Below are 72,089 nucleotides of genomic sequence, written 5' to 3' on the forward strand. Positions count from 1 at the left end.
TATATACATTTTGGCCATTTGAAAATAGCCGATCTACAAGCTTACAATGCTTCCGATGTGACGCATTGTGAGCTTGTAGATCTGCTATTTTCAAAAGATGTTTATACATTTGAAAACTTGAAATGGGACATTCCAGTACTTTTACTTTTGGTATTTTAAGTACATTTTGATGCCAATACTTTTATACTTTTGAATTGCGGACCTTTACTTGTAACAGAGTATTTCTACATTGCAGTATTGATACTTTTACTTAAGTAAAACATTTGAGTACTTTTTCCACCACTGGGTATATGTTGTACAAACAAAGACATTAACACTATAGATATTGCTGTCTAGAATGTGTACATTATTAATATTGTACCTTCAGGCGTCCTAGCCTACTGTATGTCTTGGCATTTATATTTCACTATGGCACCATCCATACTAGTCCAAACAGTATAGGCCTACAATACATATTAACACATTTCTACCAGTTTATACTGTTCATAATACTGTATCTTAGCTCTTTAATTCCAACCCTTTATTTGTTTGTTATATAATTTAGAATACATCATGTACTATTATACTGTAATACTCATGGCATGACACATAAATCATGATTATCGCATTCTCAACCATTTAAACCCAGTTGGTGTGAATATCCTGTACCCTTCCTATACCCGATTCCTCTTCCAGCGATCCAGAAACAGATGTGTGCCTAGCTACTGTGTACTTGTTACGACCTTATAAGGTGTCTAGAGGCTAAGGAGTAACACATACACAGGTAACGAAAAAGTGTACATTAATATTAGGATCAACCTTAAGTTTACAATGGATAATTAAGCAGATCAGGGAAAGCAACAAACTTCAGGGTGGCCAAAGCCAAAATACCCCAACCCTACCTGAAAAGAAAACAACCTAAACTCCACCAAAACAAAGTTACAGTATAGGCTCCCTAACTAAACAAAACAGGGTCAAAAGGGGGAACAAAATAAATGGCGGCACATCCCTACAAGCTTCCCTTCTCTATTATACTCAGGAAAAAGGTTTGGAATATGATTACGTTTCCTATCTAAGAATAGTCTATACTTTAAACACTAAGTAAATAAAGTTACCTACTTACGCACTAAGCAGGAAAAAGGTATGGCACACAGCCTATAGACCTACAGTAGCAAACACCAGCTAACTAACAGAAAGGGTTCAGCACATGGAGGTGACGGATGGTAAAAAGGCTGATGAGGAGCTTCTCCCAGGCTTTTATGCTGTCTGGGCTGATTGAGGAAGCTGCAGCTTGCTTTTAATGCTCTTCAGGTTGCCCTGGTTGAGCTTAGACTGGTTTTAAATGCAAGCAAAACTAAATTCATGCTGTTCACTAGGGCTAAAACCACCAACCTTAGTAATATAGTCATAACCTCTTCAAGTGGTGCTACAATAGAAAGGGCCACGGAATACAATTACCTTGGCATCTGGCTAGATGAGAAATTGTGTTTTAAATTTCACATTGAAAACCTTGTCTCTATAGAAATAAATCTTGCTTTCCTGCATCCAGTAGGAAAACAATTAGTATGGAGACATTATCTATAGAACTGCTACTCCATCAATTTTAAAGCGCCTCGACACTGTGTACCATTCTGCCCTAAGATGGGTCACTGGTGACAGCTATGGTACCCATCATTGTACACTCTATGGGAACGCAGGCTTATCCTCTCTATCTGAGAGTCGTGATAAGCACTGGTACAGTATGTATTTATTTCTAAAGCCATCTCAGGAATGCTGCCCCCTTATATTTGTTCTATGTTGGATCAGAACCCTATTACATACCAGACCCGCTCAACTGATCTCCTGACACTCAAGGTTCTTTTTGCACAGACAGAGTTAGGCAAGACAGCATTTTCTGTCAGTGCTCCATCTGCCTGGAATGAGCTCCAGAGGCCCTTGAAAATCAAATCACTTCCATCTTTAGGTCATTTCAGGGAAATGACTTCCAACAATTTTGTTCAGGATTGTAACTGCTTTATTTAATTTAATTTTGGTAGATCTGTTCTAGTTCTTTGAGTATTTTAGTTTTTTTTGAGTGATTTCTGTATTCTGATTCATGCATCTTATGTTGCTGTATGTGAATGTCTATTCCTGTTGTTGATTACTGTGTTCTGTTTCTCGGCTACATTGAAAATGAGGGCCTGCCCCTCAACTGTACTCCGAGCTGAAATAAAGGTTATGATGATGATGAGGAATGAGGCCCAGGTGTGTCTCCAGACACCACGCCACTCCTCCAATCTCTACTCCACCCTCCATTACCAAGTAGGGCACTGAAAACACTCAGAGGGTTAAAAACACAATATGAGGCCACATAGGGCCGTAACAGTACTCAATGTATAACTATACATATATATATTACACTGTACTGAAAAATGACACCATTATCGCATTCTCTCAGCCACTGTTCACTGTGGACACGCCACCTGCTGACTCCTGAAGATCTGATCAGTAAACCCAAACGGAATCTGCAGTTTTTTTTCTGTTTTTCAGTGGTGATTCAGGAGGAAAATCTGTGGGATTCTGCGGGGTGACTTTTTAAGGTTTTAGACAGTTATCCAGTACTATAATCAATGTGTTTGGAGCAAGAATAACAACCCTAAACATGCTAAATAAATCTTAAAGTACCACAAAGTAAGATCCATTAGTCAAACCTTTGATTTTGTCATTTTTTATTCAATACTAATTCACTCCTTCATGAACATTCTTTAGTACATATTCAATTCAAATAACAAATGTGCAATAAAATGTAAATTTGCCACTGAAATGCATTGGGAACAGGTAGATTAAACATTAATCTAAGAAAACAATAATTTACCAATGGGTCCAACATGAACATACATAAATTCATTCTCTAAATAATGTAATAAATACATAAATAAGTATAGTGCAAATGCGAGAACTGATATTTTTTTAGAACAATTTAAATAAAAAGAATTTATAATTAAACCACAGATGTTTGTTTTTTCTGTATGTATGCAAGTCTGTACATTGGAAAGGAACAGTTTACTTTAACTACTTACACTCTCTATTCTAAGACAAGTAGACCTGAGTTGCAACTGTACTTTCCTTTACACGAATTCTCTCTCATAAAAATAGCCGATCTACAAGCTCACATCGCGCCGCATTGTGACACGTTGTGAGCTTGTAGATCTGCTATTTTTGGCTAATGTTATCCCCAGAATATGGATGCTGGATTTTCTTTTTTTTAATTAAAAGGAGGGGAAAAAAGAACATTTTACATAATCGTTAAACATACATTAATTAATTTGTTCAATAAATAAATTTGGAACAAATACATACAACAGATATAGTGCTTGTTCAAGAGAGGATACAAAGCACTTCCGGAACATTAAATAATCATTGAAAAACAGATGATTGTTTTTTTCTGCAAGTCTATGCATTTGAAAAGAACAACTTTAACATTCTATACAAGACAAGGCAACATTTAACAACCATTAAAGCGTGAGTGAGTCAGTCAGTCAGTCAGTCAGTCAGTCAGTCAGCCTGAGGCTTTCAGCCAGGCATTCTGAGTCAGTCAGTCAGTCAGTCTGTGGCTTTCAGTCAGGCAGTCAGTCAGCCAGCCAGCCAGATAGCCAGCCTCTGGCTTTCAGTCAGTCAGTGGGGGTTATTCTGCCGACAGTTGAATTTGGCAATAAGCATCATTGTAATGTTGTGTTCAGTCAGGCTCCGTCGGTACTGTGTAAGCAGCATAGTGTAATGTGAGAAAAGACTCAACATCCACTGAGGTAGCGGGGTGATGGAGGTACAATGATGCTAGTGGGGCAAGAGTGGGCATTCTGTCCTCCCTGGCAGCCCACCACTCCACAGGACTGACATACTCAGCATCACTCTAGTCCATGTGGACGTAACGATGTCATTCCTCAGCTGACACAAGGGTAAGGGCAGGGGCCACCTGGACATAGTCCTGAATGTTCTTTCTTAGACCAGCCAATTGCTTGGTAAAACACTGGGAGGGCTTTGAAGAGATCCATGCTGGGGTGTCTCTCCATCACAGCCTGCAGCTTTGCAGAGCAGTTAGCCATGGTCTTCTGGAAGAGCTGAGAGTAGGCATCATGCTCATTCTCATCCAGCTCCCCCAGCTGCTCTTTGGTCCCAGGATGCCAGTCTTCAGCCCCTGCACTGCAGCCGTATTCAAACATGTAGAGGTTGTCAAGTTGACCATGGATAGTGGCAGCAGAAGGGTTGGATGTCTCCTGTTGAGGAGATGTGCCAGACATGTGATGTGTCTGGAGTTGGGGAACAGGCCATGAAGAATGATGTTGAAGGCTTTCTTCATGTAGCTTGCTGAGTCTGTGACAAAAGCCCACACGTCACTGAGGTTGATGTTGTAGCTGTTGAGGCAAGAGATGACTGCCTGTGACACAGTGTTGAAGTTGACTCTCTCAAGGAACACAATATCTGATGTCAGAGATGGCTCGCCAACGGGTTGCAGAAGAATTCCGAGGACACAGCGACCACAGGCATCTGTTGTCTCATCTAATAAAACATAGATGGCCTTTCACTCCACCGCACTCTTGATATCCTCCACATACTGAGGTAACAGCTCTAGCAGGTAGTCTGAGCGGAAGTGGGACAGAGCTGGAAGGGATCCTCCCTGCTTTGCAGCCAGTGTGGGAGCTTTCTCAAGGGGAATATCTGCCTCAACCAGTCTTAGTAAAACTCCAGCACAAACTCCTTCCTCTCAGCAGTAGATGGGGTCTTGGAGAGGCAGGCAGCCAGAGTTTGAGTCCTCGATCGTACTGGAAAACAAAGAAAGGTTCGATAATGTAAAATAAACACAGTATCATTGTACAGAAAATCAAATAATAATGCAAACCTACTGTAAGCTCACATATACAAGCCCCTCACAAATATCTGCCTTTCAGGTGTGTATTGTTGAGTGCTGGTCACAATGAAGCGCCTCTACCTCACTAATAACATAATACAGCTTTATTTTCTTTACAATTATCATACTAAACACATTACTGTCAATAGTAAGAACTGCAGTAGTGCACACATGAACCAACCTTCTCTGTCTTCATATTTGATTAAATGTTCTCACTACTCACAAAAATGTACATTACAGGTTGAGCATAATCATCCTGGCTGCTAGACTAGGTATATGTAACAAAACAAAGCAAACTGAAAACGAGTATTTTTGTAACCATCACTGGTTACAAAAAACATTCTCAATAGTCTTAGACTATTGAGAAGCAGTTGCAGTTGGGGAACAGGCCATGACCAGGGGTCTTCAAGAGGGGGTCCGGGATCCCTAGGGGATCCTCAGTGTTACTACAGAGGGGCCCAAATCTTTGCGTTACATTAACCACTTCAACCCTAGCATCCCTATTCTGAGGGGAACACATTAGCAGAAAATAGCAGATCTACAAGCTCACAATGCACAACTTAACATGAATCCAACACATTAGTGCTGTCAAACAAGTCTATGAAGCTGTCTATGAAATATATGAAGATGTTTAACGTGCAACACAATTTTATACAATATGCAGTGAGGGGGTCCCTGCTTCATCTCTTAAGAGGTCCTTGGCCTGGAAAACATTGAAGACCCCTGGTCTACTATTCTCCTCTATGGGCTATATTTCTTAAGATAAGCACTAAAGCCGATTTACATAAAATAAAACTATTGTTTCTCTTTATAACGCTGCAGCTGTCGTCCCTCTGCCTTGCCTGGCCAGTGTTGCAAAAAATAAATAAAGTAATTTCATCAACTTACCAGTGAGCGTGGGTCTGAACACCGAGATAATATGAATGGAGCTGGACGGAGCAGCAGAGCAGAGTGATTGGAAGATTGCTTTGCGGCGATATCAAAGCGTGACGTTACGACCTCACCAAGATGGCGCGTAGCGAGGGGGTGGAGACTCGGCTCCGCCCCCTCCCTATCCGTAACTTTGTATAATAATGCATATGAATGATCGATAATTAAAAAACAGGTAATTTTCCGTTTTCCATTCATGTAGATGAAAGGCTAGAATTGAAAATCAAGCCAATTTTCGATTTTTGATTCTGGATTTCACATTGAATAATAGACTGAACGCAAGATACGGGCTTATAAAGTAATACTTGATATCTTGGCAAAAATTGTGTTTAACAAAAAAATAAAGTTAAAAAACGGGTCAATTTCCGTTTTCCATTCATGAGATGAAGCCAATTTCTTATTGTCGATTTTGGGACTTAAGAACGGATATAAACTGAACGGACAATTTCCGATTTTTGATTTTGGGATTTTATTTTGAAAATCAACTGAACGCTACGTACACGGATTCATGATGATGGGACTCAAGGGAAGAGAATTTCACAATATTTTCCTTATGTAAAATGGTCTGTCAATCTATGTAGTCTGTCAATATACAGTAAATGTATACATGAAACACTTTACTTCAGTCTTGCTTAGACCAAATTGGGTAGTCGGTTTAACTATTCTGTTCTCTATGATGCCCCCCCCCCCCCCCCCTGTGTGTTGAAACATTCTGCTCCCTCAGCCAATCCAAACAAGTTTCGCAAACCTTGTGAAACGTTGTATGTCCAAAATTGTTCATTTTTTATTATTATTTTAAAAACCTTTTAAAGTAGTGAAAATAACCGATCTACGATCTCACAACGTGTCACAAACAATGCTAATTTCACTACTTTTGTGCAACACTCTTGTGTGATTAACTATGGCATTAATTTACTAAAAGAACCTAAAAATGGAGATACAAGGTTTCTGCCCAACAGTCTTTTTCATGTGGGGGAGGCACTAACCAGACTGGTTAAAACACTGATCAATCACCCTCCTTCAGTGCTGTTTAACAGAACAAGATGCATGTGATGAAGCAAAGCTGTCTCCTGTTCACATGGTTGATTACTGTGAACTTAGTGAGTGCTGAAGGTAAGACCTTTCTCATTTACACAGCACGTTAGATCATGTGTTGAGGGCTTTTACATGTTTGTTATAAAATGTTTTCAATCAATCATTCTGTCTGTCTGTCTGTCTGTCTGTCTGTCTGTGTATAAATCTCATGAGCGGATGGAATCCTTCCCTTTGTTCATGCTGCACTGCTGGCAGTGGTGCCTTATCCAACGGGCTTGAGGTGCACAGGGCACCAACCTCCGGGGGGGGGGGGGTCACCAAACGGCGTGAAGAAAAAAAAAACTGCGAAAAGCGGCGGAATTTAGAAGCAGGGTGCTACAACATTGAAACACGCCACCGGTGAAGCATTCTTTTATGCCCCCCCCCCTCCCCCCCCCGTTGACAAAACGGTCCCGGGGGCACCGAACCGGGTCCAAGTACCGGGCACCACGAAGGTGTTAATCTGCCCCTGACTGCTGGGTCTGTGACCTGAGTTGCATCTGTTTTTGGCTGCAGGGCTGTGGGTGAGACAGCCGCAGTGACAGCTAAATTGCCACAGTGAGACAGACAGCCACAGTGACAGACAGACAGACAGCCACAGTGACAGACAGACAGACAGCCACAGTGACAGACAGACAGCCACAGTGAGACAGACAGCCACAGTGACAGACAGACAGACAGACAGACACAGTGACAGACATACAGCCACAGTGAGACAGACAGCCACAGTGAGACAGACAGCCACAGTGACAGACAGACAGACAGACAGACAGACAGACAGACAGACACAGTGACAGACAGACAGCCACAGTGAGACAGACAGCCACAGTGACAGACAGACAGCCACAGTGACAGACAGACAGCCACAGTGAGACAGACAGCCACAGTGACAGACAGACAGCCACAGTGACAGAGAGACAGACACAGTGAGACAGACAGCCACAGTGACAGACAGACAGACAGACAGACAGACAGACAGACAGACAGACAGACAGACAGACAGACAGACACAGTGACAGACAGACAGCCACAGTGACAGACAGACAGCCACAGTGAGACAGACAGCCACAGTGACAGACAGACAGCCACAGTGACAGACAGACAGACACAGTGAGACAGACATCCACAGACATGATCAGGCTGAACCTTCTGTGTTTATTCAACCTCCAGGACACAGCTATGTCAACTCTGCTGTGCACTGGGACAGAGGCCATAGACAAGTGGTTTCCAACCATTTCTGGATCAGGACCCTCTCGAAAAACCTCGTACACGGCCCACCCATCTGACAGATGGGTGGGATGCGTGTATTTTCAGAGCATGTTTATTTTAATGATCAGTCAATTGATTGTGTTGCGGCTTGGATCAATGGAACCAACCTGAAATAATATAATTCCTATTTATCGGTATCACAATAAAAACATTTTTTTCAAGGTTTCAAAGAAATATATTGTCACAGCCCACCAGGCCCTGGCCCACAGGTTAGGAATTGCTGCCATAGACCGCTTGGAGTGAAAAGTGTGAGTGATTCCCTCGTGGTGGAGTCTTCCTCTTGTCCGTTGTCTTCATCAGTGAGTCTAGGATGACATCAAAGTAGTTGTTGTTAACTTTGTAGTCACCCTCAGCTCTATAACAGGGAGGTCTGCAGCTCAAATGGCCTTTTCTTGAGGCCACTTGACCTCCTTGTAATATTCTTCCATGTTATTGGTCAATTTTCAGGTGGATGTTCCACAGCCAATTGAGTTGAAAGTGTAATTTAAGGATAATTTAAGTGCTCATGGTGAAGGTCACTCAGACCAAATCACAAAATGGCAACCAACCCGTTTAAAATAAACCATTGGTTGTCTTGGATATATAAATTCCTGTATTCCATTTATTTGTTTGCGTTTTATTAGAAATAACATTGTTACTCAACCTATATTTGAAGATTGTTTATTTTATCATATTTCTACATAGCTGTCCAGACTAAACCAACTCACAACATAAATAGACAGTACAGTAAACAAAGGGCAGTAAACAAAGGAGAGTTAATGGATTAAAGCCTAGACAGTTTTTCTTCAAATGAAAGTAATTCAGCTGTTGCAACTCAGAACCGGTGGTGTATGGTCTTATAGATACGAATTTTGGAGGCTTTGGAGGTGGACTGATGATGATTTTTTCCCTTATATTCTCTCTCTCTCTCTCTCTCTCCCTCTCTCTCTCTCTCTCTGCAGAGGCTGATGATGTCAGGTTGGTGGGAGGAACCAGTCATTGTACTGGTAGACTACAGATGACATACGAGGGAGAGTGGAGACCAGTGATTGGTTGGTCTTACTGGAACCTGAAGTCAGCATCTGTAGTGTGTAGACAGCTGGACTGTGGCTCTGCTGTTTCAACAGAAATTAGTTATGGTTCCACAGATCAACCTGCATTGGTGATTCTTTCTTCCTGTGTTGGGTCTGAGTCTTCAATGAGGGAGTGTGGAGAAAAGGCGCCCGTTCATACCTCCTCTAGACTTGAGGTGACCTGTGCAGGTAACACAAACAAGGACTTGAATGATGGAAATAATCTTTACCATATTTTATTTCATTTGCATCTATGCACCTGTAATATTATGGTTTTGACTTACACTATGTGTAAGCATCATGAGACAACCTATTGTGATTTGGTGCTATATACTGTGAAATAGACCCCTCCCCCCCCCCTCTCTCTCTCTCTCTCTCTCTCTCTCACTCATACATTTTTCAGAGTCTTTGAGGTTGGTAAATGGGACTAGTTTGTGTTCAGGCAGAGTGGAGGTGAAGTCTAATCAGTCGTGGGTCTCAGTGTGTGAAGGTGACTTTGACCAGCAGGATGCAGAGGTGGTCTGTAGGGAGCTTGAGTGTGGGGCTCCTTCAGTCCTCCAGGAGGCGCTCTATGGAGAAGCGAAGGCTCCAATGTGGACTAAAGTGTTCAAGTGTGAAGGCAATGAGTCTGTTCTCCAGAACTGTGGAACATCAGACTCAACTAGAAACACCTGCTTACATGACAAGGCTGTTGGACTCACCTGCTCAAGTAAAAGACAAAACTAAAATTTAGATTTAGATTTTTATTATCATTATTTTATAATGAAGTAATATTATGTTTTTAGTGCTGACTCTTTTGTCTCTGTACAGAGTCTGATGATCTCCGGTTGGTGGGAGGAACCAGTAACTGTACTGGTAGAATGGAGATGAAACACCAGGGAGAGTGGAGACCAGTGGATGGTTGGTTGGACTGGAACCTGAAGTCAGCATCTGTAGTGTGCAGACAGCTGGACTGTGGATCTGCCGTTTCAACAGAAAGGAGATCAGGTTTTACAGATCAACCTGTATGGAGGATTACACCTTCCTGTGCTGGGTCTGAATCTTCAATGAGGGAGTGTGGAACATTGCAGTCTATTGATTCCACTGGCAGACAGGAGGTAATCTGTTCAGGTAATGCAAACAATGACTTCAACAATGACAGTAATCTGGGGGTGTCAGGTGGAGGTGGCACATGCCTGTCCACCTTTGTGGAGTCTAGGTTCAAATCCACCACGGTGCATTCGGGTGAGGGAAGCCGGGTGGGGAGGGTGATATTTGTGATATTTGTCGCTGCAAATCTGTGCCTTATCTCCCTTCCATCCCAATGGCATGTATCCCTAGTATTGTCCCTGTTAAAATACTAGAGATAAGTCTTGTGGGTGTGAACCCAGATGGAAACAAAACATAACAGAAAGGTGGGGCAGAACCGTAGAATATCTGATAACATTGTCTGCTCTGTGCTTATCTGCTGTTTCAGCCAATCTCCTCGGTCTTGTTACAGGTATGCCGTTTAAGCCAAACATAAGCAGTGCTTCTGAGGGCCGACAGTAGAGGCTGCAGGTGTTCAAAGGTTCCAACTTCACCATCAGCTGCTCCAGCCATGCGCAGTACCCACCAGGAGGATCCTTCCACCTCACCTTCACTGGAACACAATCACACCCACCCAGCTGTCAATAACGTCTCTGTTTTAGTCATAACTTCTCCTCTCACTCTCACATAACCTGAATGACTTTATGAGATAGCATGGACCCCTGTTTGTATCACACTGTCGCTTCTTTTCACCTGACAGTGAGTCAGCACTCCTCACTGTCAGGTGAAAAGAAGCGGCTGGTGACTCCATGTGTATTGAAGGAGACAAATGCTTGTCTACATCCTCCGCTAGTCTGTACTAGTACTGACATCATAGATTGGCCTGGACCCCATATCTGGGCATGCCTGACACGGAACTCCATATAAGGGCATAAAAGGGACACAGAGAGACAGACCCAGATATCTCCATATATGGGCATAAAAGGCCGGGACACAGACAGACAGACAGACAGACAGACATGTCCTTCTGACTCAACAAGATCAGTTTGTCCCGTCTTTAATGCAGGTGTGGAATGTCTATTAACATGTTTTCTTTTTAACTCAGCCCACACAAAGTTTAATCAAATCCCATATCAATCTTTTAAATAAACATTCATGTAAGGCTCTTGATTTTCTGGAAATAAAGAATTAAATGAGACATTGTCATAACATTTAATAAAAACTATTTGTTTAAACCATGAATAATGGGGAGCTATTTAAATTACTTTATGTTCAATCAATGGGACATTTATACTGAGCACATAGCTGTGAACATACAGTATGTGTACAGTTTTGATTATTTATCAGCTCCTACTATTCACAATAATGTTTCTGGTACAGCGGCAGGTCCGCCTGTGGACTCATGTTGGAGCCACATTAATCAGCACAAGTTCATTTTAAATCCATATTTACGGAGCAGTTTTCCGGCTCTTTTCCATGGATCTGACAGCCTGCATCGCATTCTCTATATGACTGCTTATGCTGTGATTTTGAAACCAAACATTGCGTGATCTGAATCATCTGATCATCTTTTTATGATGCTGTTGGCTATTCTTATGTTAACTTTTGCACAGTGGATAGGTTGCTCTGACGATCAGGCAAAATGCTGATTGACGTGTCAGTAAGTGATGAGTTGGCAGCTTGTTATTTGAATATTACACACATCTGTCCTTCAGATATCTCGAGAACTTGTCTTGAATAATGCAAAATCAATGCAGAGAAGCAAATACACGCAAATTGGCACCGGACCGGGCAGTGGTGCCAAACTCCGTATTTGGGCAAATCATTAAATGACGTATCTATATGACATCAGAGATTAGTAGAGGAGTTCTCCCCATATACTGTATGGTGCTTTACTCTAGCAGCTTTAGCAAAGCACCATACAGTATATGGGAGGGCATATGTCATCACGAGTCAGATCTATAGCCCATATAAGTCCCGAACAAGCACTATGGTTGTCACTTGAAAGTTAAATGGAAAGCATGTCGGACTTGTCGGAGCCAGGGAAAACCTCAGCCAAAATTCAGGTTACCTTGAAAACACTTCAAGAGGAGACGTTTAAAATAGATATCGATTTAGAGGAGACGGTGAAGATGCTGAAAGAAAAGATTGAACATGAGAAAGGGAAGGACATTTTTCCAGTTGATGGACAGAAACTGATGTATGCAGACAAAGTACTGAGCAATGACACAGCTCTCAAAGAGTACAAAATACATGAGAAAACTGTTGTTATCGTCATGGTAGAAAGCCCTGAACCAACCCCAACAGATGCCCAGACGTCTGCTGCCTCAGCTCCTGCTACTACAGCTCCCACAGCCCCAGATGGCTCAGCTTTGGGCCCTGACACCCCATCAGAAGAAGAGGGTGCACCTAAAGAGGACAAGACAGAAGAGGAGATACCACCCACAACTGCTGCCCCAACTTCAACCATTACTACCATGGCCACCTCTTCTGAAACTGAAAGAAAAGCAACTTTGTTAGATGCCGCTATTTCAACTATGGTGATCGGCCAGTCTCACGAAAATCTAGTGGTAGACCTGATGTCGATGGGGTATGGGAGAGAGAAGGTGTTGGAGGCTCTCAGAGCCAGCTACAACAACCCAGACAGAGCCGCGGAGTATCTGTTCACAGGACTCCCAGGCAGGGGGGAACACCGCACAGGAAGGGCTGACTCTGGGAGCGGAACGCCAGTTGGCCAGCAAACATCCCAGGATGAAGAGGCCATTGAGAGGTTAAAAGCCATGGGATTTCCAGAGAGTCAGGTTATATCAGCCTACTTTGCTTGTGAGAAGAACGAGAACATGACTGTAGACATGCTTTTAGAGCAGAACGTCGATGATATTGATACTATTTAGTTTTCTTGATGGTCAAGGCGTCCGGCAACAAAATCTTCCCAATATGCCAAGTACTCCACTGATGGGTATTGTTGAGGGAATTCTCAAGAAAAGAAAATGATTCTACACAAAGATGAACCAATTGTTAGAGGACAAACAAAGCCTCTTGGTGACTCTTGGCTTTACCACCCAACAGGGAAGAGGGGGGCTGCACCAGAGAGGAAGGGCTGAGTGTGGGTGTTGTAGAATATTAACAATAATGAAAAGAAAAAAATGTGGGGTGATTTGCTGTAGATTATTGGGAGTATGAAAATGTCACTTCCCTCTCACCAAAGGCATCCCAAGGCCAACACAAAGGTGGAAGCTGCTGGTAAGATCGCAAAGCAAGCGAGAATGCCTGGAAGTCCATTTTTTTTTCTTTATTCCACAAAAGATGGGTATTTTCAAACATCTGATGTCACAGCCTCTGACCACCAACCGACAATAATAATTCAGATGAGGGTGTAGAGGCATGAGACTAAAGGCAGTGAGAAAGAAGACCCTAGTCCTAGAGCAATGTGGTTGAGAAGCCAGGCACCCGCAAATAATCCCCCCCCCCCCCCGACAATATTTTATTGTCCGCAGCTACTCCTCAGCTCTGTCTGGGTTGTTGTTGTTTTGTTAAGTTGTGTCCGGAGCAACAGAGGTCTCTGAAGGGGGTTTGCAGCCCTGGATATTTTATGAATCCCCCCGGATCTCAAAAAGGGAAGAACAAAAATAAATTCAAAATGAAAGACAAGCAAAAAAAAACGACACATTAATCATCATACTATAAGCCACCACGGGCCATATTTTCACCGGTGCCTTACCCATTATCCCTACACATTCCCTAACATTTTCAAATAGTTCAACTAGCCGATCTACATCGACACGATGTGTGCTTGTAGATTGGCTATTAGAACTATATTTGAAAATGTTTATAAAAATAGTTGAAAATGGCAAGGAAGTTTAGGGATAATGGGTAAGGAAGGAACTGGTGAAAATAGGGCCCATAGTCCATAGTCTCCCCGGAACAAAATCTCTGTCCGCAAAACAAATGTCTGTACATAGTCTCTGTCCGGGGCATAACTCGGGGAGCGATAGAGTACGTTTGTGCCAGGCTTTGCATGACTTTCGTGCTAGGTGTGACAAACACGAAGAGGGCTTATTAGCTTCATAACTCATTTGTGTCGTGGGACAATTTAAGTAAACCATGATTCTGATGTGGTTCGTTCACTAGACCTTTTGGTCTATCAGTAACTCTCCTTTTTCAAATCACATATACCCTCTTTTGTGACATGCTGGTCGCCGAGGGAGTGCGGTGCCGGGCGTCGAGTCGAGCAACAGCTGATCCGACCGATATGCCCATCATATATATGGAGTTCCGGTTGTCCAGAACCGGCAATCTGACTGATATGCCCATATATGGGACTGACCGACTTCAAAATGGGCTTGCTCGGCGAGATCCGCCGAGTAGGAAGTTGGTCGAATCAGCAGATTTCCCCAAATTCTTGATAAAGCCGCAAATCCCCATGTATGGAGTATGCTGATGTCATAAATATGACATCATGGACTGACCTAGACTCCATATTTGAGCAAGCCTGACATGGAACTCTATATATGGGCAAAAATGGGACACAAACAGAATGAAGGTTCTCAAACATTCTCATGTCCGTGGACCCCCATCTGAACATATTTTGTGCCAGAGACAGACAGACAAACTTATGTATACTTTATGGTATATATTATGGTTTATTTTCTTATTTACCTTAGACTGAATTATCTTTAGAATTTATTTTTGAACACGCAAAATTTAACACACTTTGTTCAATTAAGACTTCCTCTTTGCTGTTATTTATTACTTAACACTCTGCGGCAACATCCAAAAGGACAGCCTAAAAAGGTCAAAAATATAAAAACAACTAATTAAGACACAAAATATTAACGTCAGATACTCCCTGGAAGCAGACACAAATTCAGTTAGTGTCAGACACTCCCTAGACTAGAAGCAGCTTCAGGCGTGGGCACTTTAAATCCTCTGTTTTCCCCGCCCCTCCCCCCCCCCCTCACCTGCAGAGACAGAGTTTGATACAAACAAACAAAGTCCTTTATGTAGTAGAAGTACAGCAGAGTTGTCAGTGTTGTCAGGGAGTTAAAACTAGGCCACTAACCACATCTGTGAGAGTTGAAAGAGAAATGGAATTATCTTCACAACAAACTGGTTGCATTTTCTTTCCAAATGAGTGGATTATTCAGGTGAGTTGCTTAGCATTAATGTTTACATGGAATGTTGATGGTTTGTGTGTCATTTCACTTTTATTATAAGAAAAATCTCTATGTGTCTAAATCTAACTTTGTGTTATGTTGTCAGCCCGCCTCGTTGCCTGTCAAGTCACACACACACACACACACACACACACACACACACACACACACACACACACACACACACACACACACACACACACACACACACACACACACACACACACACACACACACACACACACACACACACACACACACACACACACACACACACACACACACACACACACACACACACACACACACACACACACACCTACTTGTTGCAAGCCCAACTGTGTCTTTCATGTATTCCGTAACGGTACAATCTTTGTCAAGTAGGCTGGTAGCCTACATGAATGACACCAATGAAATCGCCATGAATGGAATACGTTTGTATATTAATTTATTTAACCCATACCGAGCAGTGCGTGTTCGAGTTACACTAAAATAAAGCAGTCATGTATTCCCTGTGAGACTCGGGCTGCAGTCAGTCCCGTGCCGCCACGTTTATGGAGTGATTGATGAATGAATGCATATAAACATTAATGGATGAAGGTTGGTGTGTATTGGGAGGGTTAAATCTCCGGTGCTTAACCCAGGTTGTACATAACTCCATAGGACACGCTACTGTATATAGGTTTGGGGGACCTCACTGTCCATGAAAAGATTACAGCTGCGCCGCCGCACTGGTCCCGACTCCCGAAAATGCTCTTGCATAAGCGCTCGTATATCTTGAAAATAGCAGAACTACAAGCTCACAACGTGTCGCGATGAGGCGCGTTGTGAGCTTGTAGATCTGCTATTTTCAAATAGCCAATACAGCCAGATCTGCAATCTTATCTGAATGACTGTTAAAGCAGTTTGTTTAAATGAGTTTATAATGTTATATTTTCACAGGGATTATTTGTTAGTGTGTTAGATATACATTTTGGAGTGGATACATGTGGCCAGATGCCTGTCAGACGTGTAGCCAAAGTCTACACACCCTCAGACCTGACGTGAGATCTGAGCGGGCCGTACGCTGAAGTCAAAGTCACAATAGATTGATAAATGCCGAAAATTGTGGTGATCTCGCCGTACGCCCATTATTTGGTCTAGACCACGTTGATAAATGAGGGGCGGGCCACTATCTCAGGGGTCATGTGATCAAGACGTTTCAGTCCGATTTTTTTTTTAGATCCAATCGGCTGCCTTCCAAAGTTTGTGGGCCTTGGGTAGGGGCAACCCAGCCTGGCGGAGACCTGTGCTCCGAGAAGCACACATTTCTGTTATCTTTGTTTTTAAAAATATTTTTGGATATGCCTTTGTCTGTAAAATATAAGGATGACAGTTTTTCCATTGCAAAAAAAGGAAAGAAAAAGAAAACAATATTCATAATAATTATAAAAAATCACACCCTGTGTGAAGAGAGTGGTGCCTTTGATGAGCCCTGTATTGGTATTGATGTTGTCATCAATGTTTGTTTATTGGACAGACATACATACATACGGACACACGGACAAAGTCAGATATAGGTGTGGTTGGCACCACTCAAAAAGTTCCAACACTTATTGAACACAAGAATAAGATAAGATGTGAGGCTCTAATGTCGATGTGTTGATAAATAATGAATTTCCAGCATTTCAACATTCTAGAACAGTTCCCGCCAGGCACCGGCCTACTTGAGAATGATGCAAGTCAGGAACAATGCAAGTTGGAAATGCATGCCCACCCGGGTAATATCTGTTGTACCCATGTCAGAGTACCCGTTGTCTGTGTCCCTTTTATGCCCATATATGGAAATCTGTTCCAGGCATGCCCAAATATGGAGTCTAGGCCAGTCGATGACGTCAGTACAATGGCGTCATATTGATGACATCAGGGCACTCCATATATGGGGATTTGCGTTCATAGATATTTTTGGGGGATCCGCTGAACCGACCGACTTCCCACTCTGCGCATCACTCTCTCGGACTTGGCGATACTCACTGCAATTTTGAGAGACAGCTTTCAGATGTTGACAGGATGTCCAGTACAATGGTCCATGTGATGGAAGGAGGAGAAAGAGTGCCACTCCCTGCCTGGCAGGGGTAGTTCAGCTGGTCAAAAAGTAAAAGTGGGTGGTGGTCCAATTCTAATGTCCTCCCTTGCAGACTCACTGGCTGTCCCATTTGAAATGGTTAAGTCAGTGAGGCGGAGCCCTTTATGCACCCTTTCTGTAAGTCACAATCAATGTAGACTTTGGCTAAGGGAATTACCCACAGTTCATATCGTTACCAGGGGAATCCTCCAAACGGCAATAATTAAGAATGCAAAATAGACATGCATCGCGGTTAATGTTAACAAACAATAGCGATTTCTCACCGCTCTCGAAAGCAGACAGAATGGAGATATATGGAAATACAATTTAAAATGAATCAATATTACAATACCTAATCTAAACACTGAACAATCTAAACAATCACAGCCTTTAGCACTGACTGTAATAAGAACAGGAAGAGTTTTAAAAATGATGTAAATTGTCATGAATGAAGGACTTCAAAGTCCCTTTCCTTTTAGAGCCCTTGCAGTCTCTCACCCTTAAGCACTATGGCTGACGTCACTTAAGTCTGTGAGGGTGCAGGGCATGAGAGCTTAGGGCCATCTGTCAGGTGGTCAGTGAGTTGGTATGGGTCTCCTGGCCCAGTGGCTCGACGTGGGGTCCTTGGGGGATCCCAGGAAATCATTGATAGGAACCAAATGTACACTTACGGGTCTGTAACTCCAAGTGTACACATGGAACCAAATGGACCTGTAAGGGTCTGCTATGGGGGTACATATCAACCTGGGGGTCCTAAAAAAAAAAGAGTCTATACATGGTGACTCTTGTTTGGTCATAAAAAGGCACATCACTGAAGTACCAAACCAACCTTTCCTGATTCCATGCTGGGACACTTCCAATTGTACAGATAATACTGTAGATTCCCATCTCCCATGCCAAACTTAAGCTCCTCCAAGAAAGTCTTGTTTTCCATAAGGTCCAGCGCGTTGAAGACGTCAAATTCTTTTGACTTGGCCAGGACGAGGGCATCGGACATCAGGTCCACCAGGGGGGTGGTGGTGTGCACGTTGTAGAATGAGTAGGCGGCCTTCAGACTGCGATGCACGGGGTGGTTCATAATGGTGGAGGGCAGCGTGTAGAAGCTCAGGAAGTCCGTCACCTTGCCACCAGTCTCCACCAGGTACGTGTCAATAATGTTTTCCTGGGGAAGCAGCCAGTGCTCCACCTCTTCCTGGCTCATGACGGGCGCCAGGTGGAACAGGCTCAGGTATTCACTGAGTAAGCGATGTACCGCCGGCACATCGCTCGTTGTCATCGGCCGCAGCCCGGCTGTCTTGGGGGCCTCAGGCAGACGGTACAACCTCACGGTGCGCTGCAGTGTCATGTTCTGGCTCAGGTGCGAGAATTTCACATCAATCAGCTTTTTGGGGTCCAAAGAGCGATGCCAGTACCTGCATGTGCCCACAGGTGTAGGCAACACCACTCCGGCGGTGTAAACAGCCTGAAAGATGCCATGCAGGTTGACCCGTCTGGTGATCTCTCTGATTAGAACCGGGGAAACTCGTTTGCTGCGAAGCTTTTTGTGGACACAAAGGAAGTTGATCTCGACCATTTTCTTTTCTATGCCATAGATGCGAATGTTGGCAGGGATGGCACTGATGAAACCCACAAGCTTCTGGTTAGAGTTGACCCTCACCCCACAATGCCACTGTGGCACCCAACCAGGGGGGCGCAGGGCCCAGAGCAGGAACTCAGGCGAGTAGTCAAATCGGATACTGTTGTCATCATTCTCCACATAGTTCTCATTGAGAAGAGTGTAAAGCTCTGTGAGCACAGAAGGGTTGCCCAAGTCAAGTGCATCCCAGCAAAAGCCCTGTGGAAGGCTGTAGGGCTCCTCACGAATGTTTTTGCTGGGCTCAATGGAGCCATGTGATTTCACCATCTCCCCTAGCTTAGGCACAGGCTGTGTGTCCCAGAACTGGTAACTTCTCTGCCTTGCCTCCTCCTTGGTTTTGAGAAGTTCTATGACCTTCTTGATCTCCTGCAACTTATCAGCTGGCAATGAGCTTACCTTGGCAAGGGGGTCCTGTGTTGCTTCCATGGCTCCAGACTTCTTCTGTTTCTTTTTCTTCTTGGCCCCAATGTCACCCCCCAGACCCATGTCACCATCACAAAAGTGGTGCTCATCATTCTCAAAGTCACTGCAGTGTCCGTGGTCTTCTACATCTTTCTCCGGCATCAGTGCTGTCTCATTCTCATCCACCATAATTCAACTAGGAAGTGAGGTAGGTAGCCAATATCTGTATGATAAGCAGGTTTTGTATGTGTTTTCCCTCAGTAGCTACAGAAAAGCCCTAATCAAGTTTCTTAATGTAAGTAATATAATATAAGGAAAAATGTGATGATGTCATCAAAACAGCGTGCCCAAACCCGGAAGGAGGGAGTATGTGCTGCGTGAGAAACTTCATTGAAATGAATGGCGGGGGATTTCCAGTCCCCACTCCAGAGAAAATATAACTCTATGTACTGCACAGGGTACTCTCCGTAGCTTGAGGCGTTTGTCCATCTGTTTGTGCCCAAAATGCCAAAATGTAGTTATACTGGGGTCGGATCGCTCGTGATTTGAGTCCAGGAGTCCTTCCCATACAGTACTGTATATGGTGCTTTGCTCGTGCAGCTAGAGCAAAGAACTATATATGGGAGGCATACGTATGTCATCAATAAGTTATGACAAGTCAGATCTGTAGCCCATATAAGTCCAAAACAATCACTATATCTGTTTTCTTTCAGCTTATGACATTTGAGAGTTACACTCCACAGAGTTTTACTGAGGCCAGGTGAAAAAAACAGGGTGCAAAATGCATATTACCTTGAAAACGCTTGAAAACATGCAGTTTAAAATAGACATCGATTTAGAGGAGACCGTGAAGACGCTGAAAGAAAAGATTGAAAATGAGAAAGGGAAGGACATTTTTCCAGCTGATGGACAGAAACTGATGTATGCAGATACAGTACTGAGTGATGACACAGCTCTCAAAGAGTACAAAATACATGAGAATAACTTTGTTATCGTCATGATGGCAAATTCTAAACCAACCCCAACAGCTGCCCAGACTTCTGCTGCCTCAGCTACTGTAACTACAGCTCCCACAGCCCCAGCTATCTCAGCAGTATTGGTCCCTGACACCCCATCAGAAGAAGAGGGAGCACCTAAAGAGGACATGGCAGTAGAGGAGATACCACCCACAATTTCTGCCCCAACTTCAACCATTAACAATACCACCTCTTATGAAACTGAAAGAAAGACAACTTTATTAGATGATGCTATTTCAGCTGTGGTGATCGGCCAGTCTCATGAAAATCTAGTGGTAGAGCTGATGTCGATGGGATATGGGAGAGAAAAGGTGTTGGAGGCTCTCAGAGCCAGCTACAACAACCCAGACAGAGCTGCGGAGTATCTGTTCACAGGCCTCCCAGGCAGGGGGGAACACTGTACAGGACAGGCTGACCTTCGAGTAAGACGAATGCCGGCTGAACTACCTGGTCAGCAAACATCTCAGGAGAAAGATGCCATTGAGAGGTTAAAAGCCCTAGGATTTCCAGAGAGTGAGGTTATATCAGCCTACTTTGCTTGTGAGAAGAATGAGAACATGGCTGCAAACATCCTTTTAGAGCAGAACCTTGATGATGGAACTATAGAGACCTAGTTAATTTGATGTTGTTTTGTTTTCTTATGATGAGGGCGTCAGACAACAAAATCTCCCAATAAGTACGAAAGGTATTGTGTTGTGGGAAATCTCAAAATAAGAGCAGCGCATGAAGAAAAAGATGCTCTACAGTGGTTCTCAATGTGAGGTACAGGGACCCCCAAGGGTTCTTGAGGGGGTTCTACAGCATCCCAGTGGTCCTTGAAGGGGTTCCAGGGCCTCCCCAGCTAAATTGATAGTTAGGAACCAAATGGACCCCGAACTTTGTACAATCAGAGTTGTAGGGGTCCGTGGCCTAATGTATACCAAACTGGGGGTCTTTGAAATAAAAAAGGTTGAGAACCACTATTCTACAAAGGTGAGCATTTTTATAAGGAAAAAGCCTAAATTATTGGTGACTGGCTTTACCAACCACAATAAACAACCTGAGCTACTGTTGGTTTGGCTTTCTGCATTGGTGATGAGATGTTCGAGGCCTTTTTCAGCACAGCGGAATGCTTCTCTGAAGCCCCTCAAGACTCAGGCAGCACCACCAATGATCTGGACCGATAGCAGCAGTAGTATCCACCAGAGGAAGGAAGGGATGGGTGGTTTGTTGGTGTTGTGGATTAACAGTTATGGAAAGAAATGTGGGGAGGGGGAAGGAATTTGCTGTGGATTGGCAGTTTGAACATATCACTTCTGCTCACCAAAGGTATATAAGCCCAACAAAAAGCTGAAAATTGCGAGTGTGTCCGTGTGTCCGTGTGTCTGTGAGCAGCTAATCTCCAGCACCGTTGGGCCGATCGCAGCGAAACTGCAAGCACACTCTCTGGATGCCAGAGCAGAACCTCTGCCCCAGATTTTTCAGATCGGCCTGTTATAGCACCACCAGGAGGTACTCATGGTGGCACTATAACAGGCCGAGTGTTTTTACCTACAACTGGACCGATCGGCGTGAAACTTTGCACACACACTCCCTAGAGGCCAAAGAAAAACCTCTGTCCTGCATTTTCCACAACTGCCTTTTATAGCGCCACCAGGTGGCCGACTTATGTAAAACTTTTTTTTTTATATTACTCCTTCAGATTTTATTCAAATATCACTCAAATCGGTACACATGATCTCTATGGTCATGTGATCAAGACGGATCTGTCCGATATTTCATATTCCATCCTGATTGGCTAAGATTGACATCTTGCAGGACTGGCCCGTTTTGAACAAAATGCCAAATTATGAAAGTGCCGTCCAGTTGCAGTGAAACTTTGCACGTACATTCCCACTACGTTGAGGAAGAATTGCCACCCTTTTCACATTGGCCTGTTATAGCGCCACCAGCAGGCCGATTTTTGCCAAACAAAACAAAAGTAACTGTTTTTTTTTTATGTCACTTGAAGTCATTTGACCCCCAAGTGACCAGAGCCTCTGGCCCTCTGGTTACAGCGCCACCAGATGGTGTCCAAACATCACGCAAATCTGTACACATTATCTCTATAGCAAAGTGATCAAGACAGATCCGTCAGATTTTTCATATTCCATGATTGGCGAATTCCAAACATTGCTGGCCCATAATAACCTGACCTGGATGGGCACTTTTTCTTGTTTTTTCTTGCTTAATCTGTCCATCCTTGTCCGTCCACAGCGAATCAGACTGAAACCAGTGTTGGATTGGTCATTGCATTCGGTACCACGCCGTCCCACCAGTCTTTTGAGCAGGAGCACACACACACATGTACGTGAATGCATTCAACTCGATTCGTACTTTGCATAACAGTAGGTCAGGTGTGGTAGCTAGTATAGTGTCTGTAGATTAGTTGGTAGACTATGGGAAAACAATGGGAGGCATGCGTTAATCCGACAGACCTTTTCTCCGACTATGTGGCATCCGCGTGCGGTTAGGGTTAGGGTGCGGGTTTGGTTCGGGTTTACTGTTTAATGTCGGAGCACTGCGCTGTCGGAGGAATGCGCTGTCGGACTAACGTACTGCACCCGAAAACAATAGCCACACACACTTCACACCCCATCAGATGTGCAGCCCTGTCTGGTCTCTCCATTCAAATGCATTGGTTTAGCAAGGGCAGTGGAGTGAAATATCAAACTCGTTTCACAAGATATAGTCAGGAGGATAGCTTAATCTTATCAGTGTCCAACTTTGTTTTTGTTTTTCCACAATCACAGGTTAATAGCATATGCATCTTCGGTGCTATAGGTGCTATAAATGAAGGTATTCTTTGGGAAAGTTACAAAGGAAAAAAACAATACGAAACTAACAAAAACTAACTAAAACTACTTCTACACACATAAACCGAACTAAAATTAATGAAACGTCAAAATAAAATGAATATTTCATATGCTAATGCTGGTCAGAGTGTGTCTGTGCGCATTTGCGCGAGTGTGCATGTGACGTCGTTAAAAATAGCATCCCCTCAGTTAAAAAATCACCACTACACCAATGGTTAAAAAACGCTAAACTTAAAAGCAATATTGTGGATATGCTTGGTGATATTGTGTTGGAGTTGCTCATATCCAAAACGTGTCACTTTTTTTTTCACATCTAACTGTGGTGTTCCAGAATGACACACACCTTCCCAGGTAACACCTCTGAAAATTGAAGGTTTTGAATTATTTTGAAAACACCAAACAATCTTCTATTATTTAGGTCCCAGTCACCAAATCTTTTAAAATGGGGTGCACAGCTTAATACGTCATGTCAATTTGCGGGTCAATGACATGAACATGGTTGATAACCAAGTGACCAGAGCCTCTGGCCCTCTGGTTACAGCGCCACCAGATGGTGTCCAAAAACATCACGCAAATCTGTACACGTTATCTCTATAGCAAAGTGATCAAGACAGATCCGTCAGATTTTTCATATTCCATGATTGGCGAATTCCAAACATTGCTGGCCCACAATAACCTGACCTGGATGAGCACTTTTTCTTGTTTTTTCTTGCTTAGTCTGTCCATCCTTGTCCGTCCACAGCGAATCAGACTGCAACCAGTGTTGGATTGGTCATTGCATTCGGTACTACGCCGTCCCACCAGTCTTTTGAGCAGGAGCACACACACATACATGTACTTGAATGCATTGAACTCGATTCGTATTTTGCATAACAGTAGGTCAGGTGTGGTAGCTAGTATAGTGTCTGTAGATTAGTTGGTAGGCTATGGGAAAACAATAGCCACACACACTTCACACCCCATCAGATGTGCAGCCCTGTCTGGTCTCCCCATTCAAATGCATTGTTTAGCAAGGGCAGTGGAATGAAAGATCAAACTCGTTTCACAAGATATAGTCAGGAGGATAGTTTAATCTTATCAGTGTCCAACTTTGTTTCACAGGTTAATAGCATATGCATCTTCGGTGCTATAGGTGCTATAAATTAAGGCATTCTTTGGGAAAGTTACAAAGAAAAAATCAATACAAAACTAACAAAAACGAACTAAAACTACTTCTACACACATAAACCGAACTAAAATGAATGAAACATCAAAATAAAATTCATATTTCATATGCTAATGCTGGTCGGAGTGTGTCTGTGCGCATTTGCATGTGACGTTGTTAAAAATAGCATCCCCCAGTTAAAAAATCACCACTAGGCAGTGGTTAAAACCCCCTAAACTTAAAAGCAATACTGTGGATATGCTTGGTGATATTAGAGTTGCTCATATCCAAAACGTGTCACTTTTTTTCACATCTAACTGTGGTGTTCCAGAATGACACACACCTTCCCAGGTAACACCTCTGACAATTGAAGGTTTTGAATGATTTTGAAAACACTAAACAATCTTCTATTGTTTAGGTCCCAGTCACCAAATCTTTTAAAATGGGATGCACAGCTTAATACGTCATGTCAAATTTGGGGGCATTTTGGACCTATTTTTATCTAGGTATAGGACCCATAAACATGATCATGGTGTGTTTTTTGTGTTTTATCTGTATTTTTAGATTTGTATCCATATCCTCAGAGACTATGAGTCATTTGACTCATAGTCTCTTTATCTCACCTTATTTCCAAACTGGGGTTTGACTGGACCAGTCAAACACACAGACTTCTATATTTTTCTGGCCATAGGGTGCACATTTTGCAACAAATATTATTAACATTGAGTGACTGCAAGTTCTTCCAGGGGTGAAATACTCCCTTAATTACTCTATTTGTTTCTATTTAGTCTCTCCAGTTATGATTGGCTAATCAAATCACTGATATGGAAACACATGAACAGAAACTAGTGGGGTGAAGGAATAACTTCTAGTTGTAGTGTTTATAAAAAAACTTTCCAAAGGGTATTTCATGTTGAATGGCATTACCATGAACACACAGTACTCCAATAAAACACACACACACACACACACACACACACACACACACACACACACACACACACACACACACACACACACACACACACACACACACACACACACACACACACACACACACACACAGCCTTTTATGAATGTTTATTATAAGATACAACATTATACGTCTAAAGTACTATGCAATACAATGCAACCGAAAGTCTAGCAGTAAAAAGGTAGTTGCGGTGGTCCATGATACCACCCCCTGGAAGAGTTGACATTGAGTAATCCAAGACAGACACAACTTAATTGCTAGATATTTATTTAAAAAGAAATTCAAAGCGGGTACAAATTACGGTAAGCAATGGCCAGTCAATGTCCTGAATAAAGGCAATGAATACAGAATGAAGAATGACTTGGTAAACAGTCAGTCAAACCCCCCTCAATGCAAAAAATGCAATGAAAAAAAAAGAAGTATATATATACTGTAAGTGTGTGTTAGTTTGGGGGGTTGGTGTGTGCAGAGTTTCGTTGAGCCAACGAAACTTGATCATGACACAGTTCATAGCTAATTCCCTTCTGTGGAAGCTTATCTTTCCTCTGGTATTGTTCCAGTTTGCTTTGAGACACCAAGCAACGTATTTCTCTTCCAAGTGCTGCATATAGCATATAACAACAAAGCACTGTAGTGATCCACACATCCACTACATAAGAGGCTGATGGATGCTAAGCGATTTGGTGATAATTCTAGCAGTTCTGTCTAAATGCTGTATAGGAAAATGCTGCTGGTGTTGTGCACGCTCTGCTCAAGCTGTCTCTTCCACTGCTTCAGTCGTCTCTCTCGCTCTCTGATCCAGTCTCTCTCTCTGCTTCAGCCGTCTCTCTCTCGCTCTGCTCCAGTCTCTCTCTCTGCTTCAGCCGTCTCTCTCTCTGCTTCAGCCGCCTGTCTCTCTGCTCCAGCTCCTCCAACTGTCTCTCTCTCTCCTCCAGTTGGTCCAGCAACACGTCCAGTTGGTCCAGCTGTCTCTCTTTCTGCTCCAGCTCCTCCAGCAACCTGTCCATCTGCTCCAGCCGTCTCTCTCCTGGCTCCATGTGCTCCAGTCTGTTCTTTTCCTCTATCACAACCACCGTCTGTTCTTCAATCTGGTCATTCAAAGCCAGAATCCTTTCCGTTAATTGTGCTACCTCATCCTTTCTCCGGGCCAATAGCGAAGGCAAGTTGCTTTCTCTGTTGCTCTGGGTCACTCTGGTTGTTGGGTACATTCTTACCACGGTAGCCTACATTATGAATAGAAGATGTATAGCCAGTGAGTTTTGACATTGTATCTAGATTAAAAGCAAACACAATAGTGTAATCTACCACATCATTCCATCTAACATGAAACAAAACAAAGCTTAATTCGGTAACCTGTAATTATTGAATAGACCCAGTAGTTAAATAATAATAACTACACTTGTTCTGTTCTACAACAGTTCTTTTTTAAATTTACACCCTTATTCCATAACTTTACATCCCAGCACCTACATTATGTACACTGTTACTACAAAGGTTTACACTGTAACTAAAGTAATTACACTGTATGATGCAGATGGCAATTTATAGAATTACCCAAGTTTATAATGCTCACTTAAAATGTTGTGTTTGTTGATTAGCCTTGAATAAATGTGGTAATGTTCAATATAGTGACTTGTTCTCTCCAGAACTACTCAGAAAGATGTCCACAGCACAACATGTTATGTTATGGTGGTTTCAAATGTGACAGAATTATAGACTAGTGTAGCTCGCTTTCTTGACATCAACTCACCACTCAAAAAAGCACGGTTGTTAGCACAGAGCTGTGGTAGATTATATGTAACTGGATATAGTTTGAAAACAGAAAGCTAGATTACATTTACAACAATATTGATAATTCCACTTACCTTTCGTTTGTTGGTGGTGGATAGGCCTGGTGTTGCAGAGCTTCTCTCCAGGTAACATGAGCTTGTCTCCATTGCTGAAGCAGTATGACTGTGATTGATTTTGGATGGAATTTATATGTCTCTGCCCATCTGAGTCCATTCACACCTGGACAATCCCCCATCAACAGTCTGAGTGATTATCTCTCATGCAGTTTCTGGACTGTTTCATCACTAAGCTATGGCCCATTTCATTAAGGAATGCATCTGATATCAATTTGAATAGTCTGGCCACTTTGTTAATGGGGCCAAAACCCCATTTACATCATGCTATGTCATGCTAATATTTGAGTTTAGTGTTTTCAGGTCAACAGATTACAGACTGCAATTGTGATAAAAGTAAAAAAAAGCTAAAATCTGCAAAGTATTTCCAAGAATAATTTTGTGTTTTCGTGTATTGTTGATAGAGTAAGGAGTGTTTAAATATGCTTGGACTTTTTACGGCTAAGGATTTCCTAAGAGTTAGAATTTTCGGCATTTAGCAGATTAATCCAGTGCGATTACAAAGTGTTAGATCAGACTTAATGACACGAACCCCAGTGAACAAACATAGTGTACATTTTTAAAAGAAAAAAACAAGTGCTACAAAGTGATACCAGGTTAACATCATCTGATATACATGTTATAATAATCTGTCTCACTCTGTGAATGGGGAGGACATTGGAATGTAAAAATATAGACGTGTTTAACAGAGCAAGACACAAGCATGAAGTTGGCACTGTCAAACTATGAACCATGTGATGCATTTAAAATACAAATGTTCTTCTGCAGTTCATTTTGATATAGGCTAATGTTAATATTTGCTTTGATGTGGTGTATCCGGGCCTTATTGGCTCAGATACACAACGCTGATTATTTATTTTGCAGAGAAAGTGACTGTGACTTCATTCTCAAAGCTGTGTTGCAAAGCAGAAAGTTGATGTTTTAGCAGACACTACACTACACTCAGTCACTACACTAGTTTCTGTTCAATCATGTGCAAATTAGGTTTCTATAGTGACTTGATTGATCATGGCTGCAGAGAGAGACTTTTGTTTTACTGTAAATGCAAATGACAGCAGCACATGCAGAATGGACAGCAGTGAGCTTTACTGACAAATATGGTTTAAATTGTACTTAAGGTCAGAGGTAGTTTTGAGGTAAACTTTAATCACTGTGTTCCTAACTTTGAGCAAACATGAGGGAGCAAAATTAGGATATAGGTTGAAGTTATGATTGATTGATTGATTGATTGATTGATTGATTGATTGATTGATTGATTGATTGATTGATTGATTGATTGATTGATTGATTGATTGATTGATGTTTGAAGCCTTGTTTTTAAGGCCTTGATGGTGTTGTGATACCATGAGGAGCATGCATAATCATGCAACACATCATGCAACCAAATACATAGAAACTCACAATGTGTCTATGGGACCAAATATTACTAATACAAATCTTAGAAGTATAGTTCAACCAATGTGAGTAATTATGTAATACCATAACGTAACAACTTTTTCACATACTTTAAGAATGACTGTAAATGTCTTACATAACAAGTAGTCTATGGGCCAGAAGACCACCCTTTGGCCTACCAGGTGTGAGACCCTGAAATTCCATTATGAAATGAACACGACCTTCACCATCAGAAGCAGGAACATGCTGATTTCAATGAGAGGGTCATTAGTCAGCTTGCTGCTTTGAAGGAAAAACAAAATGTCAGTATAAGTGAAAATTTGCCTGGGATCAGTACCATTTTCGGGTTTCTGATCCGGACAGGCGGCCGGAACGCGCACACGCCGAAACCAGGGTTGCCTGTGCATCACCCCAAAATAATTCCCTGCGATCAAGGGCATTTTAATTTTAGGGCCTACCCAATAAAACCCTTTATGCTGCATAGTTAGCTTGTAGAAATAGTTTGTTTGGTATATCCATCTTTTATTCCAACTCGTAGCGACTGGTGAGACTAAACTAGTAGTTATACTTGATTTAGCATTGAAATGCTAACAGGGGAAACCAAAACAAAGCGGCGCCGAAAAACCGGAACCCACACACCCAGAACCACAGGGGTTTTCCCCTTTTTTTTCAGTAGGCGTGGCCTAGACCGGATCACACGGGCCATTTAATAACAAATACCAGGCTTTCCTTCGTGGTGGAAGTCTGGTAACGCAAGGTGAAAATTGTAAATTAAATAGTGAGTGAGTTTTATATTAGATGATAAAATCATTGCATTTCTTATTGAGCTCATATAAATAGGGATTACACTTTCACTCATCAGATGCTGACATGTTTGAGCTCTTGTTGGGGGTCTGTCAATCATTGCCATTTTATAGCCAATGTTTAACCTTTCACTCAGTTCCGTTTCTGTTGAAAAAAACACTATTTTTATTTTTTTGGTGAAAGGCACATGTGTAGTACATTAAAGTACTCAAAGTATTAAAACCCCTTAAACTTAAAAGCAGTATGCTTGGTGATATGTTTGTGTAAATTTGCTAGATAGTCTTCCAGATTGACACACACGCCTTCCCAGGTAACACTTTAGGAGTTAGTGAATAGTTTTTATTTTTCAATGAAAATGAACAAAGGTTTTGAATTTGCTGTACATACAGTATAAATCAATATATTAAACAATTTGGAACCTTAAAAAAGGATAGTGTTATTTTGACTGGTTAATCTAAAGCAGCCAACTGCAGCCAACCCCATATGATGTAGGGACCTCACCATGTCACTAAATGTAAAAAGGGGGGGTTTAACATGTTTTAAATTACAGCCTACATACCTTGTAACTATAGTCATCAACCCATATGAAACAAAGCTATGGCCCATTGCATTAGAATGCATGGAATGCATCTGATATCAATTTGAATAGTCTGACCACTTTATTAATGGGGCCGAACCAAAGGTGAACCAAAGGAGAGACAACCACACTAAATTATAATTATATCATGATATTGAAGGTGTGTCAAATCTGCTAATTATTTCCCAAGAATAGCAGTGTATTATTGGCTTTCCCCAAATAAAAATCACTTTCGACACATTTTCCCCCAACACCTTTTCCCAAATTGATTTTTTTTTCTCCAGCTCAAGGGTTTAATTAGAGGGAGCGTTTACAATTTAGCATACTCTTGTCCAGTGTGGAAAATGACAGGGTAAATAGTCACTTAAGTACAGTGTATACTATTTTAAATACATTTGAAATGTGCAGCTATTTCTAACAGCTAATGAACATTTGTGTTTTTGTAAGCCAGTTTATTCCAAGTTGCAATGTCACAGCTTCCTTAATTGTACATAAATGTCTTCATTTTTAATTGTTTTTATTTTTGGCATTTGATTTGGCAAACCAAACTTTTAATGTGTACCTTTCAGAATTAAATAAAGTATCTTAACTTACGTTGTAGAAAAGGTTATGCTCCTCTTAGGTAAATTGATTAAGAAAACTATTTAAATAAAGAAAATAATTTGGCCTAGAAGACTACAGGCTATAGTCCATACTGTGATATTAGGATCCACAGGTAGGATTTATCAGAATTTATTTAAGGGGCTACAGCATGATAACACAGTATTCAACATGTGTTGGGCAGGCTTGTAATGAAATAACCATTCATTGTAAATGGGTTTTATATGGATAAATAATTGTAAATCAATGTAGAATTTATTTTATGGTTCCTTATTGGCTCAAATACACTGTGCCGATTCCTATTTAGCAGAGAAGTTCACCTTGACTTTATTCAGAGATGTGTTGCAAGGCAGAGAAAGTAGATGTTTTAAATTGCAAGATAAATAAGTTATGAAGTACATTAAATTAGATCCATTTATAAGATGAAGACAGAACGTTTTCTCATTGTACTTTTTTATTTTCTCAATTGTCTTGGAGATTGAAACTGCAGTGCACAACTAAGATAGCTATTGTCTGTATTGGAATGCAAACATTCTCTCACAGAGCGATATATTCGTTTTTCCATCCATGTTTGTGTAAATTTGCTAAATAGTCTTCCAGAGTGACACACACGCCTTCCCAGGTAACACTTTAGGAGTTAGTGAATAGTTTTTATTTTTTAATGAAAATGAACAAAGGTTTTGAATTTGCTGTACATACAGTATAAATCAATATATTAAACAATTTGGAACCTTAAAAAAGGATAGTGTTATTTTGACTGGTTAATCTGCCAACTGCAGCCAACCCCTAATGATGTAGGGACCTCACCATGTCACTAAATGTAAAAAGGGGGGATAAATAAGTTATGAAGTTAAATTAGATCCATTTATAAGATGAAGACAGAAAGTTTTCTCATTGTACTTTTTTATTTTCTCAATTGTCTTGGAGATTGAAACTGCACAACTAAGATAGCTATTGTCTGTATTGGAATGCAAACATTCTCTCATAGAGCGATATATTCGTTTTTCCAACATAGCCACATGATGAATATTTTAGTTTGATAGAAACATATGTGTGGCAATTTTTTTTTACTTAAAAAAATAAATAGACTTTTGCTGACTGGAATGAGAAACGGTGCTTACAGAAATACATTTCAAATGAACAACTTCACTTGAAAGACCTCAACCTTGATCAATACATGAGATTTATTTATTTTTCTTTGAGAATTGTTTGACTATGGACTTGCAGTGGTGTCAAGGGTTAAGTGGGGGGTGGGGGCTGTTAACCAACAGTTGCCCAGTACATTTTCTGTCTATTGTTGTTGTGTCCCACCCCCCCTCCCCCACCCCCCACTCTGATTGGACCATCAGACCCCCTCTGTGAGTATTTAGCAGGGCTCTGCTTTGTTTAGAGTCACTTTAATGTGTGCTGTTGTTAAGAGCTGAACTTCTCTCTTCTGGACTTGGTGAAGTAATCAGGTATGTCATTTGTGATTCCACAATTCTTGTCTTAATTTGACTCGCAGTGATTCATTCAAGGGCTATGTGGGGGTAATGGGGGTATACTCTGGTTTCCATCTACTAGTATTGCTACTACTTAACTACTACAATTATTAATAAGTTCACACCAAACTTGGATTCTGTTTTTTTTTGCAATGGTTTTCAATGGGAACAGAGTGCGACAAATCATTGAAAACTATTGCAAAAAGACAGCCGCATAGGCAGAGTCAGAGGGAGAAAAGTTAGTTGTGACCGTACCTTGACACTATTGTTTGTAAATAGCAAGAAACATAATTTCAATAATGTACCTTTTAATAAAGTACTGTAATTTTCAGACAGTGTTGTATGGCTTTACACTATGCAAACCAAGTGCAACTTAGTTTCAACTAAGTTTCAACTAACTGAATTTATGTGAAATAATAATAATAATCAATAATAATAATACTACAGCTATTAGCACCACTGCTACTCATAATGCTAACACTGTTGTTTCCTCTACCAGAACTTAACACAACACTAGCCATGTCAACCTCAAGGGACATTCCAGAAGAGGAAGTAGCAGACATAATGGATTCCTATTTGACTCGGCAGGAAGAGGAACTCACCTGTCCTGTGTGCCGTGACATCTTTAAACACCCTGTTATCCTGTCATGTAGCCACAGTTTCTGCAAATCCTGTATGCAGCAATGGTGGACAGGAAAACCAACAGAGAACAAGGAATGTCCTGTTTGCAAAACCAATTCCTCCCCAGATCAACCTCCTATCAACTTGGCGTTGAAGAACCTGTGTGAGAACTTCTTAGAGGAGAGAAGTCTCAGATGTGTGTCTGAGGTTATCTGCACTCTGCATGATGAGAAACTCAGGCTGTTCTGCCTGGATGATGACCATTTGGCATGCCTTGTGTGTCGAGATTCTGAAAAACATGCAGGACACAAGTTCAGACCCATTTACGAATCTGCAAAACACCTCAAAGATGACCTTCAGGAATCACTGAAGCCCTTACAAGAGAAACTAGAGGACATTAAAGAGATTAAAGCAGGATACCACCAAACAGCAGAATACATTAAGGTGCAAGCCCAACACACAGAGATGCAGATTAAGAAACAGTTCAAGGCTATTCGGGAGTACCTACGTCAGGAAGAGAAGGCCAGAATCACTGTGCTGAGAGAGGAAGAGAAGCAGAAAAGTCAGATGTTGAAGGAGAAGATTGAGGGTCTGCGCAGAGAGATGGTTACTCTTTCCAACATCATCAGAGATGTTGAGGCAGATGACATCTCATTCCTGCAGAACTATAAAACCACAGTTGAAAGAGTCCAGCGCACACTGCCAGATCCACAGCCAGTTTCAAAGGTTGTGATGGACGTGGCCAAACACCTGGGCAACCTGACCTTCAGAGCCTGGGTCAAGATGAAGGAGATCGTCTCCTACACTCCTGTGATCCTGGATCCCAACACAGTCTTTACTGGATTCATCCTGTCTGATGATCTGACCAGTGTGTTGTATAGTGAAGATGTACGTGAAGAACTAATTAGCAACCCAGAGAGGTTGGATTACCTGCACATCGTCCTGGGTTCCGAGGGATTTCACGCAGGGACCCATAGCTGGGATATTGAAGTTGGAAACAATAAGTTCTGGGAACTGGGGGTGTTAGAAGAGTCTTTCCAGATAAAGGGAAACAATGGAGGTACGGGTATGTTCTGGTGTTTAGGGTTTTGGGATGGCAAATACACAGCAAGCTCCAGAGCAGGGTCAGGGACTGTTCTCTCAGTGAAGCAGAAACCCTGGAGGATCAGAGTCGAGCTGGACTGGAACAGAGGAGAGCTGTCCTTCTCTGATCCTGATTCTAACACACACCTACACACCTTCACACACAATTTCACTGAGAAACTATTTCCATGCATTTCTACTATTCACCATCTCCCTCTGAGGGTGTTACCTGGGAAGGTGTGTGTCACTCTGGAACACTACAATTAGATGTTAAGACAATTAGCACGTTTTAGATAGCAACTTTACACAACACTAAACATATCCATAGTACTGTACATGTATTACTTTTGGGAGACCTTGATGTGCAACAACAACAAAAAGAAAGAAAAAATACCACCCATGCAGTCTTTATGGATTTTCAACATTTCTCGGAATTGTAAATCCAGCAGGCTGTTTTGACTTGGCTTTGATTTTAATTACTTTTCTTTGTAATCCTTTTCTATATATCAGCACCTACCAGGTAGAGAAAAATTCCCCCTTTTTCATCTGCCATTTTTTCTGCTCTGTATAACCAGGAAATACACTATATTTTAAATAGTGAATATTGGACATCACTGCCTACCTGTTTATTTTATTTTATACTGTTTATAGTTTATTTTTGACTGTTTTGTATTCCAATGTAGGCAGTTTGATTATAATAATTTCAGGGGGTGGTATAACGGACCACAGCAACTACCTTTTACTGCTAGACTTTCTGTTTCATTGTATATACTTTTGACTTGCAATGGTGTATTTTTGTATATAATAAACAATCAGAAAGAAGGTGATTTGTGGTGTGTGTGTGTGTGTGTTTTATTGGAGTACTGTGTGTTCATGGTAATGTCAGTCAGCCATTCACATGAAATACCTGTTGGAAGGCTGATCTCAGTGCGTTCAGTGACCTGGTGGTGCAATGACACGTTGCCAATGCTTCTCTGTGTACAAGCATCATCCACACCCTCAGAGCGTACATTTTCCACTGCTACTCACACACAAATGGAGAGTGAGACTTCTTGTAAATGTGTAAAAAGAGAAGCCCAGTTGTAAAATGTGAGTGCCTTATGCAATGTCCATTTTGCACTGAAAACCACTGATTTTATTTTTACATTATTTCATGTGTTGTTGGTGCAGTTATTCGAGATAGAGTATACAGTAGGCTTTATGCTGTAACTGTAAGTTAAAGCTGCTTTCCAAAAAATAAAACTATGTGTATCGTATTTTCAATGTGTAATGTTGTTTTCTTTAAAAAAAATGCAATATAAGTTCAGGAACTGGTATCGAAATTAAGGTATTGATTTTAACCTGGCCCTTTAATGAGGCATACTACAGTAAAACACAGACTACGGTTTAACGGTCCACTGTGTAGGATTTAGTGCGCCTAGTTTAAAAACGTTTTTAAAACCATTTTTGAATTGTATGGACTTGTGGTTTTGGCCCCAATAATAAAGTGGTCAGTGGATCAGCTATTCAAATTGATATCAGATGCATTCCATGCATTCTAATGCAATGGGCCATAGCTTAGTGTCATATGGGTTGATGACTAGTTTCAGGGTATGCACTATGCAGGCTGTAATGTAAAACACTGTTAAAATCCCCCCTTTTACATTTAGTGACATGGTCAGGTCGTTATGTTGTTGGCTGCTTTAGATCACAGACCTGTAGTTTTATGACACTAACATAGTAGGGGAGAGTTAACAGTGTCTACAAAGAGCAGAGAGAGTAAGATTCTCACTGGACAGCTATAAACAGACATGGAACTACTTTGCGCCACAGTAGAAAGCCTGGGAAAGTGATGCATTGTATCGGGCCCCATTCCTACACTTTCCAATAAGATTGAACACTTTAGCAGAATCTATAGCTTTCATCTGTGGCTTCAGAATTTCTGTAATGCCCTAGGATATGACTTTATTTCTAACTTTGATTACTTTTGGCGTATCCATAATCTGTACAGAAATTATGGTGTGCACCCAAATAGTAGGGGCACTTCAACTCTACGGAACAATTGCATTAATTACATTGCTCTTAATCCTTGATATGAAGCGCGGCATGTTCCAATTGTTTTAACCCCTTCTTCAGTTTTTAGCTCTAGCCTTGTGGATCAAGCCGCTTTGTGTCATATATCTGTTCCCCCAAAACCCACCTGTCTATTACATTCTCAAGTTACACCATGCCCTGTGTCCATACCTGTGCATATTACTACCAGACAATCTCCCACTCCCAGTAATCTACATACTGTTGATGACTTCAACCTAATCAATATTCCCATTCAGCCATCAGTCATCATTCCTACTCCAAATTCTGACACAGCATTCTCCAAATTGACATTTAAGATCGGAAAGGGCTGGGGATTATTCATTACAATATTAGGAGTCTAGTCCTTAATTTTGATTTTATAGTGTTGCTTGTTAAGCAGACTAATCCGGACATTCTGGTGTTAGGTGAGACGTGGCTCAAAAAAAGTATCAAGTATCTAAAGTGGCTCTTTTAAACTATAATTTATTTAGAGCCGACAGATCAGGTAGATGTGGAGGGGTATGTATTTATACCAAATCCAATCTTTCCACTACACTTTTAAATGCTGTCTCACACCCTAAGCGCTTTGAGTGGCTCTCACTGAAGGTTCAGTTTGGAACAACATCATTGGTTGTAGTGGGTATCTACAAACCCCCATCTGCAGACCCTGGCTCTATAGACACCTTAGCTAGCATGCTCTCCATGCACTCGGATGGGGAGCTTTTGGTTTTAGGTGATTGGAACCAGAACTGGTTGAGTGCTGGTTCTGAACACCTCAAGGAAGTTGCAAATGACTTGAATTTGTTACAAATGGTCCTGGAAACTACTAGGCCAAATTTAATGGATAATACAAGATCCACCCTGATAGACCTTATATTCTCAAACAGGGCTGACAGGATCTCTGCTTGTGGTGTTTTTGAGTTAGGTGTTAGTGACCATTGTCCGGTTGGGTGTATAAGAAATGCCCGATTACACCGGACAAAAGTGATCTCTAAGAGAAGCTTTAAGCACTTTAACGAACAAGAGGTCTTACGTGACGTTTTTAATAGTAACTTGTTCTTAATTTATGAATTTACTGATGTTGATATGGCACTAGAGTTTTTTTATAGAAACCTTTGTTGCTATTGTAGACACACATGCTCCAGTGAAAAAACTGAGAATCAGGGATAGAGTTACCCCTTGGTTTTCACCGACTTTAGCTACCCTATTCAATGAGAGGAATAGAGCTTGGTCGCTTGCTAGGCGTTCTGGAGACCCTGCTCATTGGGCTTACTTTCGGCAAATTAGAAATCATTGCACGTCTTCTCTTAGAAAAGCTAAATCTAATTATTTTTTAAATCTAATAACTTACTCTCAGGGAAATACAGTTAAATTCTGGAAAGCAGTGAACGCCCTTAATAATAATTCCACCTCTGCCCTACCATCTCAAATAAATGGTAGTAATGGCGTAATTTCAGATCCTTTGGAGGTATGCTCTGCTTTTAATCTGCATTTTACAGATGCAGCACATTTATTTAATAATACTTATAGTGGACCCCCACTTGCAACGGATTACGACAATCTTAGAATTAGCCCAACTGCTCAGTTCTCCATACAACCCCTCTCTACCTCTATTGTTCTGGAAGCTTTGCTTACAATAAACCATAAGACCTCAACTGGTGAGGGTCACTTAGATCCTTTATTTTTAAAGACAGCTGCACCTCTTATTGCAGAGCACATAGCTCATATTTTTAATCTTTCTATTTCATCAAATATTTTCCCGCATATTTGGAAACTTGCACATGTTCTCCCACTTCACAAAGGTGGTGATAGACAAGAGGTAAATAATTACAGACCGATTTCAAAGTTGCCCTGCCTTGCCAAAATTTTTGAATCCCTCATAAACTCGCAGCTCAAATTATTCCTCTCATCCTTCTCAGTGTTAAATGAAAATCAATCCGGTTTCAGAGCCAAACATAGTACAATCACTGCAGTCACCTTAGTTACAAATACCATTATCACTGCTTTTGACAATAAGCATTTTTGTGCATCCCTCTTCGTGGACTTATCCAAGGCCTTTGACACCGTAGACCACAACCTACTCCTTCTGAAATTACACAACATAGGTTTTAGTAATGAAACCTCGGAGTGGTTTCAAACCTACTTAACAAATAGACATCAAGCTGTGAAGTCCGGAAACTCTCAATCTGGGTTTCGGCCAGTCTCCATGGGCGTCCCACAGGGCTCAGTCTTAGGCCCAGTTCTTTTTACTTTATATATTAACAATATTATCTCCACTCTTAATGACTGTAAGGCCCACCTTTATGCAGATGACACAGTCATATACTGTGTCGCTGACTCAGCTCATCTTGCCACCAGGAAGCTGCAGCTTGCTTTTAATGCTCTCCAGGCTGCCCTGGTTGAGCTTAGACTGGTTTTAATTGCAAGCAAAACCAAATTCATGCTGTTCACTAGAGTTAAAACCACCAACCTTAGCAACATAGTCATAACCTCTTCAAGTGGTGCTACAATAGAAAGGGTCTCGGAATACAATTACCTGGGCATCTGGCTAGATGAGAAATGGTGTTTTAGATTTCACATTGATAACCTTGTCTCCAAATTGAGACAAAAAATTGTGTTTCTCTATAGAAATAAATCATGCTTTCCTGCATCCAGTAGGAAAACAATTATTGAAGCCACTTTTCTCTCGGTTTTAGACTATGGAGACATTATTTATAGAATTGCTGCTCCGTCAATTTTAAAGCGCCTTGACACTGTGTACCATTCTGCCCTAAGATGGGTCTCTGGTGACACCTATGGTACCCATCACTGTACACTATACGGGAATGCAGGCTTATCCTCTTTAACTGAGAGGCGTGATAAGCACTGGTATCTATTTATTTTTAAAGCCATATCAGGAATGCTTCCCCCTTATATTTGTTCTATGTTGTTTCAGAACCCTATTACATATCAGACCCGCTCGAGTGATCTCCTGACGCTCAAGGTTCCTTTTGCGCAGACGGAGTGCTCCATCTGCCTGGAATGAGCTCCAGAGGTCCTTGAAAATCAAATCACTTCCATCTTTAGGTAGTTTCAGGGAAATGATTTCCAACATTTTTGTTCAGGATTGTAACTGCTTTATTTAATTAATTGATTATCATATATATGTTCTAGTTCTTTGACTATTTTAGTTTTTGAGTTCTCTCTGTATTCTGATACATGTATTTATTGCTGTATGTGAATGTCTATTCCTGTTGAATTACTGTGTTCTGTATCTCGGCTACACTGAAAATGAGGGCCTGCCCCTCAACTGTACTCCGAGCTGAAATAAAGGCTATGATGATGATGAAACTCTCGGGACGGACGGAATTTATGTCCTTTCCTTTCAAAAGCTTCCTTGCAGTAGATAGGGAAGCGATTGAGAACGGGGAGTGGCCGTGATAAGCAGAGGGTGGTCTCTACTCCTGAACATACGTTGTCAAACAACTACATTTATAACTGCATGTAGAAGGTGGGCTCAGTCACCAATATGGCTTATAGTGCAAACACATCATCCTATAAACATATGAACACTGAATAAAAAACAGTACTCCTTCTACAAAGTATTTCAGCAAATAAAACAAACTAGCAGACAGTCACAAAGTAGGCAGAACAAACAGTGTTCCCTGTAAGTGTCACAGCTTGCTAACATGTTAATATGTCCTTCACTCACATGTCAGAGTGATAGATTATTGCTGTACTTTTATTGATTTTCAGAAAAAGATATACTCACTCTGCAGAGTTGAGCAGTTGAGATGTTTGGTTGCTACTATATATGTCATGAAATTAATTCAAGGACCCCAACGGAAACAAGTCCGCAAGGACTTTTTTGGTCGGACCTTTTAGACAAAAGTATTATAAATGTAACTGTGTTGTTTTACATTCTTTTGCCTAATAAAAATGTCAATCAATCAGCAGGGCAGAGATCAAAGAGAGAGGGCTCTATGCATAATGTCACCTGACCTTATTAACCCTTTGCTATAACGGGTATCGGGTGGTTATAAGTACCTGGCAGGCTTTCATTTTATACACCGTCTAATGCCACTTGTATGCAAATCACAAATCAGTATGAGAACTCAATAAATAGCTAGATTAATCAATTCATGAACAGAAAAATAAAAAAAATAAGTGTATAAAATAAAAATATATTAATCAATAGCTCCTAAGTAGGTAGGATGTGTCAAAATGCGGAGGCCAATTTTCCACAAGGGGATAATAAAGTTAATACAAAAATAAAATAAAAAATAAAAAATACACCTGACTTGGCAGATGGTATAAAGAAATACAGAACTCTTCATGGCATGTACAGAAACATAAAAGACAATGGTGCCACGTTACATTTGTAGCCAAATACCAAACATAAATTATGTACACAAACAGAAGAAAATTGGAAAAATAAAATAACATTGAAAAAGAAACAGTTAACTAGGCATAACCGAGCAAACCTATAAAATAAATCAAGCCGACATGCATCATCTAAACATTATCATCATCAACATTAACCTGTATGTTGAAATTCCCCTCTGGGGAATAAAGGTGTACATTATTTTTCTTAAAATTGTTTGTCTTCAAATATGTATCCTTCCTATTGCTATAACAATTTGCTAATTCAATTAGAAAGCAGACTGCAGTGTCTCACTAGCCTATTTGATTTGAATGAACCAATTTTCTAATTTCAAAAGGTCCTAACACAGGTTTAGGACCTGAAAATGTAATGACTGGAACAGAAATTGAAAAGGCCATTTGCACAATGTAAAAAAGGAAAAAGACAAAACTGATGTAGACATGTTTTATAACTTCATTTTTTCTATTTATGTAAATAATTTGGTATATGAAAAGCCAGGTTTATTATGTAACCAATTATCACGCATCATACTTCATGGTTGTCTGGCATTTGCACTTGTAACAGTCAGTGCAGGATCTATGTGTATTTATCTATGTGGCACTGGGCACTACAGTTCCTGTTTTACAAAAAAAGGGGGTGGTGTCCCCAGAGTCTCTATTGACCAGCCGCCACTGCTCAGGATACTGGCAGACGCCTTTTCTTCTGCTGTAACACCAGACTCACTTCCCCCCTCAGCCTGTTCTCTCTGCTGCTGTATGCACTTACTGAAGTCCTCAGCCAGAATGTAGACCTCATCCTCATTCTCAACGCCCATGACAGAGAAGATGGAGCTAGCCTCATCACACAGCACCTCCAGCGGTCTCTTTACCATCCATGTTGACTCTTTACCATCCATGTTGACACCTTGCCCCTGCGTCCTCTTGCTCTCCATACCCTCCACATAGCAGGTGGTAGGAGGTGGGGCGCTCCACGAAGGTCCCTGGAGGCCACTCTCAGGCCAAGCCCAGGTCCAGCTTGTGGAGGAACAGCTACAACTCCTGAAGAACCACCTTCTCCTTAGCGCTCATCCACTTCATAATGATCTCCTCAAACGTGTGTGGTTTCACCCCTTAATGTGTCTTATTTCTCGCATATTTTATTTAATGTTATGTTGTTGCTACTGCTGCTATTGTATATAATACAAGGTATCTGTTGCTATTGCTGTTGTAGCATATACACAAGGTATCCATACATATTCTGTTATTTTCACATTTATTTTGATATACTATTTTTCCTTTTATTATGTTAAGCTTTTTTATTATTGTTGTTGTTATGTTGATGCACACTATTGTGATGAATTCACACACTTGCATTTCGCTAGACTCGCGTGGCCAGACTATATCACTGCGTGGATATGAGTCTGGTGCTTCTATGAGGGGTTTTTTTCCCAAGGGGCGGGATCAAAAGAATGACTCTGGACGCAATTGGTTAGACCTACAACCAACTACCAATTACAGTCTCCCATATTTGAATACTGGGCCCTGATTGGTCACCCCAGACTTCGGGAGCAGTAAATTGATTCACAATGGAGCGGGCCAGACCCAAATCGCTGAGGACAATTTTTGTTTTTCACCGAATCTGTGTTTTTACACAGATTTGTCTGGTCCCAGGCTAGCATTTCGCTGCTTCTACCTGAGAAATCATATCCTCTCCACTCTAAAAGTTGGAGTCTCAGACACTATACTATATATGTTGACTGTGCTAGACCACAACATCATATGGATTCTAAAATGTAGTAGTCCACGTCAAGAACCAGATCATCCAAGTCGTCCTCTTCTTTAATTACGCTGATCTTCCTTGGTAACATCTTCAGAGGGAGAGTATCGTCACCATTGAACATATATGGAAAGAGTGTGTCAGTGAAAGTGTGTGTGAAGGTGTGTAAATGTGTGTTAGTATCAGGATCAGAGAAGGATACCTTTCCTCTGTTCCAGTCCAATTGGACTCTGATCCTCTGGGGCTTCTGCTCCACTGAGAGATCAGTTATTGACCATGGCGAGGATTCTGCTATGTATAAACCATCAGCTAACATTATATCCCAGAATTGACCCCCCCTGTCTCCCTTCCTCTCAAAAGACCCTACTAACACACCTACTGACCAGAGTCTACTGTGTCCGACCTCTACATCCCAGCTGTGAATCCCTGAGTTAAAGCCCTCAGAACCTAGGACATGGCACCAGCAGTCAAACCTCTCTGGGTTGTCAGGAAGCTGCTGTTCCTCTCCACGTCTCACACTGGTCAGATCGTCAGACAGGATCAGTACTGGACAGGCGGTGTTGGTGTCCAGAATCACAGGATTGTAGGACACAATGTCCTTCATCTTGTGCCAGACTTTGAAGGTCAGGTTGCCCAAGTGTTTGGCCTCATCTATCAGCGCTCCTGAGACCAGTTGCGAGTCTTGCAGTGTGAACTGGACTCTTTCCACTGTTGTCTTGTAGTTCTGGAGGAATAAGATGTGTTCCGCTCTCAGCACCTCTTCTATGGCTCTGATTGTGTGTGACAGGGTTGCTATATCTCTGTTTAGACCCTTAATCTTCTCATTTATCATGTGACTCTTCTGCTCCTCTTCCTCCCTCAGTGCAGTGATCCTAGCCTCCTCGTCCTGTTGTAGAAATTGATGAAGCTTCTTAAACTGTTCCTTAATCTGCATCTCTGTGTTCTGGGCCTGGACCTTAATGTGTTCTGCTGCTTGGTCACAGTTAGTTTTAATTTCATTGAAGACCTTCAGTTTCTCCTGTAAGAGTTTCAGTGATTCCTCGACCTCCTCCTTGGGATCCATTTTCTGATGTTTCTCCTGTAAGAAGGTCTCACACAGGTTCTTTAGAGCAAGGTTACAGGGTGGATCATCCATTGAAGATGTTTTCTGACAAACCGGACATGCCTTTATTATGTTATGCGCCCACCATTCCTGCAGACATGCTTTACAGAAGCTGTGGCTACATGGCAGGATAATCGGATGTTTAAATACGTCACGACACACAGGACAGGAAAAGTCCTCCTCTGAAAAAGGTGACTGGAAATCCATTTAGTCTCCTGGTGAAGCTATCCTCCTCTCAAGGCAGAAAATCTGCCAGTCAGTCGCAGAAAATCTCCCTACAATATTCCCTGAAGCTTACTTTCACTTTAAATCCTGGTTCCTGATATAGGCCCACAGCTGACAAAGTGAGCAGCAGCCTCAAGTTGTTAAGTTAAGTATAGCCTCCTGTATCTGTGGAAAGAGAGTTTGTGCTGTGTTCTTTATTGTTTTTTTGTAGAGATAGACTCATTTGGAGTGGACGTCAGAGTGACGTCACTGCAGCTGTGTGCACATCACATGGTGCTATCTCCATGTCTGATGACTTTGATTTCCCTATAGATTATATCTGCTAAAATAAGAAAACATATCGCAAGATAAAAGTAGCTGGTATTTAATGTGTCGATGTTTGGCCCAGGATAGAATGATGAATGAAAGGATGAATAGAACCAGAATAAAACCTCCACAACGTCAAGATGTCAAACTGCTTGCTTCAAGGTCATATGATAATAAATAAACAAATTACCTCACTTTGAAGTTAGAGAGAGAGAGAGAGAGAGAGAGAGAGAGAGAGAGAGAGAGAGAGAGAGAGAGAGAGAGAGAGAGAGAGAGAGAGAGAGAGAGAGAGAGAGAGAGAGAGAGAGAGAGAGAGAGAGAGAGAGAGAGAGAGAGAGAGAGAGAGAGAGAGACTGACTGAATGACTGACTGACTGACTGACTGACTAATGGGCTCTCTAGCTGTACTGTTAATGAGATGATTGTACTGCTATTATTGATTTACTGACCGATACCCGTGAATTAGGGATAAGGGATCTGGCACTGTCCCTAAACGGTATTTTTCGGCCGCTATACCCGCTATTCATTATGCCGACTCCACTATTTGCGAATGGAGGTGTGGCCGTGGGGGGGGGGGGGTGTTGCATTATCCCCAAAATTGCTATTTTGCCCACACACGTTTGGGACAACGCATAGTGGAATCTAAAACCAACCGCAATGCCAACTTGGTTTGGTAGAGCGCGCCTGCAATGGATGTCTGGAGACGGCCAGGGCGCACAGCGCGACACAACATTCAAAGGCTCCCTCTCTTCACTAATTCTCAACAATTCTCTGTGATTCTATTTTTCCTATAATCAGCAAAAGTGAGAGTGTCAATTACTTGTGTCAATTGTGTTTATATAAGATGATAGTCTATTCAAAGAAGACAATTTGTGCGTCACGCAATGCAATGCTCTCCAAATTACACCTACAGATTTATTCATGATTCTCATTTGTTATTTATAATTATTTTTCAAATAAAATGTATTTATTGATTTATTAACAAGTGTTTTTCTTTACAAATCAAGAATAATTGTATTTATTTTTTATTTTTTGATAAAAATTAAAAAAAAAGATGAATATTGAATCAAATCGTGGGCTTAAAGACGGGGTGCCGTGATTTTCAGTGATCCCCCGCCCCCCCCCCCCCCCCCCCCTAAAACATGATCGTCAGGTATTATGGTTATATTAGGAGGAAGATTTAAAAAAAAAGAAGTGTACAGAAATTGTTAAAATTATGTTTTTATGTGAAGATGAGCAGTGGGAGACAACGCCCATCCTGCTACACATGCAAAACTTCCCTTCCCAGCGAATAAGGCCTTGTGAATAACACGACAAAAATATAATGCTACCTAGCTTGGTGTCTGTATAAAAACTAAGAACTAAGAAAAAGCTATATAAAAAGAAATGATTAATGTAATGTAATGATCATTGGTATTATATTTTTTTTATTTCAAAGACTCCGCTGAAATTGTGTTAACTCATTCATTTTTGGCACTGAATGAGTTAATTGTGAAAGAGCAACAACAATATTAAGTGGCACCCAGTAGCGTCCCCAGGAATTACATTTAGGGCAGGCGGGACTTTTATTTGCCCCCCGCCCCTCGAAATCGGCGATCTAAAACCGGCGAAAGTGACCGCTTTCAAGATGTTTTGGCCATTATCTCTGGAACGGAAGGTCCAATCTGCTCAGTTCAAAGCTTGTTGGATGTGTGACTTTGAGGACATTAAGCACGCAATGACACATTTCGGGTTATTTGGGCTTTCAAGGGGAAGCGAGATCTTAGTTGGGCAGGCGACCGCCTGCCCTTCCCAGTGGGTACGCCACTGGTGGCACCATGATACATCACAAACATGTATTAAAAGTAAATAAAATAAATATATACATATATACATAAATAAATAAAAAACACTCAGTTCCCAGCTGTATCACCTGGGTGGGCGGGGTCTCCAGGTCTACGTTGAATACACATTATTATACTCACTTTGCCCGCTCAGCCTGTTCTCTCTGCTACTGTTGAATTGACACCAGCCTCACTCTTAACACCCATGACAGAGAAGAGGGAGCTTGCTTCATCACACAGCACCTCCAGCGGTATCTTTTCCAGGTCTTTAAAACCTCCAGCACTCTTTTTGCAGATACCGTACCTCCTCTTTCCCACGTGCTCGCTGTCCTCCACGTGGTTCTCGTACCTTGCAAGAAGCTCTTTTCTGAGCTGGTTGGTTCACTCCACAAAGGTCCCGGGAGGCTCCCTCAAAGGCTCCCATTCTAAGCTCTCTAGGATCTGCAAAGCCTGCTCTACGAGGCTCTCGCTGCTCCTTGCCACCACCTCCTCCACAGAAGAGCTCCTCTGGAACCGGTTCCAATTGCCTGTAAGGGCAGTGCTGGGACACTCCACGAAAGCCCTGGGAGGCTGCTCTCAGGCCAAGCCCTGCGGGATTTGCTTGAGGAGAGGCCAGTTGATATCCAGATCCTGCCCCATCAGCATCATCATCTCCTCCAACCCCACTTGGCTCTTGCTCCTCTCCACCACATCCTTCTCCGCTGAAGATCTGCACAGGAACCGGTTCTATTTGCATGTCCTGGCTGGGCCAGGGTGCTCCACAGAGTCCACACAGGCCCTGGCTGGCTGGTTCCAGGCCAAACTTAGGATCTGCTTGTTGAGGGGCCGTTTGATCTCCAGGGTCTGCTCCTCCGGCATCATCCCCATCTTCAAGTCCACATGGCTCTTGCTCTTCACGACCACAAATGTGGTGAGTTCCTTTGGGCTGGACCTGGACACTCCACGGAGGGTCCGTCATCTCCACCTCCACATGGCTCTTGCTGGTGGTGAGCTCCTCTGGAACAGGTTCTATTCGCTTGACTGGGCTGGAATTGGCCACCTCACAAAGGCCCCAGGAGTCTGTATCCAAGCGAAGCCCAGAGGCTGTTTGATCTTCATAGCCTGCTCCACCAGCATTGTCATATTCTTTCATTTCACTGATCTTCCTTGATAACATCTTCAAAGGTAGACTTTCACGATTATAAATATATGGATAGAGTGTGTCAGTGAAACTGTGACAGAAGGTGTGAATGTGTGTGTTAGTATCAGGATCAGAGAAGGTCAGCTTTCCTCTGTTCCAGTCCAGTTCAACTCTGATCCTCCATGGATTGTGCTTCACTGGAAGATCAGTGTAGCACCCTGGTCGGCAGCGTGCTGTGTATCCACCATCAGCAAACATCAGTCTCCAGAAACAACCTGCTCTTTCTCCCTTCCTCTGAAAAGACTCTTCTTTTACACCAATTGACCAGCGAATATTTTCTCCAACCTCAACATCCCAGCTGTGAATCCCTGAGTTAAAGCCCTCAGCACCCAGGACATGGTACCAGAAGTCAAACCTCTCTGGGTTGTCAGGAAGCGGCTGTTCCAAATCTCCACGTGTCACACTGGTCAGATCACCAGACAGGATGCATATTGGATGGGCAGTGTTGGGGTCCAGGATAACAGGAGTGTAGGAGACAATGTCCCTCATCTTGTCCCAGACTCTGAAAATCAGGTTGCCCAGATGATTGACCTCGTCTATCAGTGCTTCTGGGACCATCTGTGGGTCCTGCAATGGGAGCAGGTCTCTTTCCACTTTGGCCTTGTAGCCCTGTACGACTGAGATACGTTCAACTCTCAGCTTCTTCTCTGTCTCTTTGACTGTTTTTGAAAGTGTTGATATATCTCTTTTCAGGCTCTTGATTTTCTGCTTCATCATCTGACTCTTCTTCTTCATTTCCTCCCTCAGTGCAGTGATCCTGTTCTCCTCTTCCTCATATAGAAACTGATGAAGCTTCTTAAACTGTTCCTTAATCTCCCTCTCTGTGTTCTGGGTCTGGACCTTAATGTGTTCTGTTGCTTTCTCACAGTTTGTTTTAGCTTCATGAAAGACATCTAGTTTCTCCTCTAAGTTTGCTAGTAATTCTTGGACTACCTCTTTGGGTTTGATTTTCTGTCGTTTCTCTGGTGAGAAGGCCTCACACAGGTTCTTCAGAATCAGGTTACAGGGTGGATCATCCATTGAAGATTTTTTCTTACAAACTGGACATTCCTTTTTTCCTTTTCGTGTCCACCATTCCTGCAGACAGGCTTTACAGATGCTGTGGCTACATGACATGAGAACAGGATCTGTAAATATATCCCGACACACAGGACAGGAAAAATCCCCTTCTGAAAAAGACTGGGAAGTCATTTAGTGAGTGAAGCGCTCCCCCTCCACTAGAATGTTCCCTGAAGGTACTTTCAATTTGAACCCTGGTTCTTGTTAAAGTCACACACACCTAGCAGAATTGTCTGGTTTTGCTGTGTTCTTGTTTCCGATTCTCCAGAAATAGACAGTTTGTAGTGGACGATGACGTCACTGCAGTGATGTTATGGTGCAAGAATCAAATGAATGGCATCACATATACAGGTACAAGCAGTACCTGTACAAGTTATTAATCCTTATTCCTATAACTTCAGTAAAACTATGCCTAACCCTAAACTTTTACCTAAGCTTAATTTCAGTGAAACAAATACAAGACTACATGACCCATTGTGGACGAGTGGCCCGCGAAATAAATCGGTGCAAGCGTGTTCTGGGGTGAGCGTTCCGGGTACCAACTAAATTGTAGAGATAGCTGAATCAGGTTGAGTTGAGTTCAGAATGGTTTTCACTGAGAAATAGTGACTTAAAATGTGCTCTACCAATTGGTCGACCAGACTGTTTAAAGGGTTTTAATACAAATAATCCATTAACAATTAACTGAGCACGGCATATAGGCTATTTATGTGGTGCATTAGGTTTTTCATTGCCTTGATTAGAGTGAAATGGATACATGATATAGTGCAATAGAATGAACACAGCATATGAATAGAGAACTGATATAGTGTTGGTCATGTTTATTATAGAATCTTTCTGTTCCATACTGGATGCTGCGTACTTCTGCACGGCCAAATAGTCTGTGTTAGTTGTGGCAGATTCCATTAATTAAGGTGGTTATTATACTTAACTAAAACTGATGAAATAACGAAAACTAGAATTTATTTCAGTTTAGTTAACTGAAATAAAAATAAAAACGAGGCTTAACAAAATTGTAACTAACAGAAACTGTATTGTGTGTTTACAAAAGTAACTAAAATGAACAAAAATCATGGCAAAAATTTCCTGATGTAGTGATTCACGCCGAGCTGCTTTTAGTCTTTGTCAAAAACCGTCAAAGATAGTTCAAATAGCATATCTACAGGTTAACTACAAGCATGTATATGCATTCAATAATCACTTTATTTGTCAATTTCCCTATGTACTTACAGTACATACAGCGTATCTAAGAAACATAAAAAGACCAAAACTAAAACACAACACAAACAAACTTTCAAAAAAGAAAACAATAGGTATGACGTGCAATTCATCTAAAAGTTACCATAACAGCACACACAGGTAAAGTGCCATGGTGCAAAAAGTTACCAGCAGTTTTAAGTAAAGTACTGTTGTGCATTTCAAAAGTGCAATTACATCATGTCCAGTCAAGCACAGTCCAGTCAGTTTAGGTCAGTTGGTTTGGGGAGATTGGTAGGGGGCACAGTTTATTGACAGTACTCACTGCAGGCGGGAGGAAAGTGTTCCGTATCCTGCTTGTTCTGGCCTTAATAATCTTGTACCTCTCCCACGAGGGTAGACGGGCAAACAGGCCATGGGAAGGGTGATGGAGGTCCCTTATGATGCTGGTGACTCTTCGGGCACAGCACTCTGTATAGAGCTTCAACAAGGAAGGTACAGTGGCTATAGAAGGTGGTGAGGAGAGGAGTAGGAGTATTATTGTTAATACAAAAAATAAGTAAATCAACACTTTCAAGGACAAGCTGGTAAAACATGCATTATTTATTCCTTATTATATATATTTATTTTTCTTGATAGATCATTGATAGATCATTAGCCCAATGCAGTTAGTCATGGCTACCAGCAGAGGGTGTTATTACATTTCTTCACAATTGCTTGTGGAGGGGCTGTTTGAGCTCCATAGCCTTCTCCACCAGTATTGTCATATTCTTTCATTTCACTGATCTTCTTTGATAGCATCTTCAAAGGTTGACTTTGACGATTATAAATATATGGAAAGAGTGTGTCAGTGAAAGTGTGAAAGAAGGTGTGTATGTGTGTGTTGGTATCGGGATCAGAGAAGGTCAGCTCTCCTCTGTTCCAGTCTAGTTCAACTCTGATCCTCCATGGATTGTGCTTCACTGGAAGATCAGTGTAGCACCCTGGTCGGCAGCGTGCTGTGTATCCACCATCAGCAAACATCAGTCTCCAGAAATTACCTGCTCTTTCTCCCTTCCTCTGAAAAGAGTCTTCTTTTACACCTATTGACCAGCGAATACTTTCTCCAACCTCAACATCCCAGCTGTGAATCCGTTTAAAGCCCTCAGAACCCAGGACATGGTACCAGAAGTCAAACCTCTCTGGGTTGCCAGGACGTGGCTGTTCCCAATCTCCAAGAGTCACACTGCTCAGATCACTAGACAGGAAGCACATTGGATGGGCAGTGTTGGGGTCCAGGATAACAGGACTGTAGGAGACAATGTCCTTCATCTTGTCCCAGACTCTGAAAATCAGGTTGCCCAGGTGTTTGACCTCATCTATCAGTGCTCCTGGGACCATCTGTGGGTCCTGCAGTGGGAGCAGGTATCTTTCCACTTTGGCCTTGTAGTCCTGTACGACTGAGATACGTTCAACTCTCAGCTTCTTCTCTGTCACTTTGACTGTTTTTGAAAGTGTTGATATATCTCTTTTCAGGCTCTTGATTTTCTGCTTCATCATCTGACTCTTCTGCTTCATTTCCTCCCTCAGTGCAGTGATCCTGTTCTCCTCTTCCTCATATAGAAACTGATGAAGCTTCTTAAACTGTTCCGTAATCTCCCTCTCTGTTTTCTGGGTCTGGACCTTAATGTGTTCTGTTGCTTTCTCACAGTTTGTTTTAGCTTCATGAAAGACATCTAGTTTCTCCTCTAAGTGTGTCAGTAATTCCTGGACTACCTCTTTTGGTTTGATTTTATGACGTTTCTCTGGTGAGAAGGCCTCACACAGGTTCTTCAGAACCAGGTTACAGGGTGGATTGTCCGTTGGAGATTTCTTCTTACAAACTGGACATTCCTTTTTTCCCTTTCGTGTCGACCATTCCCGCAGACAGGCTTTACAGATGCTGTGGCTACATGACAGGACAACAGGATCTGTAAATATATCCCAACACACGGGACAGGAAAAATCCTGTTCAGAAAAAGACTGGGAAGTCATTTAGTCTGGGTGAAGCGCTACCTAATTTCCCCTTAAGGTACCATAAAAGTTGAACCCTGGTTCTTATTAAAGTCCCCGGCAGCTAAGAGAATTGTCTGGTTTTGCTGTGTTCTTGTTTCGGATTCTCTAGAAATAGTGGATGATGACGTCACTGCAGTATTGTCATGGTGTAAGAATCAAGTGAATCAAAAGCGCATTAACTGACACTCTACAGGTTCAAGCAGCGAAGAAATGTTGGTGACATTGTCTGCAAGACTGTGGAGTAACAGCAATACAAGATACTAATAATAACATTCTCCAGGTCAGGTCCTGTGATGTGCACACAAGGTACTTGAAGCTGCTCAACCTCTCCAACGGTGACCCGTTGGTCTGGAGCGGCGTGTAAGACATCTGCCTTTGTGTACACAAATCTGCAATAAAAAGGAGGGGCCTAGTATAGAGCCCTGGGGGACTCCGGCCAATGGAGTGTATAGGGTTTAAGTGGTAAAAAAAAACACTTTTCATTGTCCATGAAACTCATATTTATCTTCCTTTCCTAAGAATGCAGTGTTAACATGTTCAAATTGAACACGAGTTTTGATTACAACTAAGGTATTTACATCATTTTTTGTTGTTTTGATGTAATAAACATGCAGGTTAAAAATGCACCATTAATACAAACAATCCATTAACAATTAACTGAGCACGGAATATGAATAGATAGACTATGTATGTGGTGTAATAGGCTTTTCATTGCCTTGATTAGGGTGAAATGAATACATGGTGCAATAGAATGAACACAGCATATAAACAGAGAACTGATATAGTGTTGCTCATATTTATCATGGATTCTGGATGCTGCAGTACTTCCGCAGGGCCAAACTGTCTGTTTTAGTTGTGGCAAATTCCATTAATTAATGTGGTAATTATAGCTAACCAAAATGAACAAAATAACAAAAACTAGTTAACTGAAATAAAAATTAAAATTAGGCTTTACACAATTGTAACTAACTGAAACTGTAGTGTGTGTTTGCACAACTAACTAAAATGAACTAAAATCATGGAGAAAAAGTTGTTTTAGTCTTTGTCAAAGATAGCTCAAATAGCAGATCTACAAGCTCACTACAAGCATGTATATGCATTCTTGTTTAATTAAAAATGTAAATACACACGTTCAAGGACAATCTTGTAAAACATGAATTACTGATTCATTATTATATTTATTTTTTCCATCCTAGTATAGTGTCCAGTTATAGATCATTAGCCCAATGCAGTTACTCATGACTACCAGCAGAGGGTAGTATTACACTTAATTTCTTGTGGTAGTGATATAGTGTCACAGTTGTGTTAGCTCATTGCTTGAGTGTTTCCATTTTTAGATACTTTATACTTCAACTCCACTTCATCTCAGAGCCAGAGGCATTGTACTTTTTACCACACTCCAATTATTTGACAGCTTTACTTACTAGTTAGTGACTTTGCAAATGTATAATTATTATTACAAAATATAACCAATTAAGCCCAATTGTATTCTTCCACTACCGGTATTCAAAAATAGCCGATCTACAAGCTCACAATATGCTGCGAAAATAGTTTGTACTAAATGTTCTCTGGAAGGCCTCTGGAATGGAGGAACTAGAAGGTTTTTTTTGCATTACCATCATCAGTAGCCTACAGTATTTAGTTATTTTTAAGTCAGTGATCATTGGTCAGATGTGTCCAAATTCGAGTAAAGAGAATTGAATTGTCTGTTTTGAGTGAAAGTCTCATCATTTAATAACCAAAGGCACGGGTCTCCGCCAGGTCAGGTAGGTTATTGTGGCCTCCTGGTGGCGCTATAATAGGCCAATGTGTTTTGGGTGACATTTGCTCCTCAACATAGTGTGAATGTGCGTGCAAAGTTTGACCGTAGTTTGAGCTGCGTTCATGATTTGCGGCATTTTGTTCAAAACAAGCCACTACTGCAAACTTTAGATGTCAATCTTAGCTAATCATGATGGAATATGAAAAATCAAACACATCCGTCTAGATCAGTGGTTCTCAACCTGGGGGTCGCGACCCCTAGGGGGGTCGCCAAATAATTTGGGGGGGTCGCCAGATTTTTGGGTGAATTTGAAAAAAAAAAGAAGAAAAAAAAGTTTTTTTTTTTTTTTTTTTTTTACAAAATATTTTTTTATGTTATCATTAATTCATGTTTTATCAGTTAATTTACTCAATTTACCCACTTTTTGCAAAAATGTTTTGATAATAAACAATTATCAAAGAACCTATTATAATTAAATAACCTTTGCGCGAGCGAACGGGACCGCACGCGTGCACGCGGGGGGTCGCGGGAAATAATATCATTATTTTGGGGGTCGCGGCCTGAAAAGGTTGAGAACCCCTGGTCTAGATCACATGACTATAGAGATCATGTGTACTGATTTGCGTGAAATTTGGATAAAATCGGAAGAAGTAATATGAAAAAATGTGTTTTACATAAGTCGGCCTCTTGGTGGCGCTATAAAAGGCAGATGTGAAAAATGCAGGGCAAAGGTTTTTCCTTGACCTCTAGGGAGTGCGCTTACAAAGTTTTACACAGATCGGTGCAGTTATAGGTAAAAACATGAATTGGCCTGTTATAGCACCACCATGGGGCTGATTTGAAATTTTTCAAGTAGCATTTCTTCCTCGGCATAGTGGAAATATGCGTGCAAAATTTCAAGGAAATTGCATGCTGTATTCATGATTTGAGGCATTTTGTTCAAAACGGAGCACTCCTCCAAACTTTGGGAGACATTTTTAGCCAATCAGGATGGAATATGACACATCTGAAAGACCCGTTTCGTTTAATGACTATAGAGATACTGTGTACCCATTTGCAGGAGTTAAAATCTGTAGGAGTACTGTCAAAAAATATGTTTTGCACAAATCGGCCTCCTGGTGGCACTAAAAAGGCCCATGTGAAAAATTTGGGGCAGAGGTTCTGCTGTGGCATCCAGGGAGTTTGTGTGCACAGTTTCACTGCGAGCAAGGCAACAGTGCCGGAGATTAGCTGTACACAGACAGGATGACGGACGGACGGACGGACGGACAGGGGACAAAACATACTCTCTCGCCATGCCTTTCGGCCTGGCGGAGACAAAAAGTTAAGTTGCAAATAGATACATGCATGAGATGTCAAGTGACACCAGCAAGATGAGGACAACTAATACTAAATCCTGTGCTTTGGTTTCATAAAATCAGACACTGCGCAGAACAATGTAAAACACAGACACTGTGCAAACAGATGCATGCTACTGCAGTGATTTTTAACCTCAAAGACCCCCAGTTTGACGGGTCCCCCATATGATACCATATTTTTAGCGGCGCTAGCCGCTCTATACCTTTAGGTATAGAGCGGATCCTACTCTATACCTGACTTTGTCCGTGTTCACCGTCAACGCTCTGATTGGTCAGACCCGTCAACGCTCTGATTGGTCAGACCCGTCAACGCTCTGATTGGTCAGACCCGTCAACAAAGTGATTTGTTGACGGGTCTATACCTTTAGGCTCTATACCTAAAGGTATAGAGCGGATCCTGCTCTATACCTGACTTTGTCCGTGTTCACCGTCAACGTTCTGATTGGTCAGACCCGTCAACGTTCTGATTGGTCAGACCCGTCAACGTTCTGATTGGTCAGACCCGTCAACGTTCTGATTGGTCAGACCCGTCAACAAAGTGATTGGTCAAGCTTCACGTGACACATGGCTATAAACACATTATAAACACATATCGATGACAAAATGTATCAAAGGCGCCGCTACCTTCACACAGGGTGTGATTTTTATATGGTATCTTATAGAAAATATACCGATCTACACTGTAACACCTTTACAGGTCCTAAGATTCACAGTTCTCTGGGAGGCGTCTGGAATGTACAGAGTTACAGACCCGTAAGGGTCCCGTGGTGGTCCCCCGGACCCGACTTGGAGAACCAGTGCGATGATGTGCACCTCGCTGTCAGTGAGCCCTTCCGTGTTTATAGCTGCAGTATTCTGGGTTGGAGGTCAGCGGAGCAAGCACCACCGACTGCTCCCTATACTGTAGCACCACCCCGGGTGAGGGCCCTTAATTGGCAAACTCTGTTTCGCGTTTGACGTTTTGCGGTCATAAGTTACTAACAAGGTACCACGTGAAGGTGTTTGCCTTGCTCCCCCATCTCCAGGTATAGGCCTAGTTTGTATTGGAAAACCCAACCTGTTGCAAACCTCGTCACACTGTAAATATGAGCTTCTACAGGGAGGTGTCTATTTGTGGAGCGTCTGTCCGGATTCTCTGTTCAGCAGCTGGTGGCTCTCTGCGCCGCGGCCACTTCCTCTTCCGTGCGCTGTAAACAGACATCTGTATGAACGTAAACGGGTTACTTGTGAAATAATCCTGTTGTAAACGTTGTATGTTCACTCCAATATCTCTCTCAAGTTCACCCGACTGTAAACAATGACCGAAGTGTGGAAGAGGAAATAGCTGTAGAGATCAGCCAGCACAACGTTCCTGGTTCCCTAGATTGCAGCCATGGTTTAAAAGGTGATCATCAGTGGGGATTTTATAGGGGATTGATTGATTGATACATTTGCTAAATTTGATTGATAGGACGCCATGGTTAAAGTGCTTAACATCCATTTTTAAACAAACAAAGGAAACGCATGCCATGTATTTAATTCAGTCCAGAAGCAGGGATACAACATATCTCCAACGGTCATAAAAATGAGTGACCAGGGGGATACCAAAAGCAGAAGCATGGATTTCCTCCCATTCCCTCGGAGAATCAAATGCTGCTACAGATGTGTAGTCAGAGGCCACCAAGTTTGTTTGACACTTTAATCAGTTATGTCACTGGGTACAAGCTGGGGGAATTTGACACCTAGCCATGAGCGCAATCATTACTCCAATAGGAAAATCCCTGCATAGTCCATATGTTTACGCTGTGTCTGTCTGTCTGTCTGTCTGTCTGTCTGTCTGTCTGTCTGCCTGCCTGCCTGCCTACCTGCCTGCCTGCCTGCCTGCCTGCCTGTCTGCCTGCTTGCCTGCCTGCCTCACAAACCTCTGATCAGCACCAAATGTCTTGTGCATGTTGCCTGGAGGTCCGTCCTTTTCGTTGCCACTGTCGCAAAATTGCTTGCTCAGGGTGGGACAATGTTGGGTCTCTGCTCTACATGTAAAGTGTTTTGAGACAACTTGTTGTGATTTGACACTTTAATAAAATTGAATTGAATTGAATTAACCCTAACGTTTCACAACTTTAAAGTTGTAATGGAATTCAATGTGGTTGAATTGGGAATGCGTTGGTATTCCAACAAACACACACACACACACACACACACGCACACACGCACACACGCACACACACACACACACACACACACACACACACACACACACACACACACACACACACACACACACACACACACACACACACACACACACACTCACAAGTCACATGTGTGCACACACACATTGATTGATTGATTGATTACCATACCAGCCAGAAGCTGATCATGATCACAGTCAGTTGGAATATAACATGTATGTCCTTGGTTCATAACCACAAGATGGCGCTGTATCTTAAGTATATACAGTACACGAACAGAGCACTGCTGGGATCCAGTGTCCTTCCGCACAGCTTTACCATTTTATGGAATTAAACTGCAATCTGGACAGCAATGCTTTGAAGTAACTCTCATAAGCCACAACGGTGGGTCGTGAGTATATTGCAAGTGGGCCCCCAAATAATTTGCAAAACACTAAGATTTTAATGGTAATATAACATTATTATTAAAGAATTCATGCACAAAAATGTCATGGTCCTTTTTTTCTTTAAAACCTTTAAAATGGGTTTTCATTGTGATACAGATAAATAGGAACTTAATGTACAGGTATACTACTTGATCCATGCCGCAACACAATCAATTGATTGATTATTAAAACAAACATGCTCTAAAAATGCTCTAAAACAAACATGCTCTAAAAACATCTAATCATTTCTGTTAGACGGTTGCAGTTGTTCTATTTTGCCACTCTTTTAACCACTCATCATAATACTTTGCTGCATGTCAAATAGACATAAATCACAACACATTTAGCTGAATATTCGCCTATAATGACATGCCCAGATACGGTTCATGTGGTTAAATGCTAACCCATGAATTAAACATTGTTTACATTAATTGTTCAATTCAATAACATACTCTTATCGTTGTCACAACTCTAGCCACATTTGAAAGCTGGTGCAGAAACGCTTGTGGTTTCAATTGAGACCTCTCAGACATAACACAACAATCCTAATAGTTATGATCTGAATGACAAACAGCCATGTGTTCTGTCCTGAGGGGAAATCAACTGTAAACAGGAGTAACGGGGGAATGTTAGGGCTTCACATACCACATGGAACATGAAGGGACATGAGCAGCTCAGGGCAACAAAGGAAAGGGTAGGGAGGGACTAGGACCTGTCCCATTGTGCCACCGCCCCCGCTCCCTCCCCTCCACCCTTAGACACCGGTTGCGTGCCATATAGGAGACAGACTTGAAACCAGAGGCAGAATGATGAGCTGATGACTCAAACTGTGGGAACCTGCCATTTGTCTCACATGTTATGCAATCATGCAAAACGAGACACGCGACGCTATGTGAAGATTTTTTTTTTTTAATAAAATAACTCCTGCAGTGACTGATGTCTAAGTTGTGGCTGTAGAAATAAAGTAATGTCAGTCTTAAGTGAAACACTGGTTTTCAAATGGACATATGATAGACAAAAACTAAGTTAAAGACTAAAATATAAGAAGAGTGTTAAGAGGGGATTTTAATTGAAGTGGGAAGGTAAGTCTGAAGAGGTGAGTTTTGAGCGCTCATTGAAGCCTTATGGCCCATAGGGGACGAAGAGGAATAAGTAAGTATTTAAACGAGGAGAGGGTGAGGGCAGCTTTGAAGTGAGTCGGGGGTGAGTACCAGAGGGAGGGGGCGGCAGCACCTGGGGTGAGGTACAGCGTTTTGTCCTGGGGACCACAAGGAGGTTGGCAAACTTGGCATCACCAGACCATATGTCATGAAGGATAGGCGGTTGTCTAGAACCGCTGATCTGACCGATACGGCCATAAATATAGGCATATATTGAGATAAGGTTGTCCTCCTATGCCCATGGGACCGGCATGTGGGAAGTTGGTTGGCTCAGCGGATCTCCCAAAAATATTGATAGAACCGCAAATCCCCATTTATGGATTACGCTGATGTCTATCAATATGATGTCATAGACTGGACTAGACTCCATATTTAATATTTAACAGTAGAAAGGCTTCCAGAGCATTGCAAATAGAGCTGGTTTTGAACACTAGACATTTACAATCTACATTTATAAATGCACTATTGTACCAAGCACAGTCAATACAGTATAGTCTCCTCCAATTAATCAGCACCTTAAGAGCACTGCACCTGCAGCTACTTTTCTTTCTGTTTCTGTTTCTTTCTTCTTCTTTTTTTACATCGCCTCATGGTGGTATATTATGTACACACCTCCATATGATGCTAGTGTTTCTAAAATAACACACACCTGCATATGCTGCTACTGAGAATGAATGTGGAGTTTGTTTACTTTTGATAGCATATTGTTGCTGTTGGGCAGAAAACCTTTTAATGATTTTTTTTCCATTAATGAATGCCCTACTTCATCATGCAAGAGTGTCATGCAGAAGTAGTGAATGCTAGTGTTTCTAAAATAACACACACACCTGCATATGCTGCTACTGAGAATGAATGTGGAGTTTGTTTACTTTTGATAGCATATCGTTGCTGTTGGGCAGAAAACCTTTTAATGTTTTTTTTTTCCATTAATGAATGCCCTACTTCATCATGCAAGAGTGTCATGCAGAAGTAGTGAATGCTAGTGTTTCTAAAATAACACACACCTGCATATGCTGCTACTGAGAATGAATGTGGAGTTTGTTTACTTTTGATAGCATATCGTTGCTGTTGGGCAGAAAACCTTGTAATGTTTTTTTCCATTAATGAATGCCCTACTTCATCATGCAAGAGTGTCATGCAGAAGTAGTGAAAATAGACGATCTAAGCTTGTAAATCATGTATTGTAGATCAACACCGGTGCACAACTAGTATCTTATGTGTTATCGCTCTACTGTAGATGTATTATTACAGTATCAACCACACGTGTCGTGTACATGCCAGCCCTCAATCAGTGATACTGGTGCAACTGATCGTTATGCACATTGATAATCCAACATCTGTCTGCATTTGAGAATGGCCTCGATTTCTACGATTTCTACAACAAGTCACTTGCACATGCTAGATATTAGAATGTGTCAGTTATTGTCATTGGCCACACATGAAACATAAATCTTAAAAGTAGACATTAAAAAAAAGATGAGGTACGTGTGATATTTACTCATGGGGGTTTTCCCCAGTGTGAGACCAGCCCCACCAAAAATGAGTAGCCAATGAACTTTAAACACTTCCAGAGAGGATTAAGCAGAACAATGTTTTTGCAATCAGTCCCGTCTGCCAGCAAACAAAATTATTGCATTAGCACTGAGCTTATCCAGACAGCATGATGTCACTGGTGTAGCTTTGCTTAAGATAAAACATTAATTACCAGAATTCATCCCCATTGTGTTTCAAACTGTGTCCTACAGCAGTATTGTATAAATTCAAAACGTAAGCCTTCGTATCCTGACTATTAATATACTGTTTGAATTTAGTTCATGAATGGATCTTTACCGTTTTCAGCTAGATTATTCAAATCACCCTGCATTTAAATTCATTTGAATTAGTTAATTAAAAATACCAAAGAATGATATTTACCAACCGTGACAGTATAGTGTTTTCATGTTGTGAGTCTGTGGTGTTTCTGTGGACATTTTGTCAATGTGATAGCATTACAACTGTGCAAAATCCAAATTATTTAAATTATATTATTATTACTATTATTATATATTTTTTTAATTGTAATTAATTCATTAGTTATTTAGTTATTTATATTTTTGTATAGATGCAGCCACAACACTTTACAGGAGTGTAGTTCAGATCATAGACTGTGGTTCAAACAAGGCCATCGGAAGTAGGAAGTCAAAAGACACTGCTAGCTGATACCAATCTTCCTTCAGCAATGCTACATGCTCACAGACTTCCAGTGCACATTTCTCAGTAACTGTAGCGCTAATTAAAAAAGTTAAATAAGTAGCTTTCCATGTGTGGTGTGGCCCATATAGTGTAGGTCAGATGCCAAGTACACCCCCTGGACATGATGAGCCTCACAATGTGCAGACGCAAATACACTAATACAGTCTTCTGCTGCAGAGGTGGTAAGTTTGCTGTTTTGAATAATATTGGAATTGGTCAGAGCATTTTTTTTTTATAGAAATGTGTTGTATACTGTTAGGCTACAGTATAATGACCAATGGATTGATTCTCTGAAGGAGTAGCCATGACAATGTCTTTTTGAATTAATTTTAATTTAACAATATCTGAGGAACCAGAACAAAATAATTGTACTTTTATGTAACTGTAGCGCACAGTCTAGCTTCCGTGCCACACCATTACTTTATTAAGGACTAGAGAGAAGTTTCGGCAGCCACACTGTTTTTATCTTTCTCTCTCGTCCTTAATAAAATCATTTTGTGGCACGGAAGCTACGACTGTGTGGCTACTTTGATCTTCTCTCAGTTCTTTACTGTTGGTCGGCACCTCAAAATGACTGGTGTGCGTTGCACCTCTCTTATGTAACTGTACACAGGATGTAACAATAACGAACACCTTGAACTTTGAACCTTGAATCACCAAGCACAAAACCAACTCAACCGTTTGCGTGTATGGAAAATGGGAGAATGGGTGCTCACAGTATACATGTCATACATGACATAAAAAGCATGGCATTAGACATTCATCTATCCTTCTGACACATGTCCATAGCAAAATGATAACTCAATTAATGACAATAAAAGACGAATAACAGAACATAATGCATTGCATCGGAGCATACTTATAAATCTCCCCCAGCCACTAATAGCCTGGGATTCACAGCCCCCGCCTGAGGTGTTCTGCTGTCCACAGTAAACCCACCCACCCAACACAAAGTCCACTTGAGATGTTCTCCTGACCCCAGTAACCCACTCACCCAATACAAGGATACTGGGTAACATCTGTCTCTTTCTCCCAGTGAGACACATCTGGTATAGAGGGACTTTCCTCCTCCTCCCAGTTCTCATCTGCCTCACCAAGAGGCCGGTATGGTGTCTACCTTGATTACCTTGCTTACTGTAGATCGCTCTGGATTAAGAGTGTATGCTAAATTGTAAATTGTGTCAGTACTTGTACTCAAGTCGAATTGAGTACAAGGATATTTATTCTACATTGTGGTATTGCTACTTTTACTCAAAACCTTTTTACTTTTACGTACAATCTGAGTACTTCTTCAACCACTTACCGTACAGGCACAGCATTGACATGCATTATCACAGGGTAAAACTGTTCCAGCTGTGCTTTGTTTAGACTTGGCAGATGTAATGAGCTTTTGCGTGATTATGAGACTTTGAGACAGGGCCGTATGCAGTACCTCGCCCTGGCGGAGAAAACAAAGACCAGGTTAATGGACCGAATAATCCTGGTCATCGCAATATGGCACAGATACGTTTTGTGTGGTTATGTTTTGTCGTTGGCAGGTCTACTGTAGCTTCAGTGCTCACTGAGGACAGGTGGATTCATCATGAAACATCTGGTAAACTGCCCCGTGCTTCAATACTTCACAGGCTCTCTCTAGCCTGTATTTTGTTACATAGACCTATTATTTGTTCCTTTCTATTATTATTCTGTCCTCCACCACAGAGAGAGATTTTTCCCCCTTTGTTGTATTGTAATGTAATTTTGTCAATATTCAAAAGTCACCCAGGCCAGGTCAAAATAAATTGTGGCTGAAATATTTTGGCAATTTGTTATATATTGAATAGTATATGGCATATAGCCTAACATGTACCTCTAACATGTATGTTAGTTTCCAAATTGAACTGATTTCATGAATGTGGGATAAATTCGAACACACGTAGGAGTGCCCCAAAGGTACCCTTAGGGGTGCTATAGTACCCCCAGAAACACGTACTGAACGAGATGCCACATCTTAAAGGGGAACAATTGTGCGTGTGCCAACAATGTTCCGGCTACCCACTACTATTTACAATTTCAGGCATTTAGCAGATGCTCTTATCCAGAGCGACTTACAATTGTGAAACTGGAATAAGTAGTGTAAGCATGAGCTCTTGTCAATAAACAACAAGGTGGGCGTTTGGGTGGCACAGTGGTAAAGTGCCTGCTCACCACCATGGAGGTTGTGGGTTCGAAACCACCGTGGTGCATCCGGCTTTGTAGAGCGTCTATACGAACACAATTGGCCCGTGTTCGGGGAGGGAAGCCGGGCGGGCAGGGTGATATTGGTCACTGCACGTATTCCTACAGACTGGGGCGGCACCTGTCAGCAGGGAGTGTTGGGCGGGAGGAGTAGGACGAAGGCTCCACGTATTGCTGATGGAGGCTCCTCACTGGTCAGTAGGATAACACTGCAGTGACAACACACACAATGTGTGTGGGGAGGAGTTAATTGGCAACAACATAGCTAAATTGGGCACAAAAAGGAGCAAAAATCTAAACAATTAATACAAAATTTGAATAAACAACAAGGTAAATAATAGAGGAAGCTTGGATACGAGGTAATCAATGCACGTAGCATCAGTCTAAACAACAGGCTAGGTAAATCGGTAAATGCTTATTACGGGCCCAGGACAGCCTTCTAACAAGGTCCAGCCATGGTAACCATGACAGTTGCCAACAGCCTCCAGCCACCCGCTGGTCCAGTGAGCAGGTTCATGAAATCATGGCAGGTTGAAATGATTGAACCAAGCGGCACAAAAGGTACTTTGATTTGGTGCTTTCTGACTCCAGGCAGGCAGAAATGCAGTGTCAGACATCATTCCGCAGTCCTTGCCATACAAGCTTTGCAGAGACCACCTCCTAGAAGGGGTTTCTACCTGGCTGCGAGGGACCATGGATCGTGTGGGACACTTGTCTCTGGCCTCATGGGTGCAACATTTGACCGGTGGAGGCATTGCACAAGGTGAAAACGGCAGCGTTGTGGAAAAGGATGCCAGTCAGTTGCAGAAGGCTTGTGATGGCCATCCTGTGTAAAGCATGGACCTTGGCGTCAGAAGCTTGGTCGGCAGCCATGCGGACATAATCGCCCAGATGAACACTGCCGACAACAGCTTTGCGTAAACAAGTGAAGATAAACAAGGGAATGTTGTGCCAGACTCCAGGAATAAAGAGTGAAGGTCACTGAATGGAAACATGAGGCTAGATTGTCAATGTTTTTAAACATCCATCTTAAAGCTCATATACTTTGGTGTACATCATATGAGTAGTCTCAACCTGAATAGATCAAATTGGTATCCCAACCTGAAAAACATTCTGTTTATTAAAGGGCTGGGGAGACGGGCATTCCCCAATGTTCTGGGGAGACGGGGATTCCCCAAACGTTCATGGCTCAAGGTGGTCTTTATTGTTAGCTTGAGTTAAATGTATTTGTATTTGGCTCCTCAGACATTCTGCTACAATGTCTTACTAATAATAATTTCAAAAGCAAACGTATAAACAACAAGAAGATAACAAATAAGGGGGGATAAGTAAGAAACTGTTTTGACCATTGTTCTAGCGCTTAAGATCTCATGTGAACATGTTTGTCTATTAAAGCTGTATTATGTAATTTATTTTAGTGAATAACATGTTATATGTTCCAATCTGCCTGGTAGAGTAGATTAATACAATATAACTTATACAATTGGGGTGGTTGAATTTGGTCTCCCTGCTGTTCTATTGACACATCTAGATCATGTGTTTAGGTTTGACACAAGGGTTTCTGGTTTGACACAAATTTTGACCTGAAGGTCAAAACTTGATTTCTCCCCAGAGCAAGGAGACAGGCTCTATTAGCTCATAGTAAAAATGTCAGTGCAATTTCACTTGCGCAGGAGACCTGGTTTCAAATCTGGGATGGAACAGGAAAGTTACATAGTGCAGCTTTATCTAATGTAAACATGAAGTTCTTACTTCTAGGTCAGTAGTTCTCAAAGTGGGGTCAGGTGACCCCCGACCCCCAGGGGTCCTTGAGGGGGTTCCAGGTGGTCCCCACCAAAATGTGTTAAAATAGCATCAAAACTAGTTGAACAACAATGCGATGCGGCATGCTGTGAGCTTGTTGAACTGCTATTCAAAAACATCTTGAAATAAATGTCATTTTGAATATTTTTGGAAACATTTTAACAACTAAAATCTTGTACAGGCATCCCTGGCACAAAATATTTTCAGATGGGGGTCCGTGGTAGCCTGGTAAACCACCCCGGTCACGGAATTCACATTTCATTTCCATTCAGAATGTGGGGTGGTTTACCAGGCTAGGTCCGTGGTCAAATAAATATCAATTTGGGGTCCTTGATATGAAAATGTTTGAGAACCTGTCCTAGGTTATTAACAACTGATGTAAACATATTGTGAGCATGCAGATGCTGTAATGTGACCTGTACCAGTGTCCTTAGTGTTGTCATCACTTTGCTGTCTCTGGCCCCAGACCTGCAGGCAGTCAGGGGCAGGCGAGCAGCCCTGGTGAGGCTGTCAACTTCTACACAATTATATACGTTTCTAATACATCCAATACGTATGATATTCCCTGTGTACATCTGTCATTATCCACGTCATTAAATACCAAAAAGGCTTCTCTTACCTCACTTGCACTGTTTACGCATCTCAACGTACTGTTTACGCATCTCACGTTTGAGATGCGTTGAGCCTTTCTGTAATGTCCGTGGTTTATTCCCACTGCAACAAAGGACGCTGCTTTTATGTCATTTATTTTTATATGACCCTTGATAACCTCCGCAACGGCTCCAATTTAAACGTACTGAATTTCTTATGCCGGTAAACTCATTTTGAGGAGCTTAAATGTCTGGCTAACTTGTCACGTTCTTTTGCCAACACATGCAGCAGTTCAACATAATTTCTATGATTTGCAGAGCTACTTGCTCCCATCGTTTCCCCGAAATGCAGCTCTTGTTTGGCAAGGTAACAGGTCACATCCATGACACTTCCCCTCACTGTTGCATTGTGCTGATCTGGAGTCTATGCTGCTCATCCAGCGCCGTGTCAAAGCCACTTTGAACAAAGGTTTTCAAGATGGTCCTTTGTCTCTTTTCGAGTACGAAGGAACCTTTCCATAACCTGAAACCTGTGAAGTTCTGTGATGTTTTTTTGTTTTGTTTATGTTTCCATTATAACCAGAACCAAGGAGGTACTGTACTTCATAAAAGAAACTAAGAACAAAAAGTGAAAATAGCGGCTAGCTGCTATTTTAGATATTTCCGAGTTCTGGGTTCCAAGGAACTCATACCGTTAGGGTACCACCTACTGAGCAGGGCCCAAATTAGGTTCTCAGAATCTTATCTGAAACCGAGCCGCAGCCTATGGAAACAAATCAAGAACCTGTGAAATACTTTTCACTGCATTACACAGTTCACTTGTAGTGGAAAAGAGCCAATAGAGTGGACAAAACAGGGGCCGTGGATAGTTCATGCTTCAGCAGAGCTCTTGGTAAATTGTTAAGGTCACAGCTCTCCCACTTTCACCCACACACTGTCACTACTGGAGGACAAGAGTAGACATGGAAAACAAAAAAGCTTGCTTGTCTGGCTGCAGCCACATAACCAATCCTTCTTCTGGTACTTGGTTTGATAAGTTTGGGTCATTTATTTCCTCCTTCTGCTAGGTAAGATCTTCCAAATCTTTTAACCACTTAAACAAAAAACTAAAACAAAGCTGATCTACAAGCTCACAATATGTTGTGTTGCGACTACTTTTGTCTGCAGAGTTGTACACGTTGTGAGCTGGTAGATCGCATACTGGCTGTAAATCTGCACAGACAGGCTTTGCCTCAGTGCCCACTGCATTCAGGAACAGTGTTTTTTTAGGAGGAAAGTGTGGCAAAAGGAGCCTTTATACCTTATACCTAAAACAACAACTAGATGTACTGATGTATGTAGATAATTCGTTTCTTTGATTGATCTCTCTTCCCCCTTGCCCCCCCCTCCTTATGGTATGGGAACCCCTTATGGTTATGGAGTCATAGTGACATGAACATGATTGCGTGGTCCGCCAGCCCGCCGGCCGGCCCTCCCATTTGCAAATGTTAATATAGGATGTGCAATAACAATAAATGTACTTTTTGTGCCTATAGATATTATGTTGATAAATTATTGTTCTCTGGCAGGATTTTCAATGAGTCTCTCTAGTACCATATATCCACTGTACATTTTATCACCATGTCAGATAGTTTTTCACATTTCCTCAGCTGCAAGGAAATGCAATTTATAACACCTTCAAAGCCAAATCACTGAATGACAGGTCTATGCTGTTATTCAACACAACTGGCTTGAAACTGCATTTTCAACAGTTTTGAATTCCCACAAGCGGAATAAAGACCACAGGTCCCACCACATTGGTGAGTTAGCTCAACGGGGGACCTCGCTTCTTTAACTTCTTCATGAAAATGTCAAGTTGTGGGATAGTACTGGCACAGCTATGCTCTCTGAGACCAGATGTCCCCTCAAGGCCTGTTTACACATACGGACACAGACGGGGCCGTTCCATCCGTACTACTCTGTCTGCATACATTTCCATCCGCCGGCTACAAGAAGCGCCAGAGCTTAAGCCCAGTGGTGGACAAAGTACTCAACCCCAGTACTTGAGTCAAAGTATCGGCCTACATACTCCCGTGAAAGTTGCTCTGTCAAAGTTGTACATACTTACTGTAGGTATTTCTTTTAAGTACTGAGTTAAAGTACTTTAAAAAAAATGACACCCAGTGTGAAGTGAGCAGTGTTATCACAGTGATGGAAGCTCACTTAAAAAGAAATCACATCCAGTGTGAAGTGGGCGGTGTGGTCATCACAGTGGTCATCTCAGTGATGGAAGCTCACTTTTTAAAAAAAGTGTTTTTTTTAAGTGCATGGTCCTAGTTATTAATTTCATCATGTGTCTCGCTAGCCAATCACAGTGCTGAATAGAGTCAGTCAATAGAGTCAGCCAATCACAGTACAGCTAGGGGTGTACTAATGTAGGGGTGTACTAATGTATGAGCCAATCACAGTACAGCGAAGGGTGTACTAATGAGGTGTCCCAACCCCACTTATAGGGGCGGCTACACCACCCAAAAAAAAGTTTTTTTTTAAGTGCGTGGTACTATTTATAGGTTATTAATTTCATCATGCGTCTCGCTAGCCAATCAAAGCAAAGGGTCTGAATAGAGTCAGCCAATCACGGTACGGCGAAAAGGGTGTGAATAGAGTTAGCCAATCACAGTACAGGGAAGGACGAATTCCCAACCCCACTTATAGGAGCGGCTACACCGCTCAAAAATACCTAAGTATTCAAAGCATTGCTGTATTGAAACGTAGACATTTTCCCCAAAAAAAGTTCTACAAGCTCACAGAGCGTTGTATATGTATGTATTGTAAAGCAAATGAATACGTGCTTTATAGTCCAAAATGCAATCCAAAACACAAGAAAAGTGCACTTCTCGGAGTGCAGACCTCTGCCAAGTTTGCTACCCAGGGCCCGCAAACTTTGGAAGTCAATCATAGCTAATAGGAATGGAATATGAAAAATGACTGACGCATATTAATCACACAACTCCAGAGATAATGTGTCCCATTTGTGTGAGTATTGGGCAAAATCTGTAGGAGTAGTATAAAAAAGTGTGTGTTGAAAAGAAATGCAAAATGGCTTTGAACTGTACAAGGTTTATAGGTTGTATGTTTATAGGCTATAGGCCAAAATGTTAAGTGACCTGTTATAGCGCCACCATGACGCTTATTTGAAAATAAATTGGGGTGGCAGTTGCGGTGGCAGTTCTTGGCCTAGTGGGAGTGTGCGTGCAAAGTTTTACGGCAATCAAAAGCTGCGTTCATGATTTGTGTCATTTTGTGCAAAACGGGCTACCCCCGCAAATTTTGGAAGCCAATTATAGCCAATTAGAATCGAATATGAAGAAGAAAAAGAAATCTGACAAAAATCTGACAAAATCTGATCACATGAATACAGAGATATGTACCAATTTGCTTGAGTTTTGGACAAAACGTGAAGGGCATAGTAGCAAAAAGTGTCTAAAAAGCTCAAAATGGTGGAAACTCTTATCAGGCATACTGTATGGGAAGTTGTGTCATTTGGGAAGAAGTTCGTCCTTAGCCTACTGGGAATGTGCGTGCGTTAGTGATGCGCGGGTCGGGTTTTTTCATGACTCGGCCCGCCCCGCCCCGCCATGGAACCCAACCCGCCTCAACCCGCCCCGCGAACCCATATATAAATCTATGGCTCAACCCGCCCCGCGACCCGCGATTTCTTTTTAATTCTGTAAAATCATGGTTAGAAAATAATCCCCAAGTGTATTCAAACTGTTTTATTGTTATTATTCTTATTCTTATTAGGAATAAAGACAAAACAAGAGTGTGAGAGCGCGTGACCCGCTCACCCGCAGCCCGCATAATTGCCTCCGAAATTCTGACTCGACCCACCCGCGCCGCGGGTTACGGGTCAACCCGCGCATCACTAGCGTGCGTGCAATCCGTCCAGCTGTGCCTAAGATTAGTTGCTCCAGAGATGGACAAGCAAATGGCTGTTTAGCCTGCCGGAGATAACAAAGGGATTAGGCTACCTATCTGAAACATGTCTCTGGCAGTTGATGTTCATACTGAAATGATCGGAATCCAGTGGCTTTCTTGAAAATCTAACAACAAATCACAGGATGTTTTGTGACTGACAGTAATGGATATAGTGAATGGCAGTCAATGAGCTCAATATGCTGGACCACCGTTATGGTCCTTTAAAGCTGCAATCCATAAATGTTATGTAACACCCATGGATTTGTGGGAGAACAAACAATTTGTTTACCTCTCATCCAAGATGCACTCCCCGCATGCCCTAGGGTGTCAAGAACCCGGGTGTTTTACGGACCCATATGCAGGAACTCAACTCAAAGTAAACACAGGAAACCAAGGAGGACAGTTTAGCGACGACTTTACTTAAATAAATAACAAATAAGGTACACCTCACAGGGCGAAATACAAGACAGAGGGGAATACGCGGAAACCAAGAATAATCAAACAATGATCCAGCACAGAGAGCAGTCACAGACAGTCTTAAATAGTCTCTGATGCTCGTTAGCCAACTAGGCACGGGATAGTCTCTTTTCCAGGAGTTTCGCCCAGGCGGACAGGGTTTTATGGTTAGGTTTAGGCATAATTTCTGTGAGGTTAGGGTTAGGGTTAAGGTTAGGGTTAGGCATAGTGTTTGTGAGGTTAGGGTTAGGTTTAGGCATAGTTTTAATGAAGTTAAATGTTAGGGTTTGGACGCAATCAAGGTGAAACACCAAAGAAAGACACCCAATTAGGCACAGCTGACACCCACAGGTGAGTCCACTCTAGGCAATCAGAGTCCAAAGAGGAGAGGGGAGGGGAGGGGCTGCCAGGGCTCTTGCACTAAGTGGAGCAGAGGGCGATCAGTATTACTGGGCTGTGGGGCACTGCGTCACCACCCGGGCGGACGCGTTGGGTGGAAACTCTAACTACAAGGCCTGGTTACTCTACCATACAAATTGGTTAAAACAATGCTTATCAAAGTGGGATCCAGGGATCCTCAGGGTTCCTTGACGGGCTTCCAAATGGACCATTACAGGTCTGTAACTCTGAGAGTGATGGGTGTCCTTGAAATTTAAAAGTTTGAAAAGCACTGGGTTAAACGTTGTACTAATTAAAAAATATGTTCCGGATTGCAGCTTTAAGTGACCCTGATCTTGAATTGAGAGTGCATGTGTCCTGGAAAGTCTTGACAGGGTGGGGAGTGATTGTGAATATGTTTAACTGAGTATGAAAGTCCTGCTGTGCCGGTTGTACTTCACAGTGATAAATTGCTTAGGGACAATCCCTGCACCAGAGGAGGCATCATTTAGCCCAACGCCACACATAATATATCCCAGTGTACATAAAACCAGCCCTGCATCATACATCTGTACTCTGCGTAGGAGTGGACCAAGCCTGGAAAGTTATTTCAATTCCATGCTGTTTTCATTGGGGTGGTCTATTTTCCCTCCTATAAATTGATGGCAATTTAGCACACTGTTGTTATTGTCAATCCCACATTCATGGAATTGACCAAATTGACAACATTTTTAACAATTAAAGGAATGCTACAGTTCACATAATAGTTGATGCTTTTGAAATACTTTGTAATTGGCTTCCAATATTTGTGGAAAGCCTGAGGGGCCTGTTTCTTACAAAAAAACACAATACCTGTATATCATGAACGCAACATCCAATCAACCCTAACTTAGACTCACATGTTTAGGGGCCTCTATAGTGCGCACCTCCAAAAGCACTTTTAATTCTGGTCATAGGCGCCACAAAAGTCAAAAGTTGAACCATCTGTATGTCCTACAACAGTTATCCTGATGACTGCAATGCACAACTTTCACAGCCCTGGGTAGGCTAGCCTGGTGGACATCTGCACTCCGCAGAGCATTTAATGTAGGATATCTTGTTTTTATTTGTCTTTATCATATCATCACAGTCTGGCGGAGCCTGACACACTAACATTTCATACACATACTTGAATGAGCGAGATAAATAAATCTCTTGACTCTTGAATCATAGGGACAAGTAATGTTTTTCCATCGGTGTTTGTAGGCCACTCGTGACATAATTCCTCCAAACTGTAGAGCAAGCCTTCCTGTTTGCACTCCCCTAACTTAACCTAACTCACAACATAGCCCATGCATCACTCCAGGCACCTGGATTGGAGCACAAACACATTATATCAGGAGAATAATCAACCAGATGCAGACTGTTTTGCAGTAGTTGGACTTGTTGTGACCTGTTGCTCACCTTCCTTTGTTGAAGAATTTCTCTGCAGAGGTCAGGCGTAAAGCTAAATAAATAGCCTAACAAACACACTTGACCCTTTACCCAAGAGAGCATCATGTCGGAGAGTCTCTCCTCACATACACTTGGTGGTAGATTAATGAGTTCCTTTGGAGACCCAGAGCAGACATAGGTACACAGTAGTTAGAAACCACGTGCTGCACACAAAAGCAGCATTTATTTTTTTCACATTATTTTAAAGTTTCCACGATCTACAATTTCAGAAGTACGTCGTCCCCGAGTAATTTCCTTTAACGAAACACTTTATCCCCCAAATTGCTATGTGGCCCCCATATCAAATACTCACCGTGAAGGAATGCAACAAAAATACAATTCCCCATGAAATCCAGGCTTCACAGGGTCAGTAACTGATGGGGGAAAAGAGTCATTTGGGGAGTGAAACATCCCTTTAAGATCTTCCAAAACAGCTACAATATCAATAGAGGACAAGTTCTTGATGAATACATATTACCGTGGACACTAAAGTGTCAACCTTGTTTTGGGGGGGTTACTTTGAAAAGCCTTTGGAGTATTATGGTGGACATGAACTGTGCATCAGGACCCTTACGTTTGTACGGAATAGTTCTTCCACTTCACCATATATATTAATGTGCATTCCTGAACTTCCTGAAGAAGCGAAGACAAAGCAATGTGGTTGGCTGCTGGGTTCCTGGAAATATTGGCCCCTGATGCATACATGCTTCAAACACACCGACCGGAACACTTATGTGTCCCCCAAGACTCATAGAATGTCAGCCTCCAAGTAGAGTGAGCTCCAGCTCAGTGCCAAAGTGGGAGCACTAGCCATCTTATATTTGAATTACTGTCACTCTCCACTGAATGAAATCAAAACTGGACAAATCGACAGCGATTCTTTCTTTGGTTTCATTAATCATGTTCGTAATTCAGTTGTTGTCATCATTCATGATGAATCAAGTATATGAGAAGGGGCGTTGGATTTCCACTCACTGGCCATGCCAATCAGAGCGTTATCTGCGAATATCTGTCAACCATACAATATAAAACTTTACCACGGCCCCACTGACTGGCTGGCAATTAATCATTTCAACCTCTGGAAT

The 72,089-nt window shown here is 41.8% G+C and overlaps 5 protein-coding genes across 5 annotated transcripts; 3 read left to right on the forward strand and 2 right to left on the reverse strand.

Moving 5' to 3' along the window:
• Window positions 1–12,218: 12,218 nt before the first annotated feature.
• LOC311048463 (UV excision repair protein RAD23 homolog A-like) lies at window positions 12,219–13,091 on the forward strand (the record flags this gene model as incomplete). Its single annotated transcript, XM_084061721.1, has 1 exon — window positions 12,219–13,091. The coding sequence occupies one exon, from the start codon at window positions 12,219–12,221 to the stop codon at window positions 13,089–13,091; it is 873 nt and encodes a 290-aa protein (XP_083917847.1).
• A 5,174-nt stretch (window positions 13,092–18,265) lies between these two features.
• Window positions 18,266–19,684, reverse strand: LOC311048464 (glycylpeptide N-tetradecanoyltransferase 1-like; the record flags this gene model as incomplete). Its single annotated transcript, XM_084061722.1, has 1 exon — window positions 18,266–19,684. One exon carries the CDS (start codon window positions 19,682–19,684, stop codon window positions 18,266–18,268), a length of 1,419 nt encoding a protein of 472 aa, XP_083917848.1.
• Window positions 19,685–20,276: 592 nt separating this feature from the next.
• LOC311048466 (UV excision repair protein RAD23 homolog A-like) lies at window positions 20,277–21,125 on the forward strand (the record flags this gene model as incomplete). Its single annotated transcript, XM_084061726.1, has 1 exon — window positions 20,277–21,125. One exon carries the CDS (start codon window positions 20,277–20,279, stop codon window positions 21,123–21,125), a length of 849 nt encoding a protein of 282 aa, XP_083917852.1.
• Window positions 21,126–32,162: 11,037 nt separating this feature from the next.
• Window positions 32,163–34,504, forward strand: LOC311048467 (E3 ubiquitin-protein ligase TRIM35-like). Its single transcript, XM_084061727.1, has 2 exons — window positions 32,163–32,199; window positions 32,723–34,504. The coding sequence occupies exon 2, from the start codon at window positions 32,743–32,745 to the stop codon at window positions 34,192–34,194; it is 1,452 nt and encodes a 483-aa protein (XP_083917853.1). The 5' UTR covers window positions 32,163–32,199; window positions 32,723–32,742; the 3' UTR covers window positions 34,195–34,504.
• Window positions 34,505–42,095: 7,591 nt separating this feature from the next.
• LOC311048468 (E3 ubiquitin-protein ligase TRIM35-like) lies at window positions 42,096–43,232 on the reverse strand (the record flags this gene model as incomplete). The annotated part of the gene is made up of 1 exon (XM_084061728.1): window positions 42,096–43,232. One exon carries the CDS (start codon window positions 43,230–43,232, stop codon window positions 42,096–42,098), a length of 1,137 nt encoding a protein of 378 aa, XP_083917854.1.
• Between the last annotated feature and the right edge of the window lie 28,857 nt (window positions 43,233–72,089).

Source organism: Gymnoscopelus microlampas (assembly GCF_963454915.1).
Source record: "Gymnoscopelus microlampas genome assembly, chromosome: 7".
Taxonomy (NCBI): domain Eukaryota; kingdom Metazoa; phylum Chordata; class Actinopteri; order Myctophiformes; family Myctophidae; genus Gymnoscopelus; species Gymnoscopelus microlampas.

Coding starts and splice junctions, on each gene's coding strand:
- LOC311048467 (XM_084061727.1), top strand. CDS start 32,743: ATGTCAACCTCAAGGGACATTCCAGAAGAGGAAGTAGCAGACATAATG.